Source organism: Podarcis gaigeae, assembly GCF_964106915.1.
Source record: "Podarcis gaigeae genome assembly, chromosome: 2".
Taxonomy (NCBI): Eukaryota; Metazoa; Chordata; class Lepidosauria; order Squamata; family Lacertidae; genus Podarcis; species Podarcis gaigeae.
In genome coordinates this window covers 106,120,561-106,191,547 of record NC_139679.1, presented here as the reverse complement: position 1 = coordinate 106,191,547, position 70,987 = coordinate 106,120,561, and the positions used below count along the sequence as shown (strand labels likewise).

General features: G+C 47.0%; 2 protein-coding genes and 1 pseudogene across 5 annotated transcripts in view; all 3 read left to right on the top strand.

The window, feature by feature from the left end:
- The first annotated feature begins 23,767 nt into the window (after positions 1-23,767).
- On the top strand, positions 23,768-41,642 carry LOC310837898 (serine/threonine-protein kinase pim-3-like). Of its 2 annotated transcripts, none has more exons than XM_083725119.1 (6): positions 23,768-23,992; positions 29,065-29,165; positions 32,699-32,749; positions 32,876-33,242; positions 35,553-35,729; positions 38,572-41,642. In XM_083725119.1, the coding sequence occupies exons 1-6, from the start codon at positions 23,902-23,904 to the stop codon at positions 38,727-38,729; spliced, it is 945 nt and encodes a 314-aa protein (XP_083581245.1). In that variant the 5' UTR covers positions 23,768-23,901; the 3' UTR covers positions 38,730-41,642. The 2 variants fall into 2 exon arrangements, with proteins under 2 accessions (XP_083581245.1, XP_083581246.1); XM_083725120.1 differs by lacking the exon at positions 23,768-23,992 and adding an exon at positions 28,434-28,892.
- A 1,111-nt stretch (positions 41,643-42,753) lies between these two features.
- LOC310837820 (epidermal differentiation-specific protein pseudogene) lies at positions 42,754-53,162 on the top strand (annotated as a pseudogene). Of its 2 annotated transcripts, none has more exons than XR_014568663.1 (2): positions 42,754-43,019; positions 51,572-53,162. The product of XR_014568663.1 is annotated as an epidermal differentiation-specific protein pseudogene (transcript). The 2 variants fall into 2 exon arrangements; XR_014568664.1 differs by having other exon boundaries at positions 51,569-53,162.
- A 14,788-nt stretch (positions 53,163-67,950) lies between these two features.
- The window catches only part of QARS1 (glutaminyl-tRNA synthetase 1), a 29,840-nt gene continuing 26,803 nt past the window's right edge, over positions 67,951-70,987 (top strand). The window contains exon 1 of the mRNA XM_083723643.1: positions 67,951-68,146. Within this exon, the coding sequence (XP_083579769.1) occupies positions 68,024-68,146 (123 nt within the window). The 5' untranslated portion in view covers positions 67,951-68,023. The remainder of the gene's footprint in view (positions 68,147-70,987) is intronic.

Genomic DNA, 70,987 nt, shown 5'->3' with positions numbered 1-70,987 from the left:
CCAGGTTAGCAAAGGCTGCTCCAGGGGGCTTGGAACTTAATGGCACTGGCCTACCCTCCAACACTTTGAAGCCCAAATCCAGGATGCCATCTTCCTGCATGCCAAGATCTTCATGTTTTTTATCGCGGCCATTAAAAAAAATAAAATATTTTTATTAAAGATTTTCTTGATTTACAAAAGTGTTTGCAATGTCTCTCTCTCGTATTCCCCCCCCCCCCCGGTAACATTTTTACAAATCAGTTTCATTTTTGAGACACTAGGAAGAAAAGGGGGAAAGAGGTGGAGGGGGGGAAGATGGGTGGGGTTGGGGTTGGGTGGCAATGTTTCTATTTTACTTACTATATGTAGGGCTTGGTGTCAGCGTTGCTTGTGCAGGTTCTTTGCTGTTCACTTGTGTTCCTTTGGTGGTGAGAGAGGTTGGGGTTGGCCTAGGGTGTGGGTGTTCATTTGTGGTTGGCTGTGGTGGTTGGCTGTGGTTGGCTGTGGTGGGTGTTTTGGATCAGGTTAGCCATATTGATTTGTATGCTGTTGGTGGATTCTTGTTGTTGTCTTGTTGGGCTGTGTATGTGATAAAGGGGGGTTATAGCAGGGTGAAGGTGTCTTCTTCTATTTGTCCCTGTGTCAGTTTCAGTATACAGTGGTACCTCGGGTTACATATGCTTCAGGTTACATATGCTTCAGGTTACAGACTCCGCTAACCCAGAAATATTACCTCGGGTTAAGAACTTTGCTTCAGGATGAGAACAGAAATTATGCTCCAGTGGTGTAGCGGCAGCAGGAGGCCCCATTAGCTAAAGTGGTGCTTCTGGTTAAGAACAGTTTCAGGTTAAGAACAGACCTACGGAACGAATTAAGTACTTAACCCGAGGTACCACAGAATAGCATTTGACCTGAATTTGCAGAAGGAAATGTTTCAGCGCTGCTCAAATGGCTGAAGTAAGTACTTAACCTGAGGTACTGGTTAATTTTTCTGGTAGGACTGTTTCCCATACTATTTGGTACCATTGGTCCATGCTTACTCCTGATATTGCGGCCATTTTTGTTGCCGTGATCTTGCGCAATTTCGTGCCGTTCCCCCAGCAAAATATGGCCTGTCGCGTGGAAGAGGGAATAAGCTTGTTTTTCTCCTGCACCGGAGGGCAGGACTCAAACAATGGCTTCAAGTTACAAGGAAGGAGATTCTAACTAAAAGTCACAAGGAACTTTCTGACAGGAAGAGCTGTTTGGCAGTGGAACGGTCTCCCTCAGGAGGTTGTGGACTCTCCTTCCTTGGAGGTTTACGAGCAGAGGCTGGGTGGCTATTTGTCTTGGAAGCTTTAGCTGAGCTGCCTGCATTGCAGGGGGTTGGACTAAATGACCCTTGGCTCCCTTCCAATGCTACAGTTCTATGATTCTAAATTGAAAGCTTACTCCCTGCAGCCACGTGAAAAGTTGCAGACAATAACCACCACCCACACACCTATCTTCCAAGAGCGTGCCAAATGCCAAGGCTGAATATTCCCACGCAATACATTTCCTACCAACTGGGGGAATCAGCGCATTATTTCCATCAAGCGTTGCTGAATACAGTGGTACCTCGGGTTACAGACGCTTCAGGTTACAGACTCCACTAACCCAGAGATAGTAACCTCGGGTTAAGAACTTTACCTCAGAATGAGAACAGAAATCGTGCTGCAGTGGCATGGCAGCAGCAGGAAACCCCATTAGCTAAAGTGGTACCTCAGGTTAAGAACAGTTTCAGGTTAAGAACAGACCTCCGGAATGAATTAAGTTCTTAACCCGAGGTACCACTGAATAGCATTTGACCTGAATTTGCAGAAGGAAATGTTTCAGCGCTGCTCAAATGGCCTTTGGACTTGAGCGTCTTATAAGGCATTTTAATGAGCCATGGCCTGGCTCCAGGATGGCAAAAGAGAAGCAAAGCCGGGATAGCAGAGGCATCCCAAAGGCTCCTCATCATCCGAATGTGTGGCAACATGTCAGCTCCAGAGATTAAAGCCAGGACACCTTTCTCTCCCAACAGCCAACTGTGGTAATCTTCCTTTCTTCCTAAGAAACATTCTTTCCGACGCGACTTATTTCTCCACAGAAGCTTGCCTGATGGCACATTTTATGTGGCCGTTATTGAATTTGCCCTATTTGTGCCTGTCCAAGCACACTGTGACATCAGCCTGTTGAGCTGTTAGAAATCTAACCGCTCTCCATATGCAGGACTTGAGTCAGAGATAAAACGCAGACCCACAGAATGGGGTGGGGTGTTTTCTTTTGCCCCACTGCCTCATGAGGCAAGAGGGGACTAGAACAGGATTTTTGTTGCTTTTGCCGGTCTTCTTGCTCCAAAGCATGACTCTATGTCTACAAGATCTAGAGGTCAGCAAATAATAATAATAATAATAAACAACTTTTATTTGTATCCCACCCTCTCTGGCCGAAATCGAACTCAGGGCGGCTAACATCAAATATATAACACTAGTATAAAATCAAACAATAATTGAATTACCTCCTAAAAACAAGTCAGGATCAAATTAAAACCTAATTAGATGGCTTTCCACAGGGTTTTGATACATGCCATGTGGCTTTCTAAGACCAGAACCAGGTGGGTTTGCTGGAATCCTCCAAACCTTAGCTTTACAAAGAGAAAGATGCACTATTCTAGTCCTCATGATCTGAGGTTATTTACTTAATTTTTTTCAAAGCAATGCATACAGACAAACCTAACTAAAACCTGCAATTCGATGTAAAGAATAACTATGCCTGTGTTGTATTCTGGCACAGTGAATTAACTGTGCACTGTCCCCTTAAGTATAATCTAACCCAGGAGCAGACTTTGGTAATATGGCACCCTGAGCATGTTGCTATCAAAGGGTTAAAGGGTAGCAGAAACGCTCTAATCACTGAGCAGCTGGAGGTCATTAGGCTTCCAGGAACATGAGTTTGTATAAATAGTCTCCTGTGTGTTTGTTCTTCCCTTTTCTCCCCCTTTTTGGGCGTGTTTGCTGAGATGTGTGGTTCTTCGCCAGGGTTGTTTTTTTTTGTTTTTGTAAATAAACCTTATCTTTGAGTTACAAACCGCATGCTCCAAGACTCCTCTTTGAAAAGATACTGCCTCTCCTGCCCTTCTTCAACTGCTGTGTGAAATACTCTGCTGTAGTGGGACTTGTGACGATGGAAGCGCACTGGGCATTTACATTAAACTAATTAAAGTTTAATGGGACAGGTTATGGGGTTTGTACGTCAAGAAGGAGCTAAGGAGTGCAGTTCAGAGTGATTTATGCAAGGACTGGAGCGAAGACAGAAGCGGTTGCCGACAACGAAAGCCTTCAAAGCAGCTTGAGTCCTGCAACGTGCCTAGAAAAGTTTTAAACAGGCACTGCGCAGTTTGTACTCGCTGGAAGACGTCTTATTCCTCAAGGAGCCACCTCAGCAGCTGGGAGACGGTCTACAGGTGTGTGAGTATCGTTCCTAAGCCCCAGGGAGGATGGCAGAGTCCCAGGAAAGTTTTTCTGTCCCGTTTACGCGACTCAATGGGAAAAATTGGCAAGATTGGAAGGCTAGAGTGAGGGTTTGGTTGCAAGCAAAAGAGTTGTGGAGTTGTACTGAAGCACCGCCTTTACAGGCAGCTGCAGACGCGTCTGCAGAAGACAAAGCAACAGCAGCAGCTTCACAGAAACGTGACAGGAAAGCCCAAGGTCTACTAGTTTTGGCAGTGGGACCAGAGCAAATGCCTTACGTTTCTGAGTTAAAGAACACGCATGAGGTCTGGACGGTTCTGCAGCAGCTAAATTCCAGAAACACTGCGGGGGCCAAGATCCATGCTACAAGATGTTTGTTTGATTTACGTCTCCAACCGGGAGCGTGTGTGAAAGAACATATTGCCAAAATGGTGTCTGCCTTTAATCAACTAAGACAGCTGGGCATTCCTTTCTCTATGGAGCAGCAGTCATACATATTGTTGTCTTCTCTTGATAAAAGCTATGAGACTCTAGCTCTAACTTTGGAAGCTATGCCTTCAACTGAATTAACCCTTGAATACATTTCATCTCGGCTTGCAGATGAACAGGATAAAAGGCAAAGAGAAAGAGGTTTGTCTTTAAAGGGGAGTTATGCTGTGCCTAAGAGTGTTGATGCTGAGTTTGAGCACACAGTAAATGCTTTTGCAGCTAGACACTGTTTTCGCTGTGGTTCCCCTTCCCATTTAATTAGGAATTGCACACGTGAACCTGGTCAAGACAGCACCAAGGCCGTTACCCCTAGTTACCAGACAAGGAGTTCCAGGGGACGTCGAAGAAGAGGAGGAGGTCGTGGCTACTCCCACAGCACACAGCACATGGCTTCAGCAATGGCGTTGATGCAAGGGCGTGGCCAAGGCAGCAATCTACACTGGTTGATCGACAGTGGTGCATCTCACCACCTGGTGGCGCCATCTAGTGTCCGTTTGCAGAATTGCAGACACTTGCAAACCCTTAAAGTTGTGACAATGGCAGATTCAACTAAACGTTCCTTAGAGACCGTAGGCACAGTGTTCTTGAAATGTTTGCAAACAGAAATTGATGCCTACGTGCTAAAGGGATTGAAGGGGTGTATTTTGTCTGTGTCAGAACTTGATAGAAATGGGTTTAAAACTGTGTTTGAAAATGGGGTTTGCACTATTTCAAAGAATAACATATCTCTTTTGCAGGTGGAATGCAGAGATGGGTTATATTATTTTGAGACAAGTCCAGATGAAGTTGAACAGGTTCATGCTGGTTGTGTGAACTCACCTACCCATAATTCTTGTGTCCATTTATGGCACCGCCGTCTGGGACATATTAATTTTCAGTATGTTAAAAGGCAACCTGAATTATCAGAAGGGTGCAAAATGAACAAATGTACTAAGTATTTGGATTGTACTGCATGCAAAAGGGCGAAGGTTCATAGATGCAGCTATCCCAGTTCAGATAGGAAATCTGACAAAGTATTCCAACTTGTGCATATGGACCTATGTGGCCCAATGCCTGTTGCTAGCATGGGAGGTTCGAGGTATGCACTGTGTCTCTCGGATGACAAAACAAAGGTGTCAGGGGTTCAGAAGGAGAGACACAGGAGGGGGAGCAAATGGAGAGTGAGGAGGAGGAGTACGAGGGGGGCGCAGGCAGTGACAGTGGCCAGAGTTATTCCACAAGCCTCTCTAGCGAATCGGAGGACTCACAGAAGGGAGCGCCGGTGGCCAGAGCAAGGGAGATTCCAAGGGAGAAACCTCAAGAGGGAGGGGCCAGCGGGGAGTCTCTGAACAGCAGCTGGAGATCAGGGCCAGCGTCTCCACCAGAGCGCAGTGGGGAGGGGGAGTCCCAGGAGTCGGGACCAGTGTCCTCACCACCAGAGGGAGGAGAGGAGTCAGGTTTGGCAACACCCACATCAGGAAGCGGGGAAACGGTCAGAAGGAAAGTCACCGGCTGGGCGCGCGCGCCAAGTTCAAATGTACAGGAGCGTGGCACAGCGGGGAGCCCGGGAAGGGAGCCAGGTCCTAAAGCCCGCCGGAGGGAGGGGCAAGACTCAGGAGGCTCCGCGTCAGAGGAGTCCAGGAAGGAGGGGACCCCAGAGGGCAGAAGGACCCAACGCAGGAAAGAGCAGCGCAAGAGGTGGAGCCGGGCTAGAATCTTAAACTGGTGTGGGTGGAGCAGTGAGTCAGAGGGGACTTAGCCGGTCTAGCGTTAAGACGTGGGCCTGCGCGCCCAGAGCTTGGAAATGGAAACTAAACTTCAATAAAGACTTTTGTATATAATATTCACTGGGCGTTGGTCCTCTGTGAGCTGGGACCTAGCGGCAGTCCTGACAAAAGGTTACATGGTTTTTTCCTCTCAAAACAAAAGCAGATACTGCAGAAACAGTTAAAAATTGGGTTCATGCAGTGGAACTTGAATTCGGTACTAGAGTACTTGCTTTTCAGACAGACAGAGGGTCAGAATTTACCGGGTCTGTGTTGCAGAATTTCTTTAAGAAAAAGGGAATTAAGCATCGTCTGTCTACACCTTATTCCCCCCAAGAAGGAGGCGTGGCCGAACGTAAAAACAGGGTTCTGCAAGAGTTGGCAAACTCTATGTTGTTTGATGCTAAACTCCCTCAAAGTTACTGGGCGGAAGCCTGGCAGGCGGCTACTCATATTCTGAACCGAGTATATAATTCGGTAATTGCAACTACCCCATATTTTGCTTTATATGGGAAGAAGCCCAAAATTAATTACTTTCGGGTGTTTGGATGTCCAGCCTATGTACTGATCCCAAAAGCGTTAAGGAAAAAGGGAGGTCCAAGGGCTAGGAAACTCATCTTTTGTGGGTACGAACCACACGCCAAATCTTGGAGGTTCGTGAACCCAAATGGGGATACTACAAGAGTGGTCCTCAGTAGGAGCGCTGAATTTTGTGAGCAATCTGGATGGACTCACTTACATGCTAACCCTGACATTTTGAGAGATGATTTAGGCATTCATGCTGAGAATGAAAGTCCAGAGAGTAGTGAGCTAGAAGAGGATGGTGCACATGGTTCAGATGCAGATTCTGACCAGGCACAAGGTCCTTCTCCTAAGGTAGAAAAGCCAAAATCTAGGGGTGTTCCAACATCGCCAGTCAGTAGGCCTAGCAGACAGCAAAAGAGAAGCAGGTCGCCTGCAACACCAAGCCCAAGGGAGGTATCTAAACGGAGGTCTTTATCCCTAGAGGCACATCCAGGTATAAAGTCTGAGACAGATTCTGACAGCCAACGGTCAGAGGGGGCACAAGAGGAACAATTGCGCAGGTCAAATCGTGCCACAAAGGGCAAGCCACCAGAGCGGTTTAAGGTGACAAGTGTATACGTAAATATGGCACAGTGTGAGCCAGATAGCTATATGGAGGTACAACAGCTTCCAAGCTCAGAAGCTGTTAAGTGGCAGGAAGCAATGGAAAAAGAGATGGCTTCAATGAAGTCTCTCGGTGTGTTTACAAGTACAGAGCTTCCGAAAGGGCAACATGCTGTAGGTTGTCGATGGGTATATCGTTTAAAGCCCACAACTACTGAAGAGTTGCAATATAAAGCCCGGCTAGTTGCAAAAGGGTTTTCGCAGCGCAAAGGTGTTCACTATTCTCAAATCTATGCACCTACTTCAAGATCGGAGTCATTAAGAATGCTTTTAGCCTCTTCAGCTAAGAAGGGAAATAAGCTGTTTCATTTTGATGTCAATGTGGCTTATTTAAATGCAGACTTACAGGAGGAAGTCTATATGACACCACCACCGGGTTTTGAAGGAGACAAGCCAAACCAGGTCTGGCGCCTACACAAATCCATCTATGGGTTGAAACAGTCCGCCCGTAATTGGAATTCCTGCTTAAACGATGCTCTAGAGAGCATGGGGTTCAGAAAGAGCGCAGCAGATGCGTGTCTTTATCTAAAAGGCTCGGGATGTGAACAAGAAGCAGTCTTGATATTCGTTGACGATTTATTATACAGTGGAAAGGATGATAAACTTGCACAACAATTTGCCACAAAGCTTGGAGAAAGGTTTCAGATAAAATCACTAGGCAATGTATCTGTTTATCTAGGAGTTAAAATTCAGCAAGATGAAAATGGGAACTATTGGCTCAGCCAAGAAGCTAAGATCCAGCAGTTGCTGGAAAGGTTTAAAATGGACAACTGTGCTGGTGTTAAAACCCCAATGGAGCTAAGTTACATAAAGGATGCTCAAGCCGAGCAACAGACAGAGTTCAGTAATCCCAGGGTTTACCAGTCAGCGATAGGCAGTCTACTCCACATTGCACAGTGGACTCGGCCCGATATAACATATGCTGTCAACATGCTGTGTAGACAAGCTGAAAAACCATCAATGCATGCTTGGCAAGGAGTAAAAAGAGTTTTAAGGTATCTCCAAACTACCAAAAGGTTTTGCTTAAAATTATCAGCAGAGGGCAGCACACAACTTGAATGTTGGGCCGACAGCAGTTGGGCAGATGCTGGACCAGATAGAAAATCAGTGTCAGGAATGGCGATAAAATTTGGAAATGCACTAATTGGTTGGAGATCAAGAAAGCAGTCACTTATAGCTTTAAGTTCAACTGAATCTGAGTTCAATGCATTATCAGATGTATGTAGAGAACTGGAATTTTATAAGCAACTGGTACAAGAATTGTTTGGAGAATGTTCCCTACCTATCAGAGTGTGGGAAGACAATCAACCTTGTATTAAACTAGCTAAATCAGGTCAATTCAAGGCACACACAAAACACTTGGATATCCGTTATCAAAATGTATGCCAAAGTGTAAAACAAGGTTTAATTGAACTAAAGTATTGTCCAAGCCAAGAAAATCTCGCAGACGGTTTTACGAAAGCTTTGAGTCCGCAATCTCATAAATGTTTCTGTTCAGGTTTAAATTTGAATTAAGGTTGGTACAGCTCAGTGTTACGAGCGAGAGGGGGTGTTGCTATCAAAGGGTTAAAGGGTAGCAGAAACGCTCTAATCACTGAGCAGCTGAGGTCATTAGGCTTCCAGGAACATGAGTTTGTATAAATAGTCTCCTGTGTGTTTGTTCTTCCCTTTTCTCCCCCTTTTTGGGCGTGTTTGCTGAGATGTGTGGTTCTTCGCCAGGGTTGTTTTTTTTTTTGTTTTTGTAAATAAACCTTATCTTTGAGTTACAAACCGCATGCTCCAAGACTCCTCTTTGAAAAGATACTGCCTCTCCTGCCCTTCTTCAACTGCTGTGCGAAATACTCTGCTGTAGTGGGACTTGTGACGATGGAAGCGCACTGGGCATTTACATTAAACTAATTAAAGTTTAATGGGACAGAGCAAGGACGAGGGTTTTTTTTAGGGGGGGGAACCCCAAATATTTCTTATTTTCACAATAATTCCTTTTGGTACAGTTGGTTTTAAAATACAGTGGTACCTTGGTTTGCGTACGTCTTGGTTTGCATACGTTTTGGATTACAAACACGTCAAACCCGGAAGTGCGTGTCCCGGTTTGCAACTTTTTTTGGATTACGAACAAATTTTTTGGGGAGGCCGCACTGGCGAAAGCACCCCTTGGGTTACAACCTGTTTTGGTTTACAAACGGACCTGTTTGTAAACCAAGGTACCACAGTAGATCTTTGCAATATCTTTATTATTTTGTGTCCCTTTTGCTCACCACCCTATGGGTTAACCACCCTAAATCCAGTGCTGCCTAACCTGGCCTATAGAACACTGTTAATAAATCCAAATTCAGCTATAAAGATGTAGTCAGCTTGGTCCAAAGTGCTCGCCACACTTCCCCCAAAGGCTAAAGCTTTGACGTGACTCCTCAAGAGAGTTCTGTTGCTGCTGAGCTCTGTTCCTCCTTTATATCCGCAGGTGGGCCGATGCACCTGACCTTGGAAGCTGAATCTAGACAAGACTGAGGCACTGTTAGTGGGTGGTTCCCCTGGCTGGGTGGGGGGTGGCCTGATCAGGATGGGATCACAGTCCCTCTGAAGGAGCAGGTGCATTTCTGGATCCATTTCTGCCTCTAGAGCAGGCATAGGCAAACTCGGCCCTCCAGGTGTTTTTGAACTACAGTTCCCATCATCCCTGACCACTGGTCCTGTTAGCTAGGGATGATGGGAGTTGTAGTCCCAAAACATCTGGAGGGCCGAGTGTGCCTATGCCTGCTGTAGAGGCTCAGGTAATTTCAGTGGTGGGAAGTGCCTTCCATCAACTTCAGGTGGTGGATCAGTCAAGCCTCTTTCTGGATAGAGACAGCCTTACTTCCGTTGCTCTAGTATGCTCTAGTAACCTCTAGGTTAGATTGCCGCAAAGTGTTATACGTGGTGCTGCCTTTAAAGATGGTTCGGAAACTGCAGCCACTGCAGAATTCAGCAGCAAAGGTAAGACAGTCTGAACATATAACACCAATTCAAAGTGTGTGTGTGTGTGTGTGTGTGTGTGTGTGTGTGTGTTATCAAAGCCTTATGTGACTCAGGATCCCAACATTTTCAAGGACCACCTCTCACAACGGTAACTGGACTATATGTTCCTCATCTGAGGCCTTTCTCTGTTTGTCCCATCTGAGGGAGGTATAGAAGTTGGTGACATAAGAAAGGGCCTTCTCGGTGGTGGCTCCCTGATTGCTGAAAATATTACACATATCTGACACCTTCAGTATCTGTTTTTAGGCACCAGGTAAAAACATTATTGAGGGACGCGGGTGGTGCTGTGGGTTAAACCACAGAACCTAGGACTTGCTGATCAGAAGGTTGGCAGTTCGAATCCCCACGAGGGGGTGAGCTCCCGTTGATCGGTCCCTGCTCCTGTCAACCTAGCAGTTCAATAGCACATCAAAGTGCAAGTAGATAAATAGGTACCGCTCCAGCAGGAAGGTAAACAGTGTTTCCATGCGCTGCTCTGGTTTGCCAGAAGCGGCTTATTCATGCTGGCCACATGACCTGGAAGCTGTATGCCGGCTCCCTCGGCCAATAAAGCGAGATGAGCGCCACAACCCCAGAGTTGGCCATGACTGGACCTAATGGTCAGGGGTCCCATTACCTTTAGAAACATTCTTATTCACCCAGATCTTTGCAGTTTCATTCTCTGCAATCAAAGCTTGAGCTTCGGTTTGCTCTTTTATGCATATTATTGTGAGTGTTTCAGGTTGTTTTTATTCTTGCTTTATATCTATTTTAAATAACGTTGGGGATGTTCTTTAAATAAAAGAAGTGACAGATTGATTGATTGATTGATTGATTGATTGATTGAACAATGTGTCCCGTCCCCCCACCCAAAAATGTTTCATTCTGTACCCTTGGTAGCCAAACTGAACTCACAGGCTGCATAACCAAGAGGGCATTTCTTAACAGATATGGACAAATCAGGATGGAGGTGATCTCTAGCTATGCAGATAGATAAATTAGTTGCAAGGAAGCAGCCAGAGGTTCTCATTCATCTTCTGCCAATGGAAGGAGGCTGACCAAATATAGGGAGAAAAGACACAAATAAAATTTTCCATAGCAGATAAATTAAACTGCAAAAAAAATACTACGTCTTGCATAAAGTACCGTATTTTTTGCTCTATAAGACGCACCAGACCACAAGATGCACCTAGTTTTTGGAGGAGGAAAACAAAAAAAAAAATATTCTGAATCTCTGAGGCCAGAACAACAAGAGGGATCTCTGCGCAGTGAAAGCAGCAATCCCTCTTGCTGTTCTGGCTTCTGGAACAGCTGTGCAGCCTGCATTTGCTCCATAAGACGCACACACATTTCCCCTTACTTTTTAGGAGGGAAAAGGTGAGTCTTATAGAGCAAAAAATACGGTAACTGGCAAGTATTTCAGATACAAATGCTCACCCCATAAGTATCACCCTCTCCATCTGCCTTTCTTAACCGGTTATCATTATCTACATCTGGGGTGCTTTTTTCCAGACAGGGGCCTTCGATCTCAGACAGGTTGTTCAGACCCTATGTGTGCGTTTAGTCTGCTAGCGCCGCACATTCCTGCTTGGTACATTAGCGCAACGCATTCCTGTCTTTTCCATCATAGATATTCATTACTATTTCATCACTTGCTGTCCACACCAGTGGGTGGAGCTTGATGGTACGTATCCAGGGATGTTTATGGGTGGTTGCTGCTGCTGTGTCCCTTCTGTTCGGTCACTCTTCCCCCAGCCCTCCATGATATCCATTTGTTTGGTTGTTTTGGTTTTTAAAAAATTAATACAGAGGTCTCGTGCAAGAGTAATAAAGAGGCTTTCCAAGAGATGTCTGCAGGATGATTATGATGATGATTACAGTGATTTTAAGTGAGGTGTATGTGCTGTGATTGCAGTCCTCAGGGCAATCTCCCACACATACTTTGCGGAGATCCTAAAAATGCAGCTGCTCCTAACAGATTTTCTGAAATTCAAACATGCCTTCAGTATACAGCGGTACCTCCGGTTACATACACTTCATGTTACATATGCTTCAGGTTACAGACTCCGCTAACCCAGAAATATTGCTTCAGGTTAAGAACTTTGCTTCAGGATGAGAACAGAAATCAGGCTCTGGCGGTGCGGCCTCAGCAGGAGGCCCCATTAGCTAAAGTGGTGCTTCAGGTTAAGAACAGTTTCAGGTTAAGAACGGACCTCCGGAACAAATTAAGTACTTAACCTGAGGTACCACTGTACAGTGGTACCTTGGTTCGCAAACAGCTTAGCTGTCGAACAAATCAGGTCCCAAACGCCGCAAACCCAGAGGTGAGTGTTCCGGTTTCCGAACATTTTTCGGAAGCTGAACGTCCGACGCGGCTTCCGCTTGAGTGCAGGAAGCTCCTGCAGCCAATCGGAAGCTGCGCCTTGGTTTTCGAATGGTTTTGGAATTCGAACGGACAGTCGGAACGGATTAAGTTTGAGAACCAAGGGACCACCGTACAGCAATTTGTGTACTGTTTAGGCCACTCAAAACAAAATGGCTAGGTTGTGCTTAGATGAGAAGCAAATGGAAATAGGACTGTGGCGACAGAGACGACCCACAGAAACGTCCCCAAAAGAGATGGAAGGATATTTTTGGTTAAAAATATGAATGATGAGAGTAAAAATAAATTACAAGATATGTCTGTATTAAAGATTGAAGGGAAGGTTAAGTATTTAGGTGTATGGTTAACAGCAAATAATATAACTCTGTATAAGGATAATTATTTTAAAACTTGGGAAGATATTAAAAGAAATTTGCAGATTTGGAACAGAATGAATCTTTCACTGTTCGGCAGGGTGTCAACTATAAAAATGAATGTACTACCAAGAATGTTATTTTTGTTTCAATTGATTTCGGTGATCGGCAAAGCAGATTGTTTAAACGTACGGCAAAAATATATTTCTAAGAGTCCACACAATGTTGTTGGCATCAAGATATAAGCCTGGATTTCCCCCCAATTAAAATCCGGATTTACTCTCTACTGGGGAAAAATCAGGCAAGTTTTATTAAAACTCTTACCGGTGACCCATTTGTGATATGTGAATGGCCTGTTTGCCACATTAAATCCCTGTCTGGAGGAAGTTTACTTGTGACCTGGCTATTTGCAGGCTAGGATCACTGCAGACATATGTTGTATCTCCCTGCAGATCTTTTTACATGTAGCGCATACCTGTTGATCACAAACATGGCTTACCTCACCCATGGGTCAAGAGATCCACTGCTCAGTCTTAAACAAAGTGTGAACACAGCTGCTCAAGGCCGGGTGACATTTAATCCTTCGCTGCTCCTGTGGTGCGAAGATGCAAGAGGGAACTATGAAGGTTTCTTGGCCCTAAGAAAAAGGCCAGTCTTCAAAGTTCAGAGGGTGATACAAATTTAATGGGAGAGCACAAAAAATGGTTATTTGGGGGCAACCACAAGCGTTTAAAGTGGTATGATACAGCTGTATAGTTCTGTTGGGACTGCCAATGTATGTGATGACTCTGCATCGTGGGAGCATCAATCTGTTTGGAAAATAATATAAACAGAAGACATTGCCTTGTGGAAACATCATCTAGCCCACCTCTCCTTCTGTTTTCCAGAGTTGCCCAGCAAGTATTTGTCCTCAGAATCTGGTGTTCAGGGGTATCTCCTTTTACAACAGTTTCTCAAAGAGAATATACTAAAACAAGTCAGCATTCCTCTGAAGAGCTACTATAACTTTAAGTGCACCTGTCAGGGCACATTGGACAGTTTCGCATTGTACTGAGTTGAATAGGATCCAAAATGCAGCAGTCTGATTGGTCCGCAGGAGCCACCCAATCCAGCTCCAGGTGGATGTGAACCCGCAACCTGATTGGCCTACAGGAGAATCCCGGAATTAGCCAATCACGTGCGGCCCATTGTGTAAATAATGTATATAAAGCACATATTTGGGGGGAACTTTCATTCCTCCTCACTACTATGAGCTGAATAAAGAGCATGAAATCCACACTCGACTCTGGGTATATTTCAAGAAGTAAGCTTCAATGGGCTTGATGAGGCTTATTCCCAGGTTACCGGACATAGCTGAGCTGAGGAACCTGGAGGTCCACCAGATGTCCTTGTCTTCAATCACCCATCAACCTCAGCCAACATGGCCAAGAGAGCAACATCTGGAGGACCTCAGTTTCCCCAGGCATTGCTGCCACCACAGCAGCAGCATTGGCTGATGTACTCCTTGGAGGCCAGATCTGTGGATCTTTCCACTCAAGGCAGTTGCCTCACATTGCCTCATAGGTGGGCCAACCCTGCTCAGGAAAGGCTCAGCTACAACATCAATCAAGCTTGAAGTCACAGAAAGTGTTGAGAACTGGTTTCTAGTTCTGCATTCCAATTCTCTTTTTAAGGAACCAAGGGTAGAGGTTAAAACAGGGGTAGGGAACCTATAGCCCTACCCCCCCCCCCCAATTCTGCTGGAGTGCTGCTCCCATCATCTCTGACCATTGGTGATGCTGGCTGAGGCTGATGGGCATTGGAATCCAGAAACATCTGGTTCTCCATCTTTGAAGAATGCAGTGGTTGTATACAGAGCTGACACCCCACTTGCGTAACTGAAGGGGGCTGGGAGTGAGTGGATTGACAAGCTCAGTGAGTTAGGTCAGATATAAAGGTTTTACTGTGCTTACGGTTAAGCTGCATATATTGCTGTTCTGCTGTGAGGGGCAGTAGACTGAAATCCACCCTGGATTCCCAAACATGGGTCTCTAGCTTCTTCTCTTTTTTTGGACTGCAGTTCCCATCATCCCTGACCACTGGTCCTTTTAGCTAGGGATGATGGGAGTTGTAGTCCAACAACAGCAGGAGATCCAAGTTTGGGAAGCCCTTTTCTAAAGGGTTTGAACACATTTCCCTCCTTAGCGTAGGTTTTCCAGATCACTAGATGTCATTCCCTGACCTGAAAGGCAGGCCAGTTCTATTTCTGGCATTGCTACCGATATGCTGAGGGATCTTGGAAAGGTCACCTTTAAAATGATCAGAGGGAAAATCATGTGTGAGAGAGACTTTTTTGGCATGAGTAAAAAAAAAAAGTGATAAAAGGGCAAATAGAGATGAGGGTTCTAGTATAAAAGGATGAGGGCTTTAGCATAAAGGGCATACAGCTTTGTAGGTTTCTTTTTAGGTTGTGTATTCAAGCCCACACTTGCTTTGTTTTAATGTAGGGAAGGGAAAGATTAACAGAAGGATCAACCCAAAAGGCCAGAGATCATGACAGATCAGCAGCACAGCATGGAAAGTACAAAACTGTAGGACCAGAAATCTGATTGCCACAATGGAGTCGTGCACGATACTTACCAATTACTAAGCGATAGTTGTGATGAGGGTTGCTTGGGCAGGATCACCTCAGACCCTGACATAGGTAAAATGTAAAGGGGCCCCTGAACATTAGGTCCAGTCGTGGCCGACTCGGGTTGCAGCGCTCATCTTACTTTATTGGCCGAGGGAGCCAGCGTACAGCTTCCGGGTCATGTGGCCAGCATGACTAAGCCGCTTCTGGCAAACCAGAGCAGCGCACGGAAACGCCGTTTACCTTCCCACCAGAACGGTACCTATTTATCTACTTGCACTTTGACGTGCTTTCGAACTGCTAGGTTGGCAGGAGCAGGGACCGAGCAACGGGAGCTCACCCCGTTGCGGGGATTCGAACCGCCGACCTTCTGATCGGCAAGTCCTAGGCTCGGTGGTTTAACCCACAGCTCCACCTGCGTCCCTTCAGACCCTGACATATCAGGGCCCAAACCTGAGATATAGGGGTTGTCCCTGGAGATGTCAAGGGAAGGACGTGTGGTGCTGTGGTCTAAACCACTGAGCCTGTTGGGCTTGCCGATCAGAAGGTCAGCGGTACGAATCCCCATGATGGGGTGAGCTCCCGTCGCTCTGTCCCAGCTACTGCCAATCTAGCAGCTCGAAAGCATGCCAGTACAAGTAGATAAATAGGTACCACTGTGGCGGGAAGGTAAACGGTGTTTCCGTGCGCTCTGGTTTCTGTCACGGTGTCCCATTGCGCCAGAAGCAATTTAGTCCAGCTGGCCACATGACCCGGAAAGCTGTCTGTGGACAAACGCCGGCTCCCTTGGCCTGAAAGCGAGATGAGCGGCCCAACCCCAGAGTCGCCTTTGACTGGACTTAACCATCCAGGGGTCCTTTACCTTTAGCACCTGGAGACAGAGCTTAATTCGGAGAGGGGTTCGGAGAAGGCAGGCACCCCCATCCACCCCCAGATAGTGTATGCTATAACTTGCAGCCAACTCCTGCCAGGCTTAAACTTGCACGCTGCATGCACAGTCTTCTTCTCCTTCTCTAAAATTAGAGGCTCTCTTGGAAGATGCAGACTGGCATAAACGTTCCGGTGGACATGAAAAGAGCTCAAAAACAGCTTGCATTGTACAAAAGCCTTGTGCTTACAGTGACTTGCACAAATGGGAGCTTTTTTTGTGTGGATTTGGGATAGCTTTCCGCACACAATGTTTGTCTGCTAAGCTGGAAGCAGCCTTTCTATGAGCGAGAGAGGGGTGCGTTTGGATCCAAGCCAGTGTCATTAAAGGCACCTAATTGGTATTAAATTATCTTGAGTATGCACGGGGCTTAATCTGAGCCGTTCCTGTTCCTTGGAAACCAATTAATCGCCTTGCCAATGTTTAGGTCTGGGAGCATATGGAGTAATGAGAAAATAATGTCTCTGAGGTTAACTAATACCCACATACCTGGGATTAGAGGCAAGGTGTTCAGGTAGTTGTGCACAGCACCTGCCTTTTAGAAAGCAAAAAGTGAGTACTCTGATATGAATCCTGTCTGCATCCTTTCTAGGGCTCGTCTACAAAATGAAAGTTGGGGGTTTTGCTATAATTTTTGCTCATCTATTAACACAGGGAGATGTTTTTCTCCCCCTCCCACCAGAACTAGGGGTTATCCAATGCATGGTGGGAGATTCACAGCAAGCTAAAGGAAGGACGTCTTTGCTCTGCGCCTGAAGAGGCAGTGTCATGTAGTGGTTAGGGCTACAAATCCCCACTCAGCCAGGAAGCTCACTGACCTTGGGGCCAGTCACATTCTCTCAGCTCTCACCTACCTCACAGGGTTGTTGCAAGGATAATATGTAGGTGGTGGGTGCAGAGCCATATACGTCCCCTTGAGCTCCTTAGAAGAAACGTAGGATAGCACACGTCCCTCTCAACTTAGGGGGCGGGGCCCAGTGTGTGTGTGTGTGTGTGTGTGTGTGTGTGTGTGTGTGTGTGTGTGACACGTCACATAGTGGGAGGAGGCCAGGCAAGGTCTGTCGCAGATGTGGGAAGGCCTAGCAGGGCCCACCATGGCTCCAGGAAGCCATGCTGCAGGCTGTGGGTTATTGAGAGGATTTTTTTGGGGGGGGGGGCTCAGCCCCCTGCCCCCCCCAGATGAAAGCCCTGTAGGATAGATAGATAGATAGATAGATAGATGATAGATAGATAGATAGATAGATAGATAGATAGATAGAGATAGAGACAGTGAAATATACTCGGAGTCCTGTAGAGATTTCATGCTCTTTATTGCAGTTTGTAAAACAGTGATTGATTTGTCCCCCAAACCTCAGGCTTTTATATACATTATTTACACAATGAGTCCCATCTGATTGGCTGATTCTGCTTCCCTCCTGGAGCCTGATTGGTCTTTTCCTGCAGGCCAATCAGTTGTTGTGTTCCAGGATCCTACTTGCCTTATTGTTATAGGATCCAAGCTTAGTGCATAACAGACAGATAGATAGATAAGGGTTGCCATATTTTTTAAAGTGATAATTTGTTTGTTTGGGTTTTTTTGCCAAAATTGTTGGGCTTTTTCAGCAGAATTGGAAAAAAAATATGAGCTGTTTTAAAGGAAAATCAGCAAAAAACTGACACTGCTGACATGGATTGCCATATGTCCGAATTTTCCCGGGCATTTTTCCCGATTTCCGCCTGGATGCTGCTTCCGACTGCTGTATTCCAGGAAATTTCGGATGTATGGCAGCCCTAACGGTTAACCAGTTGATTCCAAGCACTGAATGGTCAGCCCCCCTGAACGGAAACTATCTTAGTTAGCCTCCGTTTCCCCAGGGTCAAAGGGCAAGCGTGCCATGAAGGACACATCCCAGCAGAGTCCAGCGTGGTCGCCAGGTTCCCCCCAGAAATATTTAGGAATTGTTGACTCTGCCGTGTCAGCGAACTCAGTTGACTAAGTTAATGTCACAACAAACTGTCACCGGGCCCTTTGGAAAGGGACAGAGATCAACATGGTTGATAGTGGAACTAGAAAACAGAGAGGCTTTGAGAGTGTTCTCTTGTAACCTCCAGTTTGGATTACTTGAAGGAGTTATTCGTGGGGCTGCCCTTGGAAGACGAATCGGAAGCTTCAGTGAGTTGCCACAATGCCATCTAGACCAGCCAGGGCAGATCATATTGCAGCAATCCTTAAAGAATTGCATTGGCTACCTGTCTGCTTCTGAGCCCAATTTAAGGTGCTTACCTTTCAAACCTAAATGACTTAGGACCCGAATATTTGGAGCAATACCTCTTCCAAGTCAGTCTGCTTCTTCTTTAACATCGGTCGGGGGTGGGGAGCAGGAGTGCCAACTTGAATAAAATTATGTGGGGGCCCAGGTAAGTTTGGCCCTGCATCATCGATCACATGACGCAGTGTGCACACCCCATTTGAATGGGAATGCCCCTCAAATATGTTATTGTTGGGGCCGAAGCCTCCACGGTCCCTAGGAGTTGGCTCCCAAGGTGGGGAGCCAACATTTCTTTCCCACCGTTAGGAGAGGTTTGTTTGGTGGTGGCGCAGGATTTAGGGATGGGATAAACATTCAGTTCAGTTTGCAATTACAGTACTACCTCGGGTTACAGATGCTTCAGGTTACAGACGCTTCAGGGTACAGACTCCGCTAACCCAGAAATAGTATCTCGGGTTAAGAACTTTACCTCAGAATGAGAACAGAAATCGTGCGGCGGGAGCAGGAGGCCCCATTAGCTAAAGTGGTACCTCAGGTTAAGAACAGTTTCAGGTTAAGAACAGACCTCCAGAACGAATTAAGTTCTTAACCCGAGGTACCACTGTAAAGCTGAACCCTCGCTCATTTGCAAGTCCCAAAACCATACAAGAACTGAAACAGGGCTGTCTTTCAAAATTTGCAATGAAATTCTCTGGGGGCGTGATGTGTACAGCGCAGCATACCATAGCAAAATACACAAGAAAATGCATTTGCTAGTGACAAAAATGTAGTGTATATATGGGGAAACAGTTTTCTAAAAATGTGTATATATTAATCAAAAAAGCATACAAATGTGAATATCAGTAGAAAATTGTATTAAAATGCATAGCGGCTTTTTAATAAATATATAAATCACAAAGTGAGGTGGAAATGTGGGGAACTTAACATAAGGTTAGAAAAATGAGGAACTGAGAGAAAACACAATTGAGAGATTCACCTCTCCCAAGACAGGATAAGTCCTTCCCCATGACAATATCCCTTCTAGGGAAGGTTCCAGCACTGTTGCTGATTGCTTTCACTAGCTGACCTTCCAACTGAGTAGGAAGGTCACACACACACACACACATACACACACACACACCGCAACCCCATCTAAGGATGCTGGTATAGTGGTACCTCGGGTTAAGTACTTAATTCGTTCCGGAGGTCCGTTCTTAACCTGAAACTGTTCTTAACCTGAAGCACCACTTTAGCTAATGGGGCCTCCCGCTGCCGCCGCGCCGCCGGAGCACGATTTCTGTTCTCATCCTGAAGCAAAGTTCTTAACCTGAAGCACTATTTCTGGGTTAGCGGAGTCTGTAACCTGAAGCGTATGTAACCTGAAGCGTATGTAACCTGAGGTACCACTGTATCTAGGTGTCTGTATCTGAAAAGAAACTGCCATTTTTGAGACTCAGAAAGACCCAATGAGCTGAATTTGGACTGTGGCCTCTCCAGACTCGGTTGGGTTTTGTTTTGTTTTTCTGCAGATGTATTCTGCAGCAGGTGATTGATGCAGTATTATTGATGCAATAACAGTGGTGGAATTATACTGGGTGGTCCACATACCGCTATTACTTGCTCTGTGGTGTTTCCCTGTTACTGCCATCTGGAGAGACACTCTTGCACTAGAGTAGGGTTGCCATACATCTGGAATTTCCTGGATATAGCCCCTGTAAACAGCATGCAGGGTAAATTGCCAAAAATGTAAGGGAAAGTGTTGATTTCATTAAAAATAGCTTTAAAAACTCACTTTTTGTGATATATTTTTTTTAACTCAACAACTATATTGTCCGGATTTTCACTTTTTGAAATATGGCAAGTCTAACTATTGAGCAAAATAGCAGGACACACACACACACACAAATACTCAGAACATTTCACAGAATCATAAAATTATAGAGATGGAAGGGACCTTGAGGGTCATCTAGTCCAACCCCCTGCAGTACAGGAATATGCAGCCATTCCATAAAGGGATCAAACCTGCGACCTCAGTGTTTGTGGTACAAAAAGTTACAGGACTTCAGTAGAAAGGTGTGGGACATGCACAGTGCTTGGAATGAGCTAGTTTGGCTGAATGAAGTTCACTGAACTAGTCAAAAAATCTGTAAACTACACCTGAAAGTGGTAATCATAATTGTCAAGTGAGAAAATTATGAATTAAATTCATACTGGTGTAGAAGTTTGAATGACTTCTAGTTCATTTTCATGCTCATGCTCATGCTCTCTCCCCCCCCCCCCCAGTTGGGGCTGGACTCTTAGCTTTCGAAAGCAAACCAATTGGACAGCTATAAAGAAAGTTATAAAGCCAACTGTGGAGGCGATGTTTGTAAGGCTTATAAGACAGACATGTTGGTCCTGCTGTTGTTAAGGACTCATAGCCAGTTGCTAAGCAATATAAACTGTGCCTCCATCTATGCTCAACCCGTACCTCTGTAAATTAATGCAAATATAGCAAAATGCCAATAAGCCTCCTGCGACCTCCTTCTGTAGGAAACCAAGCCCAGGTAAGTGCCGCGAACCTGGAACTTCTCATCACTTGGAGAAGAGGGGTAGGCGTAATCATACGGATAGTACAGCCTTCTCTCTAACTACAGTTAGTGCAGTAGGCAAGATCCCGGAAAAAGCAAATTCTTGTGGAAAATAATGCAATTTGCTTTATCCAAAGTCAATTGCTGGCCCAGGGGCAGCTGAGTTCTAGTTAAAGAACATCACATGCTGCCATAAGGAAAGAGAATGGACAGTTTGCTCCGGCCCAGCAGCTTGGACACACTGAGAGCCCTTCGCGGTTGCCATGTGATAGTGAGTAGCTCTGGTTATAGCTCAGTAAACAGGGCCTTAGCTGCTGCTTCAGCTCTGCTAGCATGACATCAGGGAGTTGCTTCATAATGCGTAATGATTAACCATATTGTATTAACCGTCTATTATGAGGGCTTGTGGGGTACCTGTACAATTTATAATTTGGTCCTCTGTGTGCGTGTGTGTTTGATTTGTAGTCCAGTCCACTTTGGAAGCTCATGTTAGGAAAGCTAATTATATAAACTATAATTTCCCTCTAATAATATAATATACCAAACTTTATATATGTAATTGTTGTTGTTTTAATTGTTTTATATGTACTAATTGTTGCTTTTAAATAAATAATATAAATAATAACATTATGATTATTATTATTATTATTATTATTTAATAAAAACAGAACATAGAATAATGTTAGATACGCAATTGTTTTCACTGTTTTTATATAGGCAGCTGTTTTACATATGCTTCTGTCATACTGTAAATTGCTTTGAGGTGCCTCATGGGAAGCAATTAATAAATGTTGTTGTAATCAATATAAAAAATGCCTAATGCACAATGAACAGTTTATTCCTACTCATCAGAGTCCAGTTATGATAGAAAAGATTTACAATGTCTCTAGTTAGTACAATGAGGGGGGAAAGTATTTGATCCCCTGCTAAATTTGCCTGTTTGTCTGTTGTTATTCTGTCTCTCGGGACACAGGTGGCGCTGTGGGTAAAACCTCAGTGCCTAGGACTTGCCGATCGTATGGTCGGCGGTTCGAATCCCCGCGGCGGGGTGAGCTCCTGTCTTTCAGTCCCAGCTCCTGCCCACCTAGCAGTTCGAAAGCACCCCTATGTGCATAGGTACCGCTTTATAGCACTGGCTCCCGGCCTCTTAAGTGAGATGAGCGCACACCCCTAGAGTCGGACACGACTGGCCCGTACGGGCAGGGGTACCTTTACCTTTACCTTTATTCTGTCTCTCACAGCTACAATAAACCTACCATTAAAATTATGGACTGGTCATTTCTTCGTCAGAGGGCAAAAGGGCAAATTTAGTAGGGGATCAAATACTTTCCCCCCTCACTGTAGATGATCAGGCTTTAACTGTGGGGCCGCCACCAATAAGTTCTGTCTGCTGGGTAGCCATGGGCAAGCCATCATGTCACTCCCTTTCCTACTTCACAAACCTGCTGTGATGGCAAGCAGCCCAATAAGGTGAACAAAGTGCTTTGTATTCTGATTCAGTGCTATTAGCATTTTCAGCTCACTCTTTAGCGCCCCCCCCCCCCGCAAGGTCAGTGATAACACAAAAGGAAAAGGGATTGGGAGTGAGGAGGAATAAGAAGGCAGTGCTTCTCGGTTATAGGTTTCTTGTAATGACCAGCTGGAACAGAAGCATACTTATAATTGTCCTAAGGATGGCACAGCTAATTGGCAATACTTGCAGTATTAGAACTGAGTCCTAGTACCGGTTAAATATTGTCATGCACCACCCCAATTTCCAAGTGGTGAAAAATTCCAGGGGTCCAGGGGCGAACCCAGGGTTTGTGTTTCCTTTGGAAATACGGCACAATGGAGACAGTGGTGTCTTTATGATATATGGTTTATTTGCACATATATATATATACAACCTGAGTCTCTGATGGAGGGGCTTATAGTATTACACTCCAAGAGGTTCTTGCTTCTCCCATAGCCAGTCCTGGATGCCAGCAGAAACCAGCCATGGTTTCTTATTTTCACAGTATTTTTAATTTTTAATGAGGTGGTTAAGCTGAGAGAGCAAGACTGGCCCAACTCCACCCAACAATCTTTGCCTCAAAAAAGGGATTCAAACCCTGGTCTCCCAGGTCCTAGCCTGACACTCTAACCCAGGGTAGGCAACCTAAGGCCCGGGGGCCGGATGCGGCCCAATCACCTTCTCAATCCAGCCTGAGGACGGTCCTGGAATCAGTGTAGGTGTCCTTTTATTTAAAATGCATCTCTGGGTTATTTGTGGGGCCTGCCTGGTGTTTTTACATGAGTAGAATGTGTGCTTTTATTTAAAATGGGATTATTTGTGGGGCATAGGAATCATATATTTTTTTTCAAAATATAGTCCGGCCCACCACATGGACGGTGGACCTGCCCCCTGCTGAAAAAGTTTGCTGACCCCTGCTCTAACCACTACACCACGCTGCCTCTCAGGAGTCATTAGCCCAGGGATTTTATTTCACGCAACTGATGAAGGCTACCGGGGTCGGCTTAACCCATCATAAAATTAAGTTTCTTAAATGCCACAAGGGTCTTATTTTAAACTCGTGTTCGGCGAACTCTGGCAGGCGAGATATTCTTTTGCTCCGTTTCCACGTGCGATTAAGGCTGCTGCTACTTTTAGAAGAATCCGCTTCCACCAGCGCAGAAGCGCCTGACAGTGCATGGAAGCGAAGCGCGCAGCCTGCCCGTCTCACGTTGCTGACAGCCAGAGCGACCAATAGCCTGGCCAAGCCCGCCCAGCAGGGCGGAGCTCGGGAGTGGGAGGAGAAAGGGGCGGGTCTGCATCAGAGGGGAGGGCGTGGCTTGGCTGCGGTGGGCGTGGCTCTCCGCCCGTCTCCAACTCCGAGAGGTTTCCCCGGGGATTCAGGTTGCGGCTCCGGTGTCGTCGGAGCTGCGCTTCTGCTGCAACTTCTTCGCAACTTTCCCCTGGCTTGGCCCGAGTCGCGGCCGCGATGTCCTCGGTGCAGGTGCTTTACCCTCCCAACGTGCACCGCTGCAGCATGCTCAGCTCGGCGGCGTTCCCCAAAGACGAGCCGGCGCAGGGTGAGTTGCTCCGCGGCGGAGGCGCAGTTCGAGGGAGACTGGGGCGGACGCGCGGGGGCTGCGAGAGGGCGCCTCCGAGGTCTGCAAGGACCCACCGCGGCTTGATAAGAGTCGGGGTCAGAGCGGATCCCTTGCAATGGGATCTCACTCGTCTTTGCCCTCTGGGGATCCTCACGCTGCCCATCGGGGGGCAACGGGCTTCTGCTGCCCGGTGTCAAAACTTCTAAGAGCCCACCAAAATAAAAAAAAGGGCTGCCTCTTAGCTGCACCACAAGCTTATTATATTGGCTTTGCATTATCGGTTTAATTCTCGCAGCCTCGTGCAAACTTAATTTGCTGAGAGTTTTCTACGAAAGGTTCCCTAACTCCTTGCGCTCCTCCGAATGAGCGACAGGGAGATCGAATGAATAGCCGTCCCGCGGAAGGTGACATCCCCTCTCTGATCGGAGGCTGCAGTGCGTGGCCGGGTCGTTGACCCGAGTCTGCGATCAGATTGCTTTTAGTCAGCGCTGGGGATCCGTAGAGCGACGGCGCATCCCTCTGCCAAACGCTTTAAAGCCGCTCGCAGGGCCGTGAAACTCCGCTTCTCCTCCGCTCCTTTCCTTTGATCCGCTTGCTAAGAATGCGAATTAACGACGGAAACCCAATCTTGGGCTAAAAGATCCCCGCATTGCAGGGGGTTGGGATGGATGACCCCGGTGGCCCCTTCCAGCTTCTATGATTCCGTCAGTGTGTCGTACATTTGCAGAAGTTGGAGCGGTTATTTCCTCGGCTTGTAGGAGGGGGCGCGCGGCTCTTGAGAAACTCCGGGAGATTTCCATTCGGTTGCCTGTTGCCAAGTGCGACGAGGGGAGCAGCCGAGTAGCCGCTCAGTGCTGACCTCTGCAGGCTGGTTTTCTGCGTTCCTTTGCTACTGCGTTTAAATATTCATTTTTTTCCCACCAACCTGTTGCTCACCGTTGGACTCGCAACTCCCACCGTCCACAAAACGCTTGGCTATACTGGTTAGGACTGGCTAAGTAGTTGAACAGCATCCAAAAGGCAACAGGTTCCCCACCCCTGGCAAACCAGTTCGGCGTGACACTCACTGGGTGACTGTGGACCAGTCACCGTTGCTCTGCCTAACCTGCTTTTTAGAGGACTGGTGTTGCTAAGAGGGAAAGATGGGGGCGAGGGAGTAAGCCATGCAAGGTGGCCTTTGAAACGTGGGAGATAAATGTGTACACATATTAAACACCCATTGGTGTCCACTGAGTTGAATGGGGGAGGGAAGAGAGAAGAAACTTCCCTTGTTTTCTGCACATGGCCTTGAAACCATCCCAGAGTGGACTCCTTTCTGTCACAACAGCTGTTAAAAAAAAAAGAATAAGCAGTCTGCTGGCTGGGTTGGCAGACTTTGCTGACCAGAAAGAGTGTCACCCTTGAAAATAAGTGACCTCTTCTCCTTTGCTGCTCTTTCAATGTATTTCACATAATGGCCTCCTTTATTGTTTACAACGACCCTGTAAGATAGGCCAGTAGTGTGAGTGAGTTTGTAGCAGAGGCAAGGTTTAAAGGAGGCCTTTCTCAGCTCTCTGCCTTTTCCGTCACTCAGCTGCACATGCAATAACAGGGCCAGCCCAAGACACTTTGTTGCCTGAGGCAAGCGACACGGCACACCTCCACAGAGAGAGAGAAAGAGAAGCTGGTCAAACTGGCAGCTCGGCACCTGTCCCAGAACAAGACTATCCCCTTCCCTGAGGCTTGCTTAGGGGGACACTCCCCCTACAAGACTTTCTGCTGCCCGAGGGAGTTGCCTCACTCTGCCTAATGGTAGGGCCAGGCCTGTGTAACACCCCCAGCACCTGTACCTATAGTAAATGGCGTTCTCCTTTGTTTTATTGACACAGGGAGATGACTGAAAATCAGAGCTACCTTTAGCGTAACTGAGAGTGGGGTGGGGTGGGGGAAAATACGTTGGCATGATCCTTTCCTCCTCTGCTCAATGACTGCTTGCCCCTGAGGAAGAAACACACTAGTGTGTCATCGTATTTTGCATCCCTCTGGGCCATTCCCAGTGGTTTATTTTTGGAATGATGCTTTAGGACTTTGGCCTCGCAGCTTTATCCCACGTGGCTGTGCTTGTGTTGTCTCCCACAAAGGTACACAAGCAACAAAGGTGCCTGTTTCTCTGTCCAGCAAGCGGGAAACGGCATGTTTCCTGGGAATCTGGTGCGGCAAACTCCTGTCCAGTCACAGGCTAGCCCTCTCTCGGGGCTGAGCAAACATCGCCTCTGCCTCCTGCCTTGCTGCTGTGCTCTGTGACGTGGGCAGTCCCGTATCAAAGCATTTGTGGCTATTCCTCCCTGTCTCCAGGGACATTTCTGGGATTCCAAAGGAGCTTAGATAGATATGACAAGGCTTGGCTTATCGTTTGGAAGCTTATCATTTTGAAGCTCGCCTTTGCGGGAAAGTGAAACTAGCTCTGCTGCAATGGAAAAGGTGATGTGGTCATCTGGTGTGTCGCTGGATGATTTACACTGATTTGGGGGTATCTGCTCGGCTGCAACGTACTCCTCCTCGCTTTATTGAGTCAATGGGGTTGTTGTTGTTAGTCACTTCCGTAGCTGGCTCACGCCCTACTTGATAGAGGAAAGGATTTATGGCTGAGAATATGCAACGTGTGCTTGGATTGATCAGTCCCAAGTCCGTGCACTGGTGGCAGATATGCACTAAGGCTGATCCTATAATATTATTAAATGCAGCCTTTTGAAAGGAAGATGTGGCGAAGCCCTGCTATGCAGTGATATATGCTATGCTAAATACAAACCCTGGGATTCTTTATTATAGCAATGGAGGCTGACCGCTGGTGATATGGTTTGGCTAACTTTTGACCTAGGCAGCCAAGAGTGTGTTACACGCCAGGGCATTTTCACTTCCATTTCCAGAATGCAAAAAGTGGTGTCATAGAAGGGGGTGCATTGGCTAGTTTGCAAAACAGCACTTTTTGTCTTTGTTGACATATGTTCTGAATGGCTGAGCAGCTGGTCTGACTTTGTGGCAGGAAATACTTTGGGTCAGCTAAGGTAGTTGGGTCCAGACCTTGAGAGAGTGCTGCTGTGCTCCTTATTAGGGAGAGCTGTGCAGAACAGGAAAGGTCCCATGAACTGCAACAAGACTGCAGTGCCCCTAGGGCCGCCTTTCCCAGTCCTTGAGGTGTGAACTGATCCTGTGCTTATCATTTGAGGCTCTTCTTCATGCACCCCCTTTATGAGAGGCCTGGAGGGAGGCAACACGAGACTGGGCCTTTTCTGCGGTGGCTCCCCACTTATAGAATGCTCTCTCCTGGGAGGCTCACTGGATGCCTTCATTACAGGCAAAAACGTTTCTCTATAACCAGGCCTGGGGCTATCAATCCATTGTCTTTTAAACTGGGTAGGTGGGTGGGTTACTGATTTTGTTTACCACTATGGTATTTATAGGGACAAGGGTGGCACTGTGATCTAAACCACTGAGCCTAGGGCTTGCCGATCAGAAGGTCGGCGGTTCGAATCCTTGCGACAGGGTGAGCTCCCGTTGCTCGGTCCCTGCTCCTGCCAACCTAGCAGTTTGAAAGCATGTCAAAGTGCAAGTAGATAAATAGGTAACACTCCAGTGGGAAGGTAAACGGCATTTCCGTGCGCTGCTCTGGTTCGCCAGAAGCGGCTTAGTCATGCTGGCCACATGACCCGGAAGCTGTACGCCGGCTCCCTCGGCCAATAAAGCGAGATGAGCCCCACAACCCCCGAGTGGTTCGCGACTGGACCTAATGGTCAGGGGTCCCTTTACCCTTATGGTATTTATATTTGTGTTTTTATATTGTAAACTGTCTTGTGATCCTCAAATGAACAGCAGTATAGCAATATAATAAACAAACTTGTACTGTACCACCATGGCAAGGAAGGGGGCGCCGGGAGAAACTCTATGCTTTCTGTTGGACACTCAGGGTCTCTGGTCAAGCAAATCTAGTGGGGGGGAGCAAATCTGGATTTTAAGACTGCAGGTATTTTTTTAAAGTGGGTGGGTGGGACGCTGGAAGCAATAGGGGCACTTGCTATTTAATTAAAGAGGCGGAAGGCGAGCAGAGTGCCCCTCTCGCCCCATGAATCAGTGGAGGGGGAGGGCGAGGAAAAGGTTTCCCCACCTCTTTCTCCTACTTCGCAGCCGTTGCTGGTTGCAACTCGGCCCACACTTCGGAAAGACGAAAGAGGGCTGACTGAGCGATGGCTTTTGATGTCGAGGGCAGGAGATCTCCCAAAGCTACCAAGAGCTGGGCTCAGGCAGCAAAAATGCGGGGTGGGGTCCGGGGAGCGCGTCGATGCGGAGCATTTGCTAGCAGCGGACTTTGCAAGCGCCAACTTTAAAATAGTACATCGCACGTGGGTCAACAAGCGGCGGTGGCGAGGAGAAGCGGCTCTCCTCGATTGGCTGCCGTTGCCTTTCCCATTCGTTTAAAGGACTCCTGCCTGCTGCGCACCCCGCCCCGTTTTGATTGCCGTGCGCGCTTCTCCCTCGACGGTTTCAAAGCCTCGCCCTGTCGGCGGCCGAATAGAACTCCTCCTTTTACCCCCCCCCACCCCACACACGCCTCTTCTGATTGGCTCGGCTTTTTCGCGGCTTCCTCTAGCTCGCCCCGCCATTGGCTAAGGTCGGCGTGGAGTTGGAACGTTCGTAAAAGCGGAGGAATTCCGAGGCGCACGCGGTGGGGGAGGGAGGAGCGGCCACACACATACACACAAACAAGCAAGCACACGCGAGGCAATCTTGGCCGGAGAGTGACCGACTGACCAGGCCATGCTCTTGGCTCAAGGCCCCATTTGCCACCAGGGTCCCGAAGGGCCGCCGGCCGCCGATGCAGCCGAAGAGGAGCCTCGCTCCGCGGGTAACAACAAGGAGCACGTGGGGCGGTTTTTGTGAATGGAGCGAGCGGGGTGGTTTTCGTTGTTGTTGTTTGCAAGCAAACCGCAGCCGGTGTGGGTGTCTGGCTGGCTGGGCGGGTCCCGGCACAACTCGCCACGCTGATGCGCTGCTTTCCTTTTCTCCAATCCCCGCAGGGAAGGCGACCTTGGAGACGCGCTACCGCTTGGGAGCATTGATTGGGAGCGGCGGTTTCGGCACCGTCTACGCGGGGACCCGGCTCAGCGATTCTCTCCCGGTGAGTGACCGATCGGCGTCTTCTCTCTCTCTCTCTCTCTCTCTCTCTCTCTATCAGTGGCGCGTGCATGTGTAGATACACTTATTATGTACATTATAGAGACACAAACACACGCGTAAATGTACATAATATCTACACATGGCACGCGCAACTCAAATGGCCAAATGCAGTACAAGAAGTCAACCAGCGGCTTTTAGGAGAGATGGAAATAAATGGTATACAGTGGTACCTCGGGTTAAGTACTTAATTCGTTCTGGAGGTCAGTTCTTAACCTGAAACTGTTCTTAACCTGAAGCACCACTTTAGCTAATGGGGCCGCTGCGCTGCCACTGCGCAATTTCTGTTCTCATCCTGAAGCAAAGTTCTTAACCCAAGGTACTATTTCTGGGTTAGCGGAGTCTGTAACCTGAAGTGTCTGTAACCTGAAGCGTCTGTAACCCAAGGTACCACTGTATTGGGTAGTGGGGGACACGCATAATCAATCAACTGGTCACTTCTTTTACTTAAAGAACATCCCCAATGTTATTTAAAATAGATATAAAGCAAGAATAAAAACAACCTGAAACACTCACAATAATATGCATAAAAGAGCATTAAAAGTTCTTAACCTGAGGTACTATTTCTGGGTTAGCGGAGTCCGAAACCTGAAGCGTCTGTAACCCGAGGTACCACTGTATTAGGGCTGTGCAATTCTGGGGGCTGGAGTGGAATTAATGATCCATGCAAGAGAGAAGAAAGAGAAGCCAGCAGCGAACCAAAGGGGAGGGGGAGGCGTGACTCTTGCTCCAATTCGGGGCTGCACCATGCACGCTTTGGGACGCGGGTGGCGCTGTGGGTAAAAGCCTCAGTGCCTAGGGCTTGCCGATTGAAAGGTCGGCGGTTCGAATCCCCGCGGCGGGGTGCGCTCCCGTTGCTCGGTCCCAGCGCCTGCCAACCTAGCAGTTCGAAAGCACCCTCGGGTGCAAGTAGATAAATAGGGACCGCTTTCTAGCGGGAATGTAAACGGCGTTTCCGTGTGCAGCTCTGGCTCGCCAGAGCAGCAATGTCACGCTGGCCACGTGACCCGGAAGTGTATTCGGACAGCGCTGGCCCCTGGCCTCTTGAGTGAGATGGGCGCACAACCCCAGAGTCTGGCAAGACTGGCCCGTATGGGCAGGGGTACCTTTACCTTTACCTTTACCATGCACGCTGGCTTTGAATCCCAGGTTATCGGCTGGGTTTCCCTTTCTCCAACCTGTTCTGTCTCTCAGAGGGTGTGTTACTGTCCTGGATGAGTGATGCGCCTGGACTCCTTGCTATGCTCTGTGCTGCTCGCTAAGCCTTTGGCTCCACTTCAGGCGCTTGGAGCACACAGTGGCTCATCAGTCCGGTTTCCTGGTAATAATTACTAAGGAAGGAGAGAGCGAGAGCGCAAGCAACACTCATCCCGTGATGAGGAAGGCATCACTGCTGTTTAATATATGTGCAGTAGCCATGCAGGCCTATGCTGAGTTCCAAACTTGGAAATTAATGCAGCGGTAGTAGTTTAATAATATACAGCTGCAGCAAATAATGATGCACACCTGTTTATCTGTTATTGGCTCTGCTTGAGTTACAAAATATATGCATGTTGCATTGGTTGTGTGTGACTTGCAGGTGTGTTAAGTCACTGCTGTCGGTGGGCAAAATCCTGGGTGTTCTGAAGGGAGGGGAAATTCCCTGGTTCTGTATTTTTTCAAAAACTTCTGGGGGTGCAGAGTCAAAAGCATTAGGACTGGATACTGAGGCAAGGGGCAGTATGCTATTTTGAAGCCTGAATAAAATAAGCCCTGAGAAGAGAAATTGTGGTGGTTTTCTCTTTGGAAGGGAGTGTAGCTCCATTGTGGGGGTTTTAAAGGTATTCTTATTCCCAAAGGGACAGAATGGCTACTACACCGGTGTTTCCCAAATTTGGGTCTCCAGCTGTTTTTGGACTACAATTCCCATCAACCCTGACTATTGGTCCTGTTAGCTAGGGATGATGGAAGTTGTAGTCCGAAAGCAGCTGGACACCCAAGTCTGGCAAACATGGATCTACAATTTTAAGAGCTCTCAATCAAGTAAATTCAGGTGTTGTTAAGAAAAAAAATTACAAAAACCCTAACCCCCTCTGCTGTACATTTGCAGCCATAAATAGAAAATCCACTATTTCCAACAAATAGTTCTCTCTATTCCTAAGGGGTGGGGGTAGGGAGGGGCAGTATACTTTTCCAGCAAGGAGACATTAAGACCTTCTTTCTAACAGAGAGCACTGAAACAAGTAATGTGGTACACTCTTTCCTTCAGAATCTTACATTATAAGGGGCATTTCTGTTAGAGCAATCTCAAGCCTAAGATGACATGTGCTGAAATTGAAGCTGAACTTGAAATTAATGTAATCAATGCTCTCTCTGTAGAGCCTTTGGTAAGGCTTGGTAAAGAAATGCAACAACTCCATGAGAAAATACCACCTTGTTCAATTTAGACATTTCAGTTTGTTGAAATTCTGGTTTGCATGCCGTTAAAATATTTGTGAAAAACTCTGCATTAGACAGGTATCAAGTAGGCCTTATTGATAAACTTGCTTATATATAATCTTGAAGCTTCAGCAACCTGCCATGGGTTGGAATCCTTTCATAGCTTGCGGAAGATGACTTTCCTTTGTGCAAAGAGCCCACTAGACGGTTGCTGGATCTGGTCTCACTCCTGGGTTGCAGCAGGGCTGGCTTTAAGTTTGAATTGGGGTCCTGAGTGAAGCGCCCCCTGGTGGCAGCATGGCCGCCATATAAATCATTCCTCTCTGGGGTATCGTGGGGAAATGGCAGCTGGGCTTGGCTGCCTAGTGCTGCTTGGAGGACCGAATTGGAAATAAAGAAGTACAGTGGTACCTCAGGTAACATACACTTCAGGTTACAGACTCCGCTAACCCAGAAATAGTGCTTCAGGTTAACTTTGCTTCAGGATGAGAACAGAAATCGTGCTCCAGCGGCACGGCGGCAGCAGGAGGCCCCATTAGCTAAAGTGGTGCTTCAGGTTAAGAACAGTTTCAGGTTAAGAACGGACCTCCGGAACAAATTAAGTACTTAACCCGAGGTACCACTGTAAACAAATCAGAAGGGAGCCCAAGGCAGGTGTTGGTGGCGAACCCCTGGCAGTTGCCCAAGAATGCCAAATAATAATAATAATAATAATCATAATAATAATAAATTATTTATATTCTGCCCTTCCCGGTTCAGAAAACCGGGCTCAGGGCAGCTAATAACAAATTTAAAACACTTAATTGATGCAACAAAAGCAGCATAAAATACAGTATAAAACGTGAATAACAATAAATTCAGAATTCAAAAATCAATTTGGGGGGAAATCTTGGCACTTCCTCTAGGCTTGCAGCCTGACCCGAGACAGGTCACAGCAGCCATGCTTATCTCCGTACATTGTGACAATGGGGTTCATGCTAAAGGTGGATGCAAAATAGTGCTGGGAATTCTGTAGTAGGCTTTGCTTCCTAACAGCATTCTCCTTCCCTCCTTTTGCAGGTGGCCATCAAGTATGTTGCCAAAGACAGAGTCTTGCAATTCCAACACATGGTGAGTTGCTGCTATTCTGCGCCGTTTCTCTTCCCGTCGAGGCCGCCTGACTCGTTGAGCGATGGTGCCAGAGGTTGCTCTCATGCCTGTCTTCCTTTCTCTCTCTTTCCTTCCTTCCTTCTCCAGAACGGCACCCTGGTCCCGCTGGAAGTCGTGCTGCTGAAGAAGGTGTCTTCCTCGGGCTGCCGAGGCGTCATCCGCCTCCTGGATTGGTTTGAGCAGCCTGACGCGTACTTCATCGTGATGGAGCGCCCCCTCGTCTCCCAGGACCTGTTTGACGTCATCACTGACAGGGGCCCACTCCCCGAAAGCCTGGCTGCCGGCTACTTCCGGCAAGTGGTGGAGGCCGTGCGCCACTGCCACCTCTGCGGTGTTTTGCACCGAGACATCAAGGACGAGAACATTCTGGTCGACCTCCTGCAAGGAGACCTAAAGCTCATAGACTTTGGCTCGGGGGCTTTGCTTCGGGATGCTCCCTATACAGATTTTGATGGTGAGTGTGTGTGCGAGAGAGAGAGAGAATGCCAGATACCACCACTCGGCGACAGGGCACACACGCTTTGCTTGCAAAACGGTCCTGGGTTCAAGTTCTGACATCTCCAGGGAGGGTCGAAAGATTTGACAGCAGCTACACTGTTGTCGGTATCAGCAAGCTGTTGCCAACCTTTGGGCTTGTGGTTCTTTTATTTTTATTTCGCCCCCCAAAAAATGCTTTTTATTGAGATTTAAGAACACCAACACCAACCAACAAAAACATCAAATCTTATTACATATTACCTATATCCTACTTTATGCCCCATAGAACCGTTGACTTCCGTCCTTCCCTTCCGCACGTTTTCTTATTCCAATCTATAATTCACAGTTTCATTGGTTAAAAATTACACCGTGACATAAGATTTAATTCAATCCTGCCAACGGTTTCATATTTCTACAGTTCTCACTTATATAAACCATAAATTTACTCCATTCTTTTTGGTACTTCGTCTCCTCCTGATTGCGAATTCTGTGTGTCAATTTTGCCATTTCAGCGTATTCGACCAGCTTTATCTGCCATTCCCTTACAGTCGGAATCTCCTGTAACTTCCACTTTGGGGCTTGTGATTCAAAACATCTGGTGGGCACCAGGTTGACAGCTGCATGGGACTCAGTGGTCCCGATGCCAAAGGTGGCAGGTTTTTGGTTTTGCAGAGAAGCACCCAGGAAGGGAACAAGCTAGGAACACAAATCAATGTTAGTGGGCAGGGAGGTCAACCTCAGGCAATTTTTTTTGCAGACTTTGGCCTAAATCTGAACCATAGTTCAGACCTCTGGCAACAGCTGTTTGCCTTTTCCTCCTAGCAGCCTTCTAGGAAGGAGAATGAGGTGAGGGGATGTCAGAAAGAGAGAAGGGAGAGAGAAAAGGGGTGGCAGGAAGCGAAGGAAGAGCAGAAGCGGATAGTCCTACACACTGCTGGCTTCGTCTGTCTCACAGACAAGAGTGCGGCCCTGAGGAATATGGCCGTTGGTGGGATCAAATATTTCCTCCCCACCCCAGTGTCAGAGGAACTGTCTGAAAATGGGCTGCAGTCTCCCTACGAGAAGTACAGGAAGTTGTTATGTGGAGGTTTGAGCAATTCAGTGTCTCCCCGCGTCCGGTTTCCACATAGCAAAGCACATTATAGGCCATTGCCCATGTAAAATCAGAGGCTTTGGGTTGTGCCTTTTGTATTTGGCCAAACTGGGTATATAGATCTGGGAGTTGTCTTCTGAGCATTTGTAAAGTACGCTAAAGGCCTAAACAGTCTGCTCTGTTCATAGGTTGACCAGCCTTTTTCTTGCTCTCTGATGCCATTGTTGCATCTTTTGGATAAACACAGGTTGCAAAACAAAGTCTTGTGGCAGCTTAATTTTTGGCCTGAAGGTGTACACTCTTATTGCTTTCACATTGGATGAGTTAGTCCTTAATTCAGTGTAGCCATCCTGGTTTACACTCTTCTCTCCCCCCCCCCCCCCCCGTGTTTACACGGAGAAGAAATTCCAGTTGGTCAGTGGTAATTGTTAGCTGGTCTGTTTGTATGCGCAGTTGCTCCAGATTGCCTCATCTGTATTGGTGTTCTCTTGTGTGTGCGCACCCTAAGGTCATTGGCCTAGATGCCACTGGCCTGTAAACCTGATTTCACGTTGCAATACCTCAAAATGCAGGTAAAGGTTTGTACGATGGAATGCTGTTCCACACAAAGCAATTCTCTCTCGGGGCATTTGTTTATTTATAGAGGATCATTTATAATCTGGAGGGTGTTTCCAACTCAGAGTGGATCTGCTGAAATAAATGAGTCTCTGTCTGTTAATTTCAGTGGGTTTTTATTCTGAGACACGACCCGCACTTATCCCCTCGAAAAGCCCTCTCTTCCCATATCAAATTCTGCTTGTGTCTTGCATTTTACATTGCAAACATTTCTTCTTATTAGTGCTTTGTAAGCATAAAAAATGCTTTTAAGTAAATAAAACTGCAGATAAAACACCCCATTTTACAGATGGGGGGGACTGAGGTTGGAGCAGCAGTACGCCAGTGCCAATTCATCGTGGAAGTCTCATATATGGGGGAACCTGCTGCCCTAGGCTTCTTTGGGAAGAAATTGTGGGATATATATTTAATAAATAACACAAACATTTCATATCTGGTTCTTTGAATTTAGGCAATGGTGGTGGTCCTGCTCAACATGGGTGAGGAAGGGGCAACCTGGGGGGGATTTCGTAACTCTGTTTCTGTTTCCTTTGGCGCCTCTCCGGGTATGTTTTCACCGGCTCCTTTCCATTCTTACAGGCACCCGGGTATACAGCCCTCCTGAGTGGATAAAATACCACCGGTACCATGGCGTGTCTGCCACTGTGTGGTCCTTGGGCGTGCTCCTCTATGACATGGTGTGTGGGGACATCCCTTTCGAGCGCGACGAAGATATCCTCCTTGGGAAACTCCATTACCACTGCAGGGTATCCTCAGGTACAGACACTACCCTAGACCCAGGCCAGTGGATATTTGCAAGGGTGCAAGAAGAGGCTGTCTCTCAGTTTACCTTGAGATAGATGTTAGTCAACAGAATGCCAAAGTTAATTAGCCGATCTTTAGCAGGGGTCAGCAAACTGCGGCCCACTGGGTTTGTAAATACGGCCCGTGGACCCTGCTGCCCACTAGGCCAGTCCCTGTGCTGCGGCTGACTTCCATGACACTGGCACGGCTTTGGATTGGCTGTAGGAAGCTCCTGCAGCCAATCCAAAGCCGTGGATGCCTCTGGGCGACGCCCCTTCCTTCCCACTGAGATGGCCGTGTGTGGCCAAGAGCTGAGCGGGAGGAAGCGGTGACACAGGAGAGGCTGTCTCCACCACCCAGGCCAGCGGCTTGGGCTCTGCACTCCTGGACCCCTGGCTGAGGCAGAGGACGATGACGCTGCCAAACATGTGGGGGAGGTCCTTTAGGAGAGGGTGGGTCCGGCCCCCCACAAGGTCTGAAGGACAGTGGACCAGCCCCCCCCCTGCAAAAGTTTGCTGACCCCTGATCTTTAGGACAAGTTTTCTTTTTCTTTATTTCTTTTTTTCAGTCAAGATGCTTATTTTTGTTAGACCAGCAATTTCACCCCTGGGTTGCTTAAGAATTCTTAATGTATGCTTCTTGAATTTGGCAACTCCTTTGTACAGTGGTGCCCCGCAAGACGAATGCCTCGCAAGACGGAAAACCCGCTAGACGAAAGAGTTTTCCGTTTTGGAGGTGCTTCGCAAAACGAATTTCCTATGGGCTTGCTTCGCAAGACGAAAACGTCTTGCGAGTTCCTGCGGTTTTCCCCCCCTTTCCCCCCCTTTTTCTAAGCCGCTAATAGCACTAATCCGCTAAGCCGTCAATGGGCTTGCTTCACAAAATGAAAAAACCGCTAGACGAAGAGAATCGCGGAACGGATTCTTTTCGTCTTGCGAGGCACCACTGTACTTAATTTGTCACTGAGCCCTGGAGTGCCACAGTGGTTTGGACTATGGAGCGTTGGTAGGCTCATGTGACAGGATACTGCCCTTGGGGGTGGATTGGCCTACCTCGTAAAAGCTGATTGAAGTCTGCTCCATCTGCATAGCACTTCCTGCTTCGTTCAGTTGAAATGAGCGTTGTTGAACTGAATAGACTGTGCTCTACTGTAAATAATATCCTGAATACCCTTGGGGAAAGTAATAATCTTCCGACTCCTATTCTTATCTCTTAAAATAGCACTAATTGTCAGGCATTTTGGGATAAGTTCTTAATGAGGTGCAAGGCACGAAGTGCTTTGCAAGACAGGGATAACATAACTCAAGTCGGCAGATCATGAGGCTGTTAATCTCAGAGTCATGGGTTTGAGCCCCACTACAACTCCCATCATCCCTAGCTAGCACAACCCAATGGTCAGGGATGATAGGAATTGTAGTCCAAAACTGCTGGAGACCCAAGTATGGGGAACACTGGACTTAGATGATCCTCGTGGGCCATTCCAACCCTGCAATTCTTTTAGTTTTTAGGGGGTTTTGAATGTTTTATGTAGTTTTATGTAGTTTTGTGGTAGTTTTATGTAGGTTTTATGTAGTTTTCAATTTCATTGTTCTGCATGGGACAATGACAATAAAGATATCGGATATTGTATATTCAATGATATGAGGAAGGGCTATAGCTCACTGGCAGAAGGCTCCAGGTTAAATCTCTCCAGGTAGGGTTTTGTGGGAAAGGATGCTTCCTGAAGTTCTGGAAAGCTGCTTGCAGCCAGAGTTAGGCCACGGGCAGTGTTAGAAACTCAGGTATCTAAGCTTAGGCACCAAATGGCTCCTTAAACCAAGGATAACAGTCACCAAAGCAGAATGTCTGGCTGCCATTTTTGGGCATGATGGCTCTAAAGTCTTATATTTCAAAGGATGGGAGTGACTGTGATTGATTATCACTTAAACATCTAGCTAGTTCAGATGACAACCTTGAGCTATAGGTTAAGAACTTTGAGAACTTTAAACAAGTAACTTGATCCAGGAACAGTCCACATACATATTGGCCTATTCCTACCTCTTTTTCTTAATGGTGACACGGACCATTCATAACGTAAGAATATTCTTCACAGCTGCGTGAGGAACGCAGTGGGATGGGTTAAGTGAAGACGAGCTACAACAATTAGCTATAACGTCGTTCGCTGCCCCTGCTCGGGCTGCACAGGGAAAGCATTTTGGTTCCTGAAATTCATTCTAATTGTGCCGATAAAATATAATGGACAGAATTCTACAGGATGTGTTATTAGTGTGTGGAAACAGTCGAGATCCAATGACCCCCAGGTGCGCACCTCCAGATGGTGGAGATGTCAGGTGCCGTCCTGCGGCCAGGGCACCTTCACTTGGTCGCAAGTGGCCAATAGCCAGGTGCAAAATGCGCTTGTCTAATTTCGAACACTGGCCCATGGGTTCAAAAACTGGTCCATGAGCTTCATTCAGGTGATTTGCAGCGCGACCACATTCAATGTTCATATTTTCTCAAAGTATGTATTGCTGCTTTTGTTTCTTACATTGTGTTTGATGCTGTTCCAATACGGTACTACAATATCTAAGAAACAAAAAAGGAATAAAAACGCAAAGCACATCACAACTACTACAGCAGGCAGAAAAACCATCAAATGGTGTGCCCAGACCCTCAGCAGTTTCCAAGTGGTCCCTGGTGGTAGTGGTGGAAACAGGTTAGGAACCCCTGGTGTAGGAAGAGTTGAGCTTTCCAGAGCAACGCCTTGACTCCGTGCAACTTCCTGTGTGTTCCTATTGGGCGGTGTAATAACCATGGTTCTTTCCTGCTTTGACAGACTGCCGTCACCTGATTGAGTGGTGCCTCTCGCTGGCCCCAGAGAACCGGCCTTCCCTGGAGCAGATATTGGCCCATCCATGGCTCCTTGCCTTCTTGGAGCAAGGCGGACGCAAAGCCCAGCAGCCCACAGTCCCCAAAGCCGGCACGAGCCTGTGACTCTGGTGGCCTCTGGACAGCACTACTGGGGCTGGCCATCGCAGAAAGGATGGACGTATCTCGGTTTCTCCTGTGACGACAGGCTGACATACTCGTTATTCCTGCTGATAGCTGAGTTCCTGCCCCTGGGTGGACGACCTATGAAATCCCAGGCCTGTGGCAGGGACGCTGCCCACCCCGACTAGACAGGGGGTCTGGCGTGCAGCCCCTGACCCCCAAGACAAAAGAGACCAATGAGCTCTGCTCTGTTTACACAAGGACTTGTCCCCGTTCACCAGTGAGGGCTGCAGAAGACTGACAGCGAGTGAACAGTGTTTGAAGCCATCCGTGCTGGCTTCCTCTTGTTACGCCTTTCAGTATTGGGAGTTTGGTGGACCTCTGGACCGACCTTCATGCGCCAGGACTGGATTGGCGTTTTGATGTCACGCCGGGTACGGGGGGGGGTGTTTCTTCTGGTGGCCAGCTGCTTATTTATTTGGCGTGACGTTCTTTTGGTGGGGAGCCCCGGGTTCTTCCTCCTTCTCCTTCTCCTGTTGTTTTTTTGCTAAGCCATCATCTACCTGCTGTGGTTTTTTGGGCGTAGAAACATTTTCTCCGGCCCAGCCGGGAAGTGACATCGTTATTGTGAACAGCCCCCTGCTTCCATTCCTGTCCAGCCATTCCAAGTCTGAATCCAGTTTCCTCAAGTGCCTTGACTTGATGGGTGTGTGTGTGTGTGTGTGTGTGTGCGCGCGTGTGTGTTTTACCCCCTCTTCCTTTCACTTGGGGGAAGTTAAAGGGGTGGCGGGGGGGAAGCGGGCCCCACTTAACCTCATCAATAAGTGAAAACGAGAGAAAAAAATAAATCCATGAGTTGCTGGGTTTCTTTGTCGGAGCTGATCGAAACCCCTGGTGTCAGGACTGTCCCGTACAAATGAGGACCTGTAGTTGTGTTTGCCGCTTCGAAATTGAAAGGCAAGATTTTGGAACTTGGGAAAGCACTGGCGCTAGGTATTTTGGCCCTGCCAGCCAGCCAATCAACCACTGATTGAAGAACTTGCTGTTTCTGTCTCGGCAACTTGATGCTCACAGTGGAAGAGGGGTTAGCCAACTTGGTGCCCACCAGATTTGGAAGTTGCTGTTGAGGCTCCCAACTCCCATGAGCCCCAACTTGCATGACTGATGATCGGGGGATAACGGTGGGAACTGCTAGTCTGGTGGGTACCAAGTTGGCTATTCCTGCTGTCTACTTTTCTCACCAGTTCCCATCTGTCAGCTCCTCCTTCCGGGAGATCTTGAAGTTTGGTCTTCTGCTTGTGGCTGCGGCAGAGTGTTGTTTTCTCCGCCCCCCCTCGCCCCCCAGTGGCTCTGATCCCAGTACACCCTAGTGGTAGCCTGTAAACGTGAGGTCTTTATTAGGAGAGAAGCAGGCCCGATGGCGCCACAGATATTTTTCTGAAGCTGAACAAATCCTCATTCAGCCACAGGTTGAGTGTCTCCCCACCTTCGTTTGTGTGTGTGCGTGCTTTGGAATCTGAGAGAACAACAGGAGCCTATAGCATTGACTCTGAATCTTGGAGGTATGTTTCCCTTGGGGGCACCTGAAATAATTAGGCCAATGCCTTCTTGTCTTTGTAATGGGAGGTTGTTCTTCGAAAGAGTGCTGGCAGGGGCTTGGTCAGCTCCTTGCATTGGCCCCAGAGAGGATCTGGGATATGTATTTTTAAGGATAGCTAGTTGGGCCCAACCTCTGGCAATTCAAGCCTGAGTGGCGGATCAACGCCCTACTCTTAGCCCAAGTCTCCGATCACTGTAGAATTCATTTATGCCAAATCACATGAGGAGAGGAAAATATTAGCGCCAGGGGCCATTAAATCTGACAATGGCGAATTGACAGGCCAAATTCACACTGTGCATTTCAAGCACCGTGATATACTTTTAAACATTCATGGCTTTTTCCAGAGAATCCTGTGAGCTGCAGTTTAAGGGTGCTGAGAGTTCCCAGAGTTTCCTACAGTTCCCAGAGTTTCCTATGAAGAGGGATTTAATCGCTGTGAAGGGACTAGTGGTTTCTTAACAACTCTCAGCACCCCTTAAACTGCTGCTCCCATCATTCTTTCAGGGGGAAGCCATGGTTGTATCATAGTGCTTTAAACACACGGTGCGAAGTGGCCCTGGATGCTCATCCAGTTATGTCCTTGTTAGCCAGGTATCCACAAATCACGGCCAGCCTTAAGAAGCAAACCTCTTGCGTGCTGGTCACAAACCTGCCCCTCCGCAGTATGAAAGGGACAAGGGTCTTGCATGATGCCACGCCATGTTCAAGATCCAGGGGTAGCTTCGTTTTCCCAGTTCTTACATTGGAAAGGAGAGCGAGAGCTCAACCCACTATCCTGAAGACCTTTGGGAAACGGTGAAGAAACTTTTTGCAGGTGTTTCCAGGGCTGAGTGTGGCAGCAAGACTATTCCCCCCTCACACACACACTAAGGACGATGCTTCCCTTGCCATGCTCAAGCATACATCCCTCAGGGGCGAGCCAGCAGGTGCCTGTGTAGATCTCTGCAGCCACACCAGCGCGAGACCCCTGGTGAGTTGAGCCAGCCTTGCAACGGTTTCTAATACTGCCTTCCTTAAGGCATACTGACACAAGCAGAGTGCTAGCCAAGGGAGATGGGAGCTGACAGATTCCAGCCTGGGAAAATGCCAGCATCGCTTTCTGAGCCTGCTACCTCTGAGCAATGTTGCTGAAGAATTATTTATATGCCAGTTCAGGATTTGATTTCCGTATCTGTGGATTTTTGTGTGTGTGTGAATTTTGTTACTGCTTCCCGTGCACATTTGTGCAACCACATAACACAGTGCCTCGCCCATCATGGGCTCCATCATCTACCAAGCCCCTTTCTGGGATTAAATAAACTTTTTATAAGAAAAAAGAAGCAAATCTTGTCTTTCGTTCTTTTGTGCAGTTGATCAATCGCGGAGCTTTGCATTTCTGGCAGGGCCGGATTTAGGTTTGATGAGGCCCTAAACTACTGAAGGTATTAATGGGGCCCTTTATATGTCCAGCTGTCCTTTGTCAACAACAAATTGTCGCTGTTTTTTGTGTTGAATATATGCTATATGGTCATTTATGGACCTAGTAGGTATCTAAAGCCATTTGCACATGCAGAATGTAGGCACACTATATATAGAAATGAGCAAACCAGTGATATTTTAGGGAGCAGGCTAGCATTACTTACATTATAGGAGCCTACACAACACAAAACACTGTTGCTGTGTGTAGGTTTCATTTTATTTGTTTGTTATATTTTGGAAATGTACACTCAGCTTTTTTTTTCCTTTAATTTTTTGGGGGGGCCCTTAAGAGAGTGGGGTCCTAAGCTATAGCTTGTTTAACTTCTACGTAAATCCAGCACTGAATTTTCTGGTGCTGCATGTGTACCTACCGCCACCATATCAAGGCTGTGGGTGCATGAGTTTAAGGGTTGCTTTGCAGCTGAGGAACACCCTTGCATTGAGTTCGAATGAGACCAAGAAATGGAGGTTGGGTTGAGGCTTGGTGGTTGGGTCAAGGTCACCTGGTGAACTTTGTGCCCGAGTAAGGATTGGAACCCAGGTCTCCCAGTCCCTTGCCTGACACACTAAGCGCCATGTCACACTGTAATTCATAGCACGGGAAGGCTTGATCATCTCTGATCAAACTCTGGGCTAGCAAGTTTGGTCTCTTGCATCCTGGAAGTCTGCGTGAAGCCTTTCCTGCTTCCTTCAAAGTTGCAGTGGTAAACCTTCCCAAGGGTGTGAAGGGAATTAACTGGCGGTGTTGCAAGAACACCTGGAAACAGCTGCAGCGATTGACTTGGAGTTGCACAAGCTTCTGAGACTGATTCAACCTGTTCTTAAACATATGTGGTTGCACACAGGTTGATGAAGCACAGGGAGTTGTCCCTAGAGCCTTCGCTGGGGTAGCGTCCGGTGGGAGGGGTGGAAAAGTTGGCCGAGGTCACAAGCCAAGCCTACCGCAATCTGTGGTAGTCGCCCTGCTAAGGAAGTGGTCAAGAGTTTGTGTGACACGATTGTTGCACGCCCAGGGCGAGGGAGAATCTGGCTCCCCGAGATGTGTGGGATGTGTCTGCTGTTGGCATGAGGCAGATAAAACCTGTAGTTTTGCTCTTCAGGTCCTGACAAGATCAAAGCCCAGCCTTCAACGCCCAATTTAAAAGGGGTGTGTTTGTAACACGGGGATATAAACACTTCTTGTGCTGGGACGGTCGTTGTTTAAGACACCAAGCTGTTGATGCCAGTCGTCTCGGGTAAGCCATGCCACCTACCTAAAATGGGGTTTAAGGGTGGGGAGAGGGTGTCCTGCGAACTTTGTGGTGGGTTGCTAAAGGTAAAGGGACCCCTGACCATTAGGTCCAGTTGTGACCGACTCTGGGGTTGCGGCGCTCATCTCGCTTTATTGGCCGAGGGAGCTGGCGTACAGCTTCCAGGTCATGTGGCCAGCATGACTAAGCCGCTTCTGGAGAACCAGAGCAGTGCACGGAAACGCCGTTTACCTTCCCGCCAGAGTGGTGCCTATTTATCTACTTGCACTTTGATGTGCTTTCAAACTGCTAGGTTGGCAGGAGCAGGGACCGAGCACCGGGAGTTCACCCCATTGCGGGGCTTTGAATCGCTGATCAGCTGATCGGCAAGTCCTAGGCTCTGTGGTTTAACCCACAGCGCCACCCGCGTCCCACAGGTGGGTTGCTAACAGTCTGGCTAATTCAGCCTGGTGATTTTCACGCAGGATTGCTTACCCCGCAGCAAAGGAACCGAAGAGTCCATCCAAATTTACCCAGCCATTTGCATTTTGTTATTTTTTCTCTGGTTCATGGAGTACAATATTAGAGTAATCTCGATTCAGTCAACTTTCAGATTTGAAAATAAGGGATCAGCAGCCTCACCTGTCCCGGGGATAGTCTATGGGATATCTAACAATCCGGAATAGCAGCGGGAAGCAGTGGGAAATGGCGCTGGAATAAGGGGATTTCCTGCAAAAAAAGGGAAGGTTGACAGCTATGCTTTGAGCGCAGGGTGAAAGAACTGAGATGCCAATTTCTGCATGCCCCCTCCCACATTAAGATTGCTGCTGAGATTTGGACCAGCGGCTTCTAGTTCGTAGGTGATGGGCTGAATCGCTGTTCTGTGTCAACTTGCACACGTGTGCAGAAATGTTCTCCTTGATGTAGATCTGGTTTTCAGCTTTCACAGCATTCGGAACGCTTGGGCAACGTGTACCGCAGAAGAAAGGGAGAACAGCACAGAGATATAATAATAATAATAATAATAATAATAATAATAATAATAATAATAATAATAATAAATTTTATTTATATCCCGCCCTCCCCAGCCGAAGCCGGGCTCAGGGCGGCTAACAACACTAAAACAGTACAACATTATAAAACATTATAAAAATGAATTAAAATCAAAATTGATGGCAACCATAAACTAAAGTTTTGTAAAGATTGCCAAAGGAGGGAGTCAGGCTGCGCCCTGACCAAAGGCCAGGTGGAACAGCTCTGTCTTGCAGGCCCTGCGGAAAGATGTCAAATCCTGCAGGGCCCTTGTCTCTTGTGACAGAGCGTTCCACCAGGTTGGAGCCGCAGCCGAAAAAGCCCTGGCTTTTATAAGTCCTAAAAACAGGACATACGAGCGGGATCTGCAACAAAATGTTGCAGGGTAGCCTCACCTACCAGGAATGCTCTGTTTGGGGTTCCGCCAGCCAGCTATGCCGTTCTCTAGGGTGGAATGTTTCACACCCCCATTTTCTGTTTTTGTTATCTATAGCTTATTAGGGTTTTCAGCATTGTTTACAATTTACAAGCACAGTGTGCAAACAGACATTTTACTTTATTTTTTCTTATAATAATTTTTATTAAATTTTCCATTATACAATTTCACCATATCAAATTTTTTTCACAAATTTCAACTTTTTAGACTTCCATCAGATTCTCTGCAAAACATACATATTTTTACATACTTTACTCATTCTTAAATTTAATATTGCGTTTTAGTATACCCTTACTATCCTATTCCTTTTTAACAATACTCCTCTAACTTTCACAAAACTTCTTTAAATCCCACTAGCGTTGTTTGTTCATCACATATACTTTTCAGATATTCTGTAAATTTTCCCCAGTCCTCGATGAACTTGTGATCCCGCAAACAGACATTTTACTTTAACCATGACTCCTGAGCAAGCTTCGTCCTCACCCGTCCCAATTTAAAATAATAATAATAATAATAATAATAATAATAATAATAATAATAATAATAATGATGCAAACTTCGGGTTCCTCTGAGCGTCCTTATACCACCCTTCTGCTTCTTGGTGGTGCTATTTTAGTTACAGTTTTGTCGGCACCCACCCTGAGTTTGGTAATAGAGGGAGTGATTATGTTTGTGTATCATTTTAGCGAAAGAAGCTGAGGAAACCAGTATCTTGAGCCTTTGTTAAATGCAGGAAGTATTTTTTTAAACTTTTTTTAAATAAAAAAAACCTTGCTCTTTGCCTTTTGCCCAGTCCTGCAGAGAAATTAACCGAACCAGCTATAGTTCACTGCCACCTCATTGAGAAGCTCTCTGCAATGTTCTGTAGGTACCTGAAAGTCAAAGGAAGAGGGAGAGAGTGGGAAAATAATTGGTCCACACACACCCCACACACAACTATAATTTCAGATAGTATATTGGAAGTAGGGATGGAGGAGAAACTCAACTCAGTTCATATTCAAAGGTGAATCTATCAAATCTGCATTTGAGGTTTGAACTGAAACTTAATCATCCTTTTGAAATTTGCATGTATCTGAATTTTGCAATGCACTCATCCAACCAATGTTTACCTCCCCCCCCCCCAAAAAAAAAAAAATATTAGGGGAAGTCCTGCATGAAAATGAATATGTTCATGAAAATTGCTTGCCAGAATGTGTTACATTAGTCAAAGCTACCCCTAAATGTGTGTACTGGGAGAAATTCGATCTAAAACACTGATGGATTTTCAAGAGGGTTATTTTTCTTAATTCCAAACTTGCTGCTGGAATGTGGAAAACTGACTTTGATATTGGAAAAATGGAAAACTGAGAGAACCAGTGTTGTTATTGTTGTTATTACAACAATTAAAACACAACAATAGAGTGTTCAATCCCTGATGGAAGAGGAAGAATTAGTTGCCTGGTGGTGGGAGCACTTAGTAACTTCAGCTTGGTCTTCCTTTCTGCTGTTTTACAAACTCATTGCCTGCCTCATGCTTTGACTCTGAGCCTCTGGGACAGGGAACCAAGTGGGAGTTTGGGCCATACTAATCCTGCAGTCATTAGGTTATTACTTGATGACCTGTTTGAAATTACCATAAGTTGCCTCACCAGGCTTTCTTGGCGCCCTCGGGTGAGAACCAGCCAAGGTGGGTAGTGCCAAGAGGATGGCTTGGTTTACTCACATGCCCAAATTGGCATGTTGGAAACTCAAGCAGGGTGAGGAATCTGCTGCTCATCCAGTGAAGGAGTCAGGTCATTGCTCATGAACTTATCCGGCTCAAAACCTAACACACATTTCCCAAGTCAGTGGAAAGCAGCCAAGAGCATCGGTGCAGTAAATATTGTTTTGGGGCATGTGCTCAGCATGAGGTTGAGTTGGGTTTACCTGTGCAGCCACATAACCTGCATTTTCTGCGGTTGTGTGAATGAGTCCTAGGAATATTTTGCATCACTTATATTGTTTACAATGGTACTTCAGGTTAAGTCCTTAATTCGTTCCAGAGGTCCGTTCTTAACCTGAAACTGCTCTTAACCTGAAGCACCACTTTAGCTAATGGGGCCTCCTGCTGCCGCTGCAGCGCTGGAGCCTGATTTCTGTTCTTATCCTGAAACAAAGTTCTTAACCTGAAGCGCTATTTCTGGGTTAGCGGAGTCTGTAACCCGAAGCATATGTAACCTGAAGCGTATGTAACCCGAGGTACCACTGTACTTCAAAAAGGCTCTGTTCCATGAACACAAAAATGCCACAACAAATTTGTTAAAAGGCTATGGATAAATATGATACATTTTTTGGTGTGTAGTGGCTTGTGGGGGGGAGTATAGTTGTACCTTAGAAGTCGAACGGAATCCATTCCGGAAGTCCATTCCACTTCCAAAACGTTTGGAAACCAAAGCATGGCTTCTGATTGGCTGCAGGAAGCTCCTGCAGCCCCAATCAGAAGCTGCAGAAGCCCTGTCGGATGTTCGGCTTCCAAAAATAGTTCGCAAACCGGAACAGTCACTTCCGGGTTCGCAGCGTTCAGGAGCCAAAACGTTGAAGAAGTAAGCTGTTTGAAAACCAAAGGTACGACTGTAGTTCTGTTATAGTCCTCTGAATCAAGGGAGACATGGTTGTCTGAATGCTTCACTACCGTGATCATATCCCAATTTCTGCTTCCTGTGACATACCCATGTTCTCCCACACCCGGTGCTTACATTTTCCAAAACTTATAAGGGGTGAAATAAATTGGGTTCTGCATTTGCATCTGTTTGCCCAAAGCAAGAGGTGGGGATGGCATTTGGCCTCACTTCTTTCCACCTAGAAATTAACTGGAGTCCTGAGTTCAGGGGTGCTGCACAGTCAACATGGGTAATGTAATAGGTGAAACTGGCTCTGATACATTGAGCCTTCAATATCTGCGAAGGAGTAGGTTGGTTTCTTCCTTGGAGCCCTAAGCTCATTGGGTTGTAAATCTACATGGCTTTGCAAACAACATACATTTAAAGCAGCGCCGGCCCCAAAGAATCATGGGAATTATAGTTTGCTAAGGGACGCAGGTGGCGATGTGGGTTAAACTACAGAGCCTAGGACTTGCCGATCAGAAGGTTCAAATCCCCGCGACGGGGTGAGCTCCCGTTGCTCGGTCCCTGCTCCTGCCCACCTAGCAGTTTGAAACCACGTCAAAGTGCAAGTAGATAAATAGGCACCACTCTGGCGGGAAGGTAAACGGTGTTTCCGTGCACTGCTCTGGTTCACCAGAAGCGGCTTAGTCATGCTGGCCACATGACCCAGAAGCTGTACGCTGGCTCCCTCGGCCATTAAAGCGAGATGAGCTCCGCAACCCCAGAGTCGGCCACGACTGGACCTAATGGTCAGGTGTCCCTATACCTTTACCTTTAAGGGTGCTGGGAACTGTAGTTCTGCACCAAGAGTAAGCTACAGTTCCCATTATTCCTTTCTGGGAGGGGAGAGATTTAAAGGTGCTTCAGAAGTGTGCTGTGTGCTGCAGCCAAAGTGGCAACGCAGAAGATATCCAGACTGTTTCAATCCAAGCATTGCAATACAGGGGGAACGGGTTCACATCTGTCACAAGGCTCAGATCACCTTCCTCTCTGGTGAAATGTATTCAGCTACATCATTGCTACAGGGTTATAGCGGACAGGATCCTTTTAGAATATGGGAAGAACAGCCAAGAGTGTGTACCGAGCGCAGCCTTTTGGTCTCCACAAAATGGCCAACCAGATGTTCCAGGAAACTCTCAAGAAGGTGATAGTGAGCCGTTTGCAACAGCTAGTATGCCTTTACCTCCTTCCTGACTCCTATGCAATCCCCTCAAGAGGCAATTTTGAACGATTTGCTAGTCATTACTTAACTACCCTTTCCCTCCCATGCTCAGTAGTCTTAATCATGGAGCTGCCAGACGTCTGGACTGTCCCAGACATAACTGGGATTTCAAAGGCGGGACTGACGTCCGGATCTCAGGCAGGTCAATCAAAAAATCTTCTCTTTTTTTGGCTCAACAATTTTTGTGGTTTCTTTTAGGGGGGAAAAACAACAACTTTCAGGGTGTTCTGGTCTTTACTTTTTAAAACAGAGCAACCCTACCTGATCAGTAGATATAGCACAAAAGTTTCTCCTTGCCTGCGCCGCAAGCTGCTGCTTGCTTGACAGCTCAGTAATTCAGATTTTTTAAAAAGCAGCATAGCATAAGAACAGAATACAGTGGTACCTCGGGTTAAGAACTTAATTCATTCTGGAGGTCCGTTCTTAACCCGAAACTGTTCTTAACCTGAAGCACCACTTCAGCTAATGGGGCCTCCCGCTGCCGCCATACTGCCGGAGCACGATTTCTGTTCTTATCCTGAAGCAAAGTTCTTAACCCGAGGTAATATTTCTGGGTTAGCGGAGTCTGTAACCTGAAGTGTATGTAACCTGAAGCATATGTAACCCGAGGTACCACTGTATTAAAATACAATAACCTATTAAACATTAAAAGCTTCCCTAAACAGGGCTGTGAAGCAAAAGCTTATACAGTGGTACCTCGGGTTACATACGCTTCAGGTTACAGACTCCGCTAAACCAGAAATAGTACCTCAGGTTAAGAACTTTGCTTCAGGATGAGAACAGAAATCGTGCTCCAGCGGCACGGCAGCAGCGGGAGGCCCCACTAGCTAAAGTGGTGCTTCAGGTTAAGAAAAGTTTCGAGTTAAGAACGGACCTCCGGAACAAATTAAGTACGTAACCAGAGGTACCACTGGCACTGGCCTGTCAAGCCCAGCTTCCTGTTCTCACCCTTGTCCACAAGAAGCTTGTAAGCAGATCCTGAGTGCGACAGCACTATTCCTGCAGACAAGATTCCCAGAGGCTGGTTTTCAAAGGCGCGTTGCCTCCAAATGTTGACGGAGAACAGAGCCATTGCAGGAGTGAGTACAGAGGTCTGTCCTGAAACTTCCAATGTTTCGTTAGATAACACAAAGCTTCGTTAGATAGCAGAGAGTTCTAGCATTAGGAAAAGCATGAGAGAAAATGTGTCTTTCTCCACTTTCTACACACACCTTGATTTGGTCCCAATAATTGGACGCAGGGCCCATCCTCGCCCACTCTGCTAAAGGGAAGGCCCAACTGCTCTTAACTGTGAAACCAGCGTTTCTTTAGCATCCATATTTTTAAAAATGCTTACCAATTATTTCTGTGCGCTGAGCCATCCAATCTGTATTTGTGGGCTAGGAATGGGTGAAACTGACCATTGCAGTTTCTCTCAGTTTCCTGTTTCCTTGAGTTTGTGATTTATTTATTTATTTTTAAGCCGACATGGACATTCGCCAGTATATTAGTATAATTTTCTCCTAATATACATATTTTTGCAATGTTAACAACAACAACAACAACAAATTCTATTTATACCCTGCCCTCCCCAGCCAGACAACAACAACAACAACAATAAAAATAAATTTTATTTATACCCAGCCCTCCCCAGCCAGAGCTGGGCTCAGGGCGGCTAACACCAGTAAAATTACAGTAAAAACATAATAGGAAAAAAACACCAATTTAAAAGACAAGTTAAAATGCAATTTAAAATGCAGCCTTATTTTAAAAGTAGCCCATAGATCAAAACTATAAGGAGAGGGGAAAGTAAGGGTCAGACTGAGTCAAAACCAAAGGCCAGGTTGAACAGCTCTGTCTTACAGGCCCTGCGGAAAGATGTCAAGTCCCGCAGGGCCCTAGTCTCTTGTGACAGAGTGTTCCACCAAATCGGGGCCAGTACTGAAAAGGCCCTGGCCCTAGTTGTGATCAATCTAACCACCTTGCGACCTGGGACCTCCAAAATGTTCCCTAATACAATGCATTTTTGCATGTTATCCCACTAATAGATGCATTTTAATGCATACTTTAGCATTCACATACTTGCACATGTTCCTCAGCTGAGAGCTGTGTTACAAAATTCAGAGAAGCGTCAATATTCAAAAGATGAGTGTGTTTTGATTTGTGTATTAGGTAGATTTGCCTTTGTATGAGAACTTAATCAAATTTCTCTCCCATCAATACTATTAGCCTCACTTCAATGATATGTTAATTTGTGTGTCATCTTGGCTGGTCTCTTTTTTTAAGTCCATGGAAACTGTTTGGATCTGGTATGTTGACAGAAGAAAGTTTGATGCATGTACTGAATGGAGAGGACAGTTTGAAATGTAATCTCAGTTTATGGTACAATGTGGCCTAGATGCTGCACCGTAAAATATCTTAATCCTGTCTGTCTACTGACAACGGGAAAAGACAACGACGGTTGGGTGGGAATGGTGGCAAAAGTAACAACAGATGAGGGCACCTTTGTACATTTCAGTTACAAATGGGTGTACAGTGGTACCTCGGGTTACATACGCTTCAGGTTACATACGCTTCAGGTTACAGACTCCGCTAACCCAGAAATATTACCTCAGGTTAAGAACTTTGCTTCAGGATGAGAATGGAAATCGTGCTCCGGCGGTGCCACGGCGGCAGCTGGAGTGGAGGCCCCATTAGCTAAAGTGGTGCTTCAGGTTAAGAACAGTTTCAGGTTAAGAACGGACCTCCGGAACGAATTAAGTTCTTCACCCAAGGTACCACTGTATTTTAGTTAGGGGTGAGGACCAAGGCCACATTCATGCCATACATTGAAAGCATTATAATACTACTTTAAACACTTGTGGCTTCCCCCAAAGCATTCTGGGAGCTGTAGTTTGTTAAAGGTACTGAGAGCTGTTAGAAGATCCCTATTCCCCTCACAGAGTAGTTTAGCAGTCCTCTTCTTTTCACAAGGAACTCTGGGAATTGTGAGGGGAATAGGGTTCTCCTAACAACTTTAACAAACCACAGCTCCCATTATTCTTTGGGGGAAGCCACTAGGGTTTAAAGTAGTATCATAATGCTTTCAATGTATGGCATAAATGTGGCTCTACTTTCACCAAAAATATAAGATTATTATTTTCAGAAGGATTTGGAGGAAGAGGGAGAAAAGTTGCCCCATGCAGATGCATGCGAAGGTCTGTGTTTCCATGTGAAATTGGTACAATCAAACCAAGAAAGTAAATCTTTCCACTTTCCCTTCTAGCAGTGGAGACTTGGGCAACACCACCATTTCTGACTCCCATTTGCCATGGGAGACGCTCCTGCAGAGGTTGCCATGTCTGCCAGACAGCCCAGTGTGAACAAGATAATTGTGTACGACAAGGCCAATTTTCAGGGGCTCAGCAAAGAGTTCACCTGCGACATCCCTGACCTTCACGACCTGGATTTTGGCGATTGCATCTCCTCCCTGAAGGTGATTGGGCAGCCTTGGGTCGCCTACAAAGCCTCCAAATTTGAGGGGGACGGATTTGCTTTTGAAGAAGGGGATTACGAAGAGATCGACAAGAACAACAAAATCTCCTCCCTCCGACTGGTCCACTACGATCTCTCCGACCCCCAGATCACCCTCTACGAACTCCCCAACTATGAGGGACAGAAGAAAGTGGTGAAGGAAGAAACCAACCTCACCTACGGCTACTTCAACGACCGGGTCTCTTCCCACGTGGTGCAGAGCGGCGCCTGGCTCCTGTATAAGCACCCGAACCGGAGCGGGTGGTACCACATCGCCTGGCCCGGGGAGCGTGTCCACGACTACAAAACGGAGCTTGACTTTGACGACAGCTTGTCCCACTTGCGCCCCCTGCAGGCCGGCCGGCCCATCGTCACTGCCAAACTCCTGTGGGACCAGAAGAAAGTGGAGGACGAGAAGGACGTTCTGATCGACGAGATCGTGGGAACCAATTGCACCGAGTACGAGCAAGCGTTCACTGCCAACACTTGCCGGGAGTACAATGCCACCGTCATCCAGAGCTTCCACTTCAGCAACACCACGTCCCTCAAGCTTGGCTTCTCCTTCCAGGTCACCATAGGAGGTGCCAACGTCTTGGCGGTGGAGAAAGGGAAGCACGAGTCGACCACCACCAGCGAGAAGGTGGAGGTTATGTTGCCTGCCAAGATCCCTCCTTGCACCCAGCTCACGATCCACGTGGTCAAGAAGGAGACCACCACCTCGGTGCCGGTGGAGCTGACCATCTGCCAGAATGGGAAGGAAAGGAAAGAGCATGCGGAGTACCGGTGTGTGTCTGGCCGCACCATCAGCACCAGGTACACCATGGAGCCTACCTCAACAGCGCAGGGTGCTGCCTTCACCAAACCTTCTCATGTGGAAACAAGGGAGAATTCCCAGGCTCAGCCTGAACCAGGAACATCCGGGGAGAGATCCTAAACCCCTGCCTGAATGAGCTTTTTTGGTGTTCCTGAGGACCTCTGTGGGGTGGCCACTCCCATATCATACTCTGCGGGTGAAGGGGAAAGTATTATTTCAAGGGTGTGGGACCTGTGGCCTCCAGGTGTGGCTAGACTCCCAACCTTCATCCTCCTCAGCTGGCAAAACCAGCGGTCAAGGGATGATGGGAGTTGTAGACCTGCAACGTCTGGGTGGCCACAGGTTCTGCGTCTCTGCTAGGCTGTTATCGTTGGGCACGGTGATGGTTTCTGGGTTGTAGGGTTGGTTTAGAGAAGGGTTGAAGATAGCATTGCTTGGGAGTAAGCTACTGTGGTAGTTCAGAGGGCAACTTCCACGTTGAAAAACACATGAGGTTGACTAACAAAATGTAAATAAACGAATAAACGAATAACGACTCAAGTCTTTTCTCAAGGATCTTCCAGCAGACAATAACAAAGCCAAGAATGAGTCTACTAAACTGCCTCTCCACAGTATATTTATGCTTATCTAGCAGGAGATGGTCAGGGAATGGTCCACCTTGGAGGAAGATTAGTTGAGGCGTCTCTTTAATCCTGGGCTTTCCAGTACCAGTCCTAGAATAGCAGCAGTAGAATAGCAGCAAGGCTATCTAGGTCAAAGGTGGCAGGACCAAGAAGAAAGGCCATAGCTTAGGAGACAGAGCCCGTGCTTTGGATGCAGATGGTTCCAGGTTCAATTCCTGGCATTTCCAGACAACAGGGCTGGGCAAGGATTTCGGCTGAAGCACTGGAGGGCTATTGCCAGTCATTGTAGGGGTAATACTGGGCTAGATGGAGTAATGACTCAGGATAAAGCAATTTCCAATGACTTTACCTACCCAAAGAAATGGACTACAGTGGTACCTTGGTTCTCAAACTTCATCCGTTCTGGAGGTCCGTTCCAAAACCAAAGCGTTCCAAAACCAAGGCGGGCCTTCCCATAGAAAGTAATGCAAAATGGATTAATCTGTTCCAGACTTTTAAAAACAACCCCTAAAACACCAGCTTAACATGAATTTTACTATCTGACGAGACCGTTGATCCGTAAAACGAAAGCAATAAACATAAACAATGTACTGCAGTCATACAATCAATTGATCAGTAGCTGAACTGGGTTCCACACAGTCACAAGAACAAAACGAAAAAGAGCCGCAAAACAAAAACGCAAAATAAATAGCAAAAACAGACAGACCTCAGTGTAGCACTCAAAACGGAAGCGTAACACTCAAAATGCAAATTCTGTTTCTAAACGCAGCATAAGGAGTCTCTAAAGTATATTGCATTTTGGTTTTTATGGAAGCCGCCCAGAGTGGCTGGGGAGGCCCAGCCAGATGGGCGGGGTATAAATAATAAATTATTATTATTATTATTATTATTATTATTATTATTAAATGGGGTTTCAGAGTTTTTAGGGGTTTTTGAATGTCTTATGTAGATTTTTCAGTTTCATTGTTCTGTATGGGACAATGACGATAAAGATATCGTATCGTAAAACGGAGCACATTTGGTTTCTGAAAAAAGTTTGCAAGCTGGAACACTTCCTTCCGGGTTTATAGTGTTTGGATTCCAAGTTGTTTGAGGACCAAGACATTTGAGAACCAAGGTACCACTGTATATCATCCAGGTTGTCTGGCTGCACCAGAGGAGAAGAGCAGGAGCATTTAAGGTGCACCACATCAGCATTGAAAGCAATAAAACGAAATCCTAATGGTTCAAGTAAGTGAGCACAGGCTACAGAAGACTCTTCATGGTCACCTGTCAATTCTAGGATTCTCTGGTTTGTTTGTTTTTTAATGTCATGACTGCCTTTCTTTGACCACACATCTGCTTGGGACAGACAACCTCACTGTCATGCTGGGTAGCAACGGGTCTGAAACAGGATTGAGCAACTTCTGGCCCACCCAATGGTGTTGGACTACAACTCCCATCAGTGGCGTAGCGTGGGTTGTCAGCACCCGGGGCAAGGCAAGTAATTTGCGCCCCCTAACCCGTGCATTTGCGCCCCCTAACCCTAAACCCCAGATGTTGCGCCCGGTGCGCCCGGCCCCCCTGCACCCCCCACGCTATGCCACTGACTCCCATGATCCCACGCCACTGGTTATGCTGGTCTGGGGCTGATGGGAGCTGTAGCTGGAAGACCACAGGTTTGCCACCCCTGGTCAAAAAGAACTGAGATTTTTCTCTGCCATTTGCTTTCCAGGAAGATATGGGGAGAGGAGCACAAGGAGTCTTGTTTTAAAATAAAATTAAAGTGCTTTGTGCATCTGCATCTAATCTTGCCCCTTTCTAAAATTTATTTATTGGCATGTGTATGTCTTTTTCTTTTTGTAAAACTACCAAACGATAAAATAAGTTTGGGATTAAGGGGTCTTCTTTTTTTCTTTTTATTTTCAAATTTTTAAATTAATATTTCAGACTTATAATAGACACAAAAGAAAAACATAAACAAACAAACATATCTCCTAACTGTTAAAATCCTAATTTAAATATCATTGTTAAATGACTTCCTCGAATCCCCCCTAACTGTGTTTTCATAGAACTCATTTTAGTAGTTTTCCAATGTCCACTTTCAAATAAAATTAACTTATTCCATTAACATCTTTCTTTCTTTTCATAATGTTCTCAATCCATAAAGTTATACAATTCAACCTATTTTATTCCTAGGCCAATTTAGTACTTACAAGTAGTTCTAATTATATTATGTTAGAATATCTAGCCAAATAGTCCTTAAATTTCTTCCATTCTTCTTGGTACTCCTCCTCTTTCTGTTCGCGGATTCTTCCAGCCAGGTCGCCAGCTCCAAAAAGTCCATCATCTTCATCTGCCATTCCTCCACTGTTGGTATTTCTTGTGACTTCCAGTTTTTGGCTAACAAGATTCTTGCTGCAGTTGTGGCATACAAAAATAATCTGACATCTTTTTGGGATAGCTCCAAACCTATTATTCCAAGTAGAAAGGCTTCTGGTTTCTTAATAAATGTATATTTCAACACTTTTCTTCAATTCATTATATATCTTTTCCCAGAAGTCTTGGGATTAAGGGGTTTTCTCAGGACAGTGGAAAGCGTTGTGCTGTGTTCCATGTGGTGGTGGCACTCACCTTTTTTGGTGGGGGGGGCGACAAAATGGGGGGAAGGCTAGTGAGAAATGCCCCTATTTTCATCTCAGGAATATTGGAGAGCATAACATTCTTTGTTCCTGGCAATATAAAAGTGCTCACTTGGGCCCATCTCTCCGTGCTGAGCTTCCTGCTCTCCCCACTGTGCTAATTCTCACCCCAATTTTGCACTCACCTGGTTGTGCAAACGTCAAACGGGACAAAAGGCAGATGACTCAAAATTCTGATCCCACACAGGCTTAAGTAATTGGGCGGCTGGCACAAGAATTGGGAAACGAACAGGATATTGTATGGGGTTTCTGAGAAGGATTGCTAAAACGAGAAGCATCCCCGTTTGTTGAGTTTGTCAAAAAGAGTTTCCAGCCCACGGGATTGCACAGAGGACCTTAAGATGCACAGTGAATCATGAGTGCACCTAGATCCAAGAACAGGAAACCGCAGTAGGATTAAATGGATAGTTCTCACCATGGAGGGGTCCCGCCTGGGATTAAAAGCCGGTTGAGAAAGAGAGAGACTACAAATGGGAAAGCTAAATCAACCCTGAACTTTCTGACAGTAAAAGCTGTGTGTAGTGGCAGAGCGTTCCCCATTGGTACCCGGGGTGGATGGGTGCACCGTGGAGGCAGAGGGCACCACCGGAGCGACCCCCGCCTACTGGACCTAGACAGGGCCATGCTGTCTCACCTGCCCAGTGGGGAGTCCCTGCTTTGAGGGACGTCCTTGCGGGGTCCTGAGAGCCCAGCACTGCTTTGTGAGACTCACCAAAACTGTGCAGGGCTCGCAGGGCACTGTGAGCTGTTGTGTCCTTCTGATAGTGCCAGTGTGGTGTAGTGGTTAAGAGTGGTAGACTTGTAATCTGGTGAACCGGGTTCGCTTCCCCGCTCCTCCACATGCAGCTGCTGGGTGACCTTGGGCCAGTCACACTTCTCTGAAGTCTCTCAGCCCTCACAGAGTGTTTGTTGTGGGGGAGGAAGGGAAAGGAGAATGTTAGCCGCTTTGAGACTCCTTAGGGTAGTGATAAAGCGGGATATCAAATCCAAACTCCTCTTCTTCTTCATGGTGCCCTCCAGCCGGAGGTCGACGTGAGAAGGACGCAACAGCTCGTGACGCGTCAGGGCATTGTGAAGAATGTGACACCCTCAGACTGTGCCCTGGGTGATGGCTCTCCCAGCCTTGCCCACGCTACAGCACAGGCTGTGTGGCCGTGGACAGACTACCTTGGAAGGTGGTGGACCTTCATTGAAGGTTTATCAACAGAGGCTAGATGGCCATCTGTGAGGGATCCTTTTAGCTGTGATTCCTGCATTGCTGGGAATCAAGACTAGTTGAGCCTTGGGGTTCCTTCCGGCTCTACAGATCATCTTCAGGACATTGTCAAGAACAGCATCGAGAAAATACAAGTCACTTCACTGCTCTGATTCCTGGTTGTCCCCACTGTTTCTTCTTGCTCACGCTGTTGACCCTTGGCTTGCACCATGCTAGTATTAAACTATGACCCCTCTGGGGTTGTCATGCGATTGCATCATGTGAGTTTCAGGTGCACGGCAGAATAACACATAAGAGTTGCCAGAGAGGGGGAAAGGTCTCTGCTGTTCATTCAGGTGTTAAGGAGAGCAACTCTGACTTGAGCCCAACTCCCTCTGTGGGCCTTGGTCCACCTATTGAGCTTGCGATGGGGGAGGGAGGCAGTTAATGGGGTCTCTTGATGTTGCCGCTGGAACTGAAAGTTGGCCCCTTTCTGCTCTTCGGAAGGGTCAGGTCACCACTACTTGGTGATTCAGTGCTGTCAATCATTGATCCGGCGGAGACCTGGCCGTGTCGTAACCTTTGGCCTAGTTAAATGTTCTGCAAGGAGAGGGGAGAATCCTGCCTGATGAAATTAAACAGCCCTTTGGTCTCAGCAAGGCATGACATTGATGACTCTGTGGAAAAGACACAGACATTTGGCCCAAATAAAAAAAAAATGTTTACAGTCTTGGGAGCCCAATCCCTCTCTTGCAGGGACTGCTGAATCAAATTCGGTGAAAGGACTGGATTTGCACATGCAAAGGAATGAGTCCACCTCCTGATATTATTATTAGGCCTCGTGTACAATACTATGAGGAGTATCCCCTCTAGGATATCCCCATTGCCCCCTACCCATTAGGTAATGGTTGTCGTGTCCGTATAAGATGTGTGAGAACGAGAATCGGCATTGTTTATTTTTGAATGTGACGGAAAAGCTACCTTAGTTCTCCCAGGTCTTGAAAGGGAAAGGTTCCAAGCTCAGTTTCTGGAGCCTCAAGACCAAAGTGCTGGAAAATAACTCTGCTGTAGACTCCAGAGAGCTGCTGCTGTTCAGGGGTAGACATTGTCCTTAAAGCTGACCCAGAAACTCCAGCGGGTGCAGAATGCCGCAGCAAGGCTCCTTATGAGGTCCTTGCCATGGGATCACATTCATCCAGTGCTTTACCAACTGCACTGGCTCCCGGTGGAGTACAGGGTCAGGTTTAAGGTGCTGGTTTTGACCTTTAAAGCCCTATGCGGCCTAGGACCCACGTACCTACGGGACCGCCTCTCCTGGTATGCCCCGCGGAGGACCTTTAGGTCCACAAGTGACAACATTTTGGAGGTCCCAGGTCGCAAGGTGGTTAGATTGGTCTCCACTAGGACCAGGGCCTTTTCAGTACTGGCCCTGACTTGGTAGAACGCTCTGTCACAAGAGACTAAGGCCCTGCGGGACTTGACATGCAAGACAGAGCTGTTCCGCCTGGCCTTTGGTTTGGTTTGGACTCAGTCTGATCCTTATGGTTTAGATCTATGGGCTATTATTAAAATGAGGCTGCATTTTAATTGTATTTTTACCTGTCTTTTAAATTGTCCCCCCACTATGTTTTTATTGTAATTTTACTGGTATTAGCCACCCTGAGCCCAGCTCTGGCTGGGGAGGGCGGGGTATAAATAAATAATTATTATTATTATTATATTACCGATGACATGCGTAAGCCGAGACGTATAGAGGGGTTTAAAATATTGTAGAGAAAGTGGCTTGGGAGAGGTTTTTCTCCCTTTTCTCCTTCTCTCTTATAATGCTAAGGTCACAAGAACAGCAGCTTACTGGATCAGGCCAGTGGCCCTTCCAAAGCAGCATCCTGTTTGCACTGTGGCTGACCGGATGTGTGTGGCGAGCCTACAAGCAAGACCTGAGTGCCACCCCTACTCTCCCCACCTGGGATTCCCAGGTACGCAGAGGCATCACGCTTCTGGCGGTGCTGGTCAAGCAGATCCTCCATGAATTTGTCCTAGTCCTCTTTGAAAGCCATCCAGTCATCTAATGAAGCTGAATGTGAGAGCCAGTGTGGTGTAGTGGTTAAGAGCGGCAGTCACATAATCTGGGGAACCGGGTTCGCATCTCCGCTCCTCCACATGCAGCTGCTGGGTGACCTTGGGCCAGTCACACTTCTGTGAAGTCTCTCAGCCCCACTCACCTCACAGAGTGTTTGTTGTGGGGGAGGAAGGGAAAGGAGGTTGTTAGCCGCTTTGAGACTCCTGAAGGGGAGTGAAAGGCGGGATATCAAATCCAAACTCCTCTTCTTCTTCTTCTGAATGGCAGACAAAATGAGGTCTCCAAACACCACCACAGTTAAACCAATTTGCTCCCGTGTAATGTGATGACGGCCACCAACGTGGATGGCTTTAGAAGAGGGTTGGGCCCATTCGTGGAGTATAAGGCTTCTAGCTACGATGGCTATTGAAGAGTCTGGATTTGATATCCCGCTTTATCACTACCCGAAGGAGTCTCAAAGCGGCTAACATTCTCCTTTCCCTTCCTCCCCCACAACAAACACTCTATGTACATCTAATGGTGGTAGCAGTATGCCTCTATAGCAGTGCTTCCCCCCCCCCCAAAAAAAAATGTGTAGGGGTACTCTCATTTTTACTCAAGAAAATCACAATTTTTATAGTTCAGAAATAAATACAGGAAAGGGATAAAAGTACAAAAATTCATAAAATGTTTAGGGGTGTGCGTACCCCTGCATCCCCCCCCCCAAAAAAGCACTGCTCTATAGTAATAATCATAATAATTTGATTGTTTATATCCAGTCCATCTGGCTGCATTTTCCCAGCCACTCTGCACGGTTTACAGCATATATGAAAACATAGCAAAAAGTCAAACATTAAAAACTTCCCAATATAGGGCTGCCAGGTGCAGGATATCACAGTTGGGGGTAGCCAACATTTGGAGCCAGTGTGGTGTAGTGGTTAAGAGAGGTGGACTCGTAATCTGGTGAACCGGGTTCGCGTCTCCGCTCCTCCACATACAGCTGCTGGGTGACTTTGGGCCAGTCTCACTTCTCTGAAGTCTCTCAGCCCCACTCACCTCACAGATTGTTTGTTGTGGGGGGGGGGAGGGAAAGGAGAATGTTAGCCGCTTTGGGACTCCTTAGGGTAGTGATAAAGCGGGATATCAAATCCAAACTCTTCTTCTTGGCTCCTGCTCGTGGGCTTCCTAGAGGCACCTAGCTGGCCGCTGTGAGAACAGGATGCTGCACTAGATGGGCCTGATCCGGCAGGGCTCTCCTTACACTCTAATTGCACCTATGGAGGAGGCACATGGCTCCGTGTGACAAGACTGTGCCTCTGCCCCTCTTGTCTCCAGCTCCGCACCTGCCTCCTGCTTGGCCTCCTCCCATTGACTGGTCTAAGTTCTCTCCCATCCCAAAAGAGCCTCTGTGCTCTCAGGAGGGGCAATGGAGAGTGCTGGTGGATCTGCTCCTCTTTTTCTAACATTTGGAGTCACAAGGGGGAGGACCTCTATTCCTGGAGAAGGACCTTCAAGCTGCCCTGCCCTGCTTCTTCTCCTTCCTCCTCTTCCTCTCCAAGCACAACTCCAAGCACGCCTGGAGGAAACGGACCATTTGGATCCCTTCCAATCGGAATTCAGGCCTCATCTTGGGACTGAAACTGCCTTGGTCACGCTGGTTGATGATCTCCGGCGGGCTAGGGACAAAGGTGAGAGCTGTTTCCTAGTTCTGCTGGATCTCTCAGCGGCCTTTGACATCATCAACCATAACATCCTTCTGGACCGTCTAGAGGGGCTGGGAGCTGGGGGCACTGTCATACAGTGGTTCCGCTCCTTCCTCCTGGGCCGTGTCCAGAAAGTGGTGGTGGGGGGTGAGTGTTCAGACCCCTGGGCTCTCACTTGTGGGGTGCCTCAGGGTTCTGTCCTCTCCCCCATGCTTTTTAATATCTATATGAAGCCGCTGGGAGAGATCATCAGGGGGTTTGGACTGGGTGTTCATCAGTATGCAGATGACACCCAGCTCTACCTCTCCTTTAAATCAGAACCAGTGAAGGCGGTGAAGGTCCTGTGTGAGTGCCTGGAGGCGGTTGGAGGTTGGATGGCGGCTAACAGATTGAGGTTGAATCCTGACAAGACAGAAGTACTGTTTTTGGGGGACAGGAGGCGGGCAGGTGTGGAGGATTCCCTGGTCCTGAATGGGGTAACTGTGCCCCTGAAGGACCAGGTGCACAGCCTGGGAGTCATTTTGGACTCACAGCTGTCCATGGAGGCGCAGGTTAACTCTGTGTCCAGGGCAGCTGTCTACCAGCTCCACCTGGTACGCAGGCTAAGACCCTACCTCCCCGCGGACTGTCTCGCCAGAGTGGTGCATGCTCTAGTTATCTCACGCTTGGACTACTGCAACGCGCTCTACGTGGGGCTACCTTTGAAGGTGACCCAGAAACTGCAATTAATCCAGAATGCGGCAGCTAGACTGGTGACTGGGAGTGGCCGCCGGGACCACATAACACCGGTTCTGAGAGATCTGCACTGGCTCTCAGTACGTTTCCGAGCACGATTCAAAGTGTTGGTGCTGACCTTTAAAGCCCTAAACGGCCTCGGTCCTGTATACCTGAAGGAGCGTCTCCACCCCCATCGTTCAGCCCGGACACTGAGATCCAGCGCCGAGGGCCTTCTGGCGGTTCCCTCATTGCGAGAAGTGAGGCTACAGGGAACCAGACAGAGGGCCTTCTCGGTAGTGGCGCCCGCCCTGTGGAACGCCCTCCCATCAGATGTCAAAGAGATAAAGAATTACCTGACATTCAGAAGACATCTTAAGGCAGCCCTGTTCAGGGACATTTTTAATATGTAATGCTGTACTGTTTTTAACACTGATTGGGAGCCGCCCAGAGTGGCTGGGGAAACTCAGCCAGATGGGCGGGGTATAAATCATAAATTATTATTATTATTATTATTATTATTATTATTCCTCTTCCATCCGCAGCCATCAAACCATGCCAGATCCTGATGGAACAGAGAGCTCGTGGCAACTTCTCCCTTTCTATTTTTCAGCCATTTTGTACTTTTGGGGCTGAGCCTGACTTATCCTATGATCTGCATGGTGCCTCAGCAAACTATTTCAAGTATAATAATTTGTGTGATTTTTAAAGCAGGGTGGTGCTGTTATTTCAAAACACTTCCCGTCACTTCAACGTACTTTCAAAGTGGTTTATGATCAACAAAAAATTAAGTCAAAACAAAAAAAATTCCTTCCAGTAGCACCTTAAAGACCAACTAAGTCAGTTCTTGGTATGAGCTTTCGTGTGCATGCACACTTCTTCAGATACACTGAAACAGAAGTATACACTAAAACAGAACAATTTTTTTTTTGTTTTGACTATGGCAGACCAACACGGCTACCTATCTGTAACTAAAAAATTAAGTGTATGTAAAGGAAAAGGTAAAGGACCCCTGGACGGTTAAGTCCAGTCAAAGGCGACTATGGGGTTGCGGCGCTCATCTCGCTTTCAGGCTGAGGGAGCCGGCGTTTGTCCACAGACAGCTTTCCGGGTCATGTGGCCAGCATGACTAAGTCGCTTCCGGTGCAATGGGACACCGTAACGGAAGCCAGAGTGCATAGAAACGCCGTTTACCTTCCCGTCGCAGTACCTATTTATCCACTTGCACTGGCGTGCTTTCGAACTGCTAGGTTGGCAGGAGCAGGGACAGAGCAATGGGAGCTCACCCCATCGCTGGATTCAAACCACCAACCTTGTGATCGGCAATCTCAAGAGGTTCAGTGGTTTAGACCACAGCGCCACCCGCATTCCCCCTTAAGTATATGTATGACACAGCAAGGACAATAACTAAACCAGGGCAACAGAACTGGAAGAAAACAGAAGCCTCAGTGCTTTTAAAAGGAATCTGTCCTAACCAGACAACAATCAAAAGTGGTTTCACCAGATGCCTTATTTTCTTTCACGTGGTGCTGATCTTTATCTTCTAACCTGCTCTGGGACCTTGTGGTGAAGAGAGGGCAAGGAATCAAAGTAAATAAATAAGTTCAGTCCTAAATCAAATAGACCCTGCATTTCTGTAGCAGCAGTCTGCTATAGGCCTGCTATTCTGTTGTGAGATACAGAAATGTTATACTGTTAAAATGGACTATAAATTAAATTAGCTTCCATTTTTTGTTTTCCCCCTCCAGAGCTGCTTGCCCCAAAGTCAAATAGTGAGTTAAGCCTTGGATTTTTTACTGGTGAGCAGCAATCAGGGTCAGATCTTCCATGAAACAAGAAGTGAAGGTGCTTAGTCTAGCCTGTTACTGTGTGTTACTCTCCTAGTAGGCAAAAGTTGCTTCACATCTTAGCACAGGCACTCTCTCTCTTAGACATAAACAAGTCCTAGACTGACAATCCTTCTGTCTGGAGATGGGACTTCCTGATGACTTTTGACACCATTTCTCTTCTCCTTTGAAGGTTGCAACTGACAGCTTGCTCCCAGGGCTCTATGATAGCTATGATTTTGCAATAGCACATGGTCTTATTGTGTTGTGAGAAAGCCATTTCTGTTGGTTTGTAAAACATTTCCACAGTCTTCCATCAGCTTCTAGAAAAGGGAAAGATGAGACTGCAGGGCATCTCTGTCAGCTTTGATGAGAGATCAACAACTTTTGGCTCCTTTTTCCCAAATGGTTCTATTCCAACTGGTCATTACAAGAACAAGTTGCAAAGCTTCCTTTCCCCCCTCTGCCCTCTCAATCACTTTTCCTTTTGTGTCATGTCTTTTAGATTCTAAACCTCAGGGTAGGGGCTGTTTTATCGCTGATATTTATAAGCTGTCCTGGAAGCCTTTTCTGACTGAAGATGAAATATATTTGTAGTCGAGTGTGGATTTCATGCTCTTTATTCAGCTCATGGTAGTGAGGAATGAAAGTTCCCCCAAAATATCTGCTTTATATACATTATTTACACAATGGGCCGCACGTGATTGGCTAATTCCGGGATTCTCCTGTAGGCAAATCAGGTTGCGGATTCACTTCCACCTGGAGCTGGATTGGGTGGCTCCTGCGGACCAATCATACTGCTGCATTGTTCTAGGACCAAGCAGACTAAATTCTGGACCCTATTGTTCTAGGACCAATCAGATTGCCGCATTCTGAATCCTATTGTTCTAGAACCAATCAGACTGCTGCATTTTGGATCCTATTCAACTCAGTACATAACAGAAGAGCAGGATGAAAACGCTATAAATGAATATTTTTTAAGCCCTGCAAATGCTTCCTGACTGAATGGTCAATTAAAATCATTCTTATTGAATATAGGGTGGGAAAGGTTCAACAGTATTATCTCTATATTGCGGGTAGTGCCGTTATCTGTATTGTGGGTAGCATAGGCGCCGACTCCATGGGGCCTGAGGGGGCCCGAGCCCCCTCAAAAATTCGTTTGGGGGGGCTCTGCCCCCCCAATAATTTAAGAAATTTATTACCGTAAATTTCGCTCTATAACACGCAGATTTTTTCTCCTAAAAAGTAAGGGGAAATGTCTGTGCGTGTTATTGAGCGAATGTGTGGTCCCTGGAGCTGACTCGCCGGAGCGCAGGGGCAAAAATAGGCAAAAATCAGGCAAAAATAAGATCGGGTGGAGGGAAGGCGGAAGCTGCTCCTTTCCTGCATTCTGCCTCAGGGTCTTACTGCCCACCCGCTTCTGTTGCTGCGTTTGCTCAAACTCAACAAAGAGCAGGGAATCCCCTGCCCTCTTGGCAAGCAGAGGGTTAAGGAAAGGATCGAGTCCTTCTTTCTAATTCTTTCCTAGTCACACTGCGTGCAGGCTCCAGCCCACCACCTCCTCCTCTCCGTGCTCTAGGGACTCGCAGGTGGGAGAGAGAGAGAGAGGGCTGGCTTGGGGGGGGGGCTTTTGCCTTCCTTTCCTCCCCCCACCCCGTTAAACTCCTCCCCTGCATACTTAGCCAGCTGCTTATCCGCACACCCCTCTTGTGCTTCTTGTCCCTTCTGTGTTTTTCCTTCCCTCCCCATTTAAAACGTGGTGACAAAGCACGGATCCACATGGATCCTCAGGATTTTTGCATTGGGTCACTCCAAATTCACCATCAGATCACATTACATGTCCATGGCTACAGTCTGTACCAAAAAAATCACGCACCCACTGTTGCCTGGGGCTGCAATGGTGCAAAAACGTGGTTACAAAGCATGGATCCACAGGATCTTTGCACTGGGTCACCCCAAATTCACCATCAGATCACATAGCATGTCCATGGCTACATCTTGCACCAAAAAAATCACGCACCCACTGTTGCCTAGGGTCACAGTGGTGCCAAAACGTGGTTACAAAGCACGGATCCACATGGATCCTCAGGATTTTTGCATTGGGCTACTCCAAACTCACTGTCAGATATTAAAAATCTTTATAAAATAGAGAATTAAATACATACAGAATGTTAAATTTTCAGTTTTGAAATATTAGTACTAGTTTAGTACTGTATTTCTATATTACTATAGTACTGTATTAGTTATTTTCAAATACTTAAATATTTTTAGGGTGTAAGACCCAATTAAAGCCCGTTATTTACATACAGTATTAGGCATACTGTATTAACTTTATTAACTGTATTAAAGCATTAACTTTGAGATATTATTTTTATTTAATGAACCCTCAGCCTTATTCAAAGTAAGCTTAAATTAGCTATTTCACTTATTAATCAAAGTGCTATTACTGTGCGACAGCAATATTTTATGTTTTATTCTTTTAATGATAGTTTAGGATTTATTTAAATATCATTTCAGTCTTTTCAGAGCTATATATTCACTGCTCTGTAATAGTCTATAAGCATAATTGTTACTGTAAATTAAATTAGCTTTTTACGAAAATAACGTGCGTGTTTATGTTTTGTTTCTTTTTTCAAAGCCAAAAAGTGTTTCAGGCTTGTCGAGTTTCCCGGAGTGTGGAGTTATAGAGAGTTGAGTTTTCGGGGTTCTAATGTTGATCATATGACTCTAAAATACTTTTTAAAAACTTTAAAACTCACTAATTTTCATCTAAAATTTAGAAAACTTCCCGGGGCAGGACCCCGGTATGGGCCCCCCCAATATTTTTTATAAGTCGGCGCCCCTGGTGGGTAGTCCAGAATTATTTGTATTTCCAGACGTGGAGAGAGGATTCGTGATAAGAGATGATGCTATGTAGTCCAGAATTATTATTCCCTACTGTAATACTACAAAGAACATCCTTATTGAGACAGAAAATTAGGGATGTTATCAGAATTTAAACTGCTGCCTTCACTAATGTCCGAAAAACTACTGCAAAGGATTCCTCTGGTTGCTGCTAAAACCCAATGCCAGCTCTCAAAAAGCAGGTAGCTGTGCCCATGCCCCATTTACTTGCACAACACTCAAGACTTCCCATAATAAACACCTTTATCATAAAAGGTTTTAAAGTGACCATGTAGTGCAACGCCAAGGTTGCAGGTTCGATCCCTGTATAGGACAGTTGCATAGTGCTCAGGGTCCCTTCCAACTCTACAATCCTATGATTACACGAGTCAAAACATTGGCCCATTTAGCTCAGTATTGCCTACACTGACCGGCAGCAGTCCTCCGGGATTTTGGACAAACCTGCGTGGAGAGGAGGGGAAGAAATGGAGGCAGTGAGAGATTTTATTTTCTTGGGCTCCATGATCACTGCAGATGGTGACAGCAGTCACGAAATTAAAAGACGCCTGCTTCTTGGGAGAAAAGCAATGGCAAACCTAGACAGCATCTTAAAAAGCAGAGACATTACCTTGCCAACAAAGGTCCGTATACCGGTAGTTAAAGCTATGGTTTTCCCAGTACTGATGTATGGAAGTGAGAGCTGGACCATAAAGAAGGCTGATCGCCGAAGAATAGATGCTTTTGAATTATGGTGCTGGAGGAGACTCTTGAGAGTTCCATGGACTGCAAGAAGATCCATTCTGAAGGAAATCAGCCCTGAGTGCTCACTAGAAGGACAGATCCTGAAGCTGAGGCTCCAATACTTTGGCCACCTCATGAGAAGAGAAGACTTCCTGGAAAAGACCCTGATGTTGGGAAAGATGGAGGGCACAAGGAGAAGGGGACGACAGAGGACGATCTCGAAGCTACCAGCATGAGTTTGACCAAACTGCGGGAGACGGTGGAGGACAGGAGTGCCTGGCGTGCTCTGCTCCCTGGGGTAGTCGGTCACGACTAAACGACTAAACAACAACAACCTGGAGAGAACAGGGATTGAACTCAGGACCTTCTGCTGCCTTTCTCTCTACTCTCATTCTTTCTTTCTTTTTTGATAACAATTTATTAATTTTACAGAAATAACAATACAAAAAAAAAAAAACAACCAGGGAAAAAAATCATAACCAAAATAAATCATAAATTTTGGTCGACTTCCCTCCACTCTCCGTCTTGGTTCCATTATAATATACTTGTTTATGCACGTCCATAAAACCTTATAAACAATCCAATTTTAAAACCTCCTTCAACTTATTACAAGTGACTTTTAATGTAAAAATCTGTACACAAAGCTCCCTCTAACCTCTTTCTATCTCTATGGCCACCTGATCCCTCGCTCTTCAAAAAAACGTCACCTTCGAGTGATGATGCAACGAGAAGCAACCCGCCGCCCCGCCCAGCGCCACATTCGCCTCTCTCGGATTTGCCGCGGGGCCATGGGGAGGCGGGCGTTCCTGGCGGCGCTTCCTTATTGGTCGTAAAGACCGACGGCAGCCTCGGGTTGGCTTTCCCCCTCTCCTTGCCCCGCCCCCTACCCACTCTGCGCATGGTTGGTTGGGCTAGGAAGCCGGCGCGCCCTACGTCGGGCGGAAGTAGAGGCGGCTGCGAGGAGCAGCATGGCGGCCGAGGAGCCGGGCGCGCTGGAGCTTTTCGTTAGCATCGGTCTGAGCGAAAGCAAGGCTCGCGAGACCCTTCGGAACCAGGCGCTCAGCGCGCTGCTCCGCCAGGCCGTCGTGCAGGTATCGTCGCTTTGCCCCTAAGGGACTCCGTTGGTTTCAGTTCCCAGGCTGCCAACTCTCCCCCTCTAGTCTCTCTCCCCTTTACCGGTAGTGCTCCTGTATCTTTGAGAGCAACCTGACAGGCTGAAATCCAACAGGTGTAGCTCACCCCCACCACTGCATTTCCAGGCCAGAAAATGCTACAGAGGGGTTGAAGTTTTGCTTGTCATATAGCTGCTGGAAGAAGGAGGGGGGGGACCCTACCCATAATAAAAAAACCTAAAACCAAAAAAAACTCCACTCTCCTCCATTCCTCTACAGTGGTACCTTGGGTTACAGACGCTTCAGGTTACAGATGCTTCAGGTTACAGACTCCGCTAACCCAGAAATAGTGCTTCAGGTTAAGAACTTTGCTTCAGGATGAGAACAGAAATCATGCAGCGGCAGTGCAGCGGCAGCAGGAGGCCCCATTAGCTAAAGTGGTCTTCAGGTTAAGAACAGTTTCAGATTAAGAACAGACCTCCGGAACGAATTAAGTACTTAACCTGAGGTACCACTGTATACAAGTGGTACCTCTGGATACAAACGGGATCTGTTCCGGAGCCCCGTTCACATCCTGAAATAAACGTAAGACGCGACTGCGTGGTCGCGTTTCGCCGCTTCCGCGCATGCACGTGATGTCATTTTGAGCGTCTGCGCATGTGTGAGCGGCGAAACCCGGAAGTAACGCGCTCCATTACAACCGGGTTGCTGCAGAGTGCAACCCGAAAATATTTAACTTGAAGCTACTTCAACCCAAGGTATGACTGTATATAGCACAGTTCTGAATGATCTCTCATTTTTATCATGCTTCAGTGAGTCTTCACAGAGATAACACATGTCAGGACTGCCGCTAGGTCCCAGCTCACAGAGGACCAACGCCCAGTGGATATTATATACAAAAGTCTTTATTGAAGTTTAGTTTCCATTTCCAAGCTCTGGGCGCGCAGGCCCACGTCTTAACGCTAGACCGGCTAAGTCCCCTCTGACTCACTGCTCCACCCACACCAGTTTAAGATTCTAGCCCGGCTCCACCTCTTGCGCTGCTCTTTCCTGCGTTGGGTCCTTCTGCCCTCTGGGGTTCCCTCCTTCCTGGACTCCTCTGACACGGAGCCTCCTGAGTCTTGCCCCTCCCTCCGGCGGGCTTTAGGACCTGGCTCCCTTCCCGGGCTCCCCGCTGTGCCGCGCTCCTGTACATTTGAACTTGGCGCGCGCGCCCAGCCGGTGACTTTCCTTCTGACCGTTTCCCCGCTTCCTGATGTGGGTGTTGCCAAACCTGACTCCTCTCCTCCCTCTGGTGGTGAGGACACTGGTCCCGACTCCTGGGACTCCCCCTCCCCACTGCGCTCTGGTGGAGACGCTGGCCCTGATCTCCAGCTGCTGTTCAGGGACTCCCCGCTGGCCCCTCCCTCTTGAGGTTTCTCCCTTGGAATCTCCCTTGCTCTGGCCACCGGCGCTCCCTTCTGTGAGTCCTCCGATTCGCTAGAGAGGCTTGTGGAATAACTCTGGCCACTGTCACTGCCTGCGCCCCCCTCGTACTCCTCCTCCTCACTCTCCATTTGCTCCCCCTCCTGTGTCTCTCCTTCTGAACCCCTGACAACACAGTTTGGCGAACCCTCTATCTTCGTCAAAGAGAGGGCAGAAGATAGATAGACTGGGTGTGACTAAGAAAGGATGGCTTCCGAGTTCACTGTTCTGTCCTGGGATCTCCTGCAAAGGGCGAAAATATCTTTTTGATTTTAAATAGTTTATTTCAAATCTGAACTTGCTGCACCATCATGCCTCAGGAGCTGTCCCTAGCTATTTTAGCAATGCAATCTTAAACGCACTACCTGGGCAGCTGGACCTCTTGAGCTAAATGGCAGTCACTTCTGAATAAGCCAGCATGTAGTCCTGTCCTACTCAAGATGGGACTACTGGTGAATTCAGTGGGGCTTCCAGGTCAGTGGGTTTAGACTGTGGTTTGGGGAGATCTATCGGTGAGTGAGGCCAGTTGAATACAGTAAGACCTATTTCTAAATAAGCATGCTTAGGATTATGCTGTAAGACTGGATTCTGTCCTGGTAGATTCTGTATGGGGTCACTCTGGAATCTGTTCCCTGCCACTATGTTCTGCAGTGGAATTTCCTTCTGGAAATGTTTCCAAGAATCTGAAAGTGAAAGTCCTGCTGGTGAGAGAAGCTCCTTGAAGATAACCAAGAGAGCAAGAAGTCAGCTGATTTTTGCACTTGTTTCCTGTTTTTCTTGACCAGGATGAAATCATTGGGGTGGGGTGGGATTGGCCGGTGTCTGCTTACAAAGCAGGGTGTACCCATTCATTCTATCATTGGAGAGTAGACTCTTCAAATTATAGTTCCCAAAATGCAGATGATTCACCTACATTGGTGCAGAGAGATGCAAGAGTTTCTTCACAGAGTTTAATGAACCACAGCCATATCCGTTTGGGGCTGTCGTAATGCAACAGCATGCTGGGAATTGCTTGTTGCATAGTTATCCCTTGTGCATAGGCACCCAAACACAACGGTGCAGCAACCCAACGAAATGACATGGGCGTTACATAAAAATCCCTCTGCTGGTTGCTGGGACTTTCCCCTCTGCAACCAGGGCAGTTCTGTAATGCTGGCTCTTAAGTTGGGAAGGGGCAGGGTGGAGATGGTGTCTTCCTGATGCACAAGAAGTTAACTGGGAAGAGAATGATCATAGCTTAGTGGTAGAGCATCTACCCAAATTCAATCCCTTGAAGGTAGGATGGGGAACGTTTTCTGCCTGAAACCATGGAGAGCTGCTGCCAGTCAGTGTTGACAATACTGAGCTAGATAGACC

Bases quoted from the DNA above. Each gene is read 5' to 3' on its own strand.
- LOC310837898 (XM_083725119.1), top strand. From the start codon at position 23,902: ATGTCCTCGGTGCAGGTGCTTTACCCTCCCAACGTGCACCGCTGCAGC. The intron at 32,750-32,875 runs GTGAGTTGCTGC...TTCCTTCTCCAG, and splicing joins TCTTGCAATTCCAACACATG to AACGGCACCCTGGTCCCGCT. The intron at 33,243-35,552 runs GTGAGTGTGTGT...CCATTCTTACAG, and splicing joins TCCCTATACAGATTTTGATG to GCACCCGGGTATACAGCCCT.